Source organism: Periplaneta americana, chromosome 1 (genome assembly GCF_040183065.1).
Source record: "Periplaneta americana isolate PAMFEO1 chromosome 1, P.americana_PAMFEO1_priV1, whole genome shotgun sequence".
Taxonomy (NCBI): domain Eukaryota; kingdom Metazoa; phylum Arthropoda; class Insecta; order Blattodea; family Blattidae; genus Periplaneta; species Periplaneta americana.
Genome location: NC_091117.1, coordinates 162,837,964 through 162,910,052, shown reverse-complemented (window position 1 = coordinate 162,910,052; position 72,089 = coordinate 162,837,964).

Below are 72,089 nucleotides of genomic sequence, written 5' to 3'. Positions count from 1 at the left end.
TTAGCCGAGTTTCCCCTACAAGTCACTATTCGCAGCGGATGGGATGGAGCAAGGAAAATCCTTGGTATGTAGTATTGGTGGAATGAAAATGGATGGGGAAATCGAAGTTCGAAGCAAGACCTTTTCAGAAAGGCTTTGAGGAATTTCACGGAATATGCTAGAACTGAAGTTCGATGCATTTAGTGAGAGCTGTTTCTCTGAATAGTAGGCCTATCTGTAGTTGAAAAGAAGCGTTAAATAAATAGCATTAGCACTAACCTGCAATATCCGAGATAATTCACTTTTAAGTAGGTTTCTAGTTGTTTTAATCTGTGCCCAAGTAAGTAAAGCTATACCCCGTAGATGCCGCGAATGCGTAAGGGAGGCATGGAAGTAACTCCTTGCTCTCATCATCTCGATAGTGGAATCATATGGTGTGGTCAGCAGCATCTTAGGGCTGTTTTAGAAGTATTGGCGACGACTAAAATCCCGCCATCACCGCACCGCTCGGGATTGAACTGTAACCAGTTGCTTTTCTAACTCAGCTACCCAACCGTCTCTAAGTTACAGTATCTCATTCCAAGGCCCAAAAACCTTAGGATAGCATTATGTTAAGGCTTTCTCGAGTAGACAATCGGCACTGAGATGCAGTTGGGAGGTAAGCCCTACGTACAGGTCGCCCGAAAGGAAATACCCGCGGTACTTATTTCGTTAGAGACTGATCCAGGCCATTGAATTTAGAGGGAGGGACTACAACCCAATACTGCGACCTTTCAAGATCTATTACGTTAATCCTTAAGCTAGGCGCATTCCCAAACCGGCTGAGTACTCAGGTTAGCTGATTACGCAGGTTTCGAATAGGCAACCCCACTCGTCCCTAGGCCAGCGCAGGTTTCGAATAGGCAACTCCACTCGTCCCTAGGCCAGCCCCTCCATGTGTCGCCTGCCGACGTTCGGGGAATGCTGTGGAAAGATGTAGATGCCTAATATGGAGAAATGGGAGAACCAAGCCTAACCGGGACTCGATCCCGGACCGCCTGTGTAACAGACAGAAGATCTGAGGAGTCAATCAGGGCATAGACGAACCCCAGGCCCAAGTGCGGCCGGAATAATTGATCAATGGCGAAAATCTATGACCACTTGAGGAATAGAAACCGATGTATTTCGGCTTCTGGCGCAGTGCTTAACCGGGACGCTACCGCATGTACTGTGTTTTCCCCCAACTTGAATGTCTTAGGTGTATTAATTTCTGATTTCCATATTTCGTTCTTATAAGTTTGTAGTAGCAAGTGAAGTTTGGAGTTGTGAATTATTTATGAATTCTGAGCACCATTCATTTGCCTGAACAAAACACTTTTCTTTATTTGAGTATAAAGTAACGTCTTTAACTCAATTTATTGAATTTGCGGTTGTATTGATCCTCACCATTAAATTTGTGTAGTTGTTTAATTTTAATTAGCCTTCATTTGTTATTTATTAAACCTTAATGACATGTTAAATGTTATATTGATCGGTGTACAGTTACTCAATCAGATGTGAGTTAGATGTGATAACTAGTACGGTATACAGAATTAACAATAATATTAATTATCGCTATTAGAATTATTATCTTTGCCGTATATTGTCTTCTGCTGTAACTAATGATTGCCAACAACAATGGACTTCAATTTGATATCGTGTGTAAGGAGTAAGGATTTACTATATTTTCTTTTTTAGGACTGTGTGTGTTTTGTTTGTCTTGTGTTTAACCTAGCCCCAAGATTTGATGTGCGCTCATTTGGCCACGATAATATTTTCGAATGTGTTTGATGTATTATCTCCGTCTAAATGGAATGAGTCTGTAAATAAATATGATTATGGTTATGATTATGATGATTGTATTTTTGATGGTGATGCAGCTGCTGCTGATCTATATATTCAAAGTGCTGTGGTTTGATCCTAAACTCTGGTGAGTAAAGTTTTTTTTTTTAAATCTCAAAGGCTCTTTTGGACAGTTTGTTATTGCTATGTTCTTTCTTCTGTGTACAGTGGCCACCTCCAGAATAAAATGTCTGGTTAAAATATTCTAAACCACAGAAAAGCGGATTTGCGCATGCGCTGGAAGGCATAAGCTGAATACACAAGAGAATGTGGTCAGTTTACAAGCAAAACGCATTAAATCAAATGTATTACTTCCGAGAGAAAAGCGCTTGAAAGTTCTTGACAAAACTGAATCTTCAAAATATTAATTTAGTAAGTTGTTCCTCTTTATTTGTATTTTATTTTCCAATTCTATGTTTATACACAAATTATGTACTTTCTATATGTCTTTTTCTCAAAAGTAATATTTTTGATTAATGTCTTTTGCTTGTAAACCGAAGATATGTTGAATAATTTCGAGGGAAAAATTGTTCCGGGGCCGGGTATCGAACCCGAGACCCTTTGGATTAACCTACCAACGCTCTACCAACTGAGCTACCCGGGAACTCTACCAGACACCGATCCATTTTTTCCCTCTGTCTCCATAGACCTCAAAGTGGGCTGACAACCGTCAAGCAACCAACATTGAATGCACACGAACTCTGTGTGACTTAAATTGTGGGTTTCTGTTAACAAACAGTGACGTGTATTATGCAAATCAAGCTTTCAGGTATAACTCCCTGTAAAGTTGATTTGAATAATTTCGAGGGAAAAATTGTTCCGAGGCCGGATATCGAATCCGAGACCCTTTGGTTTAACGTAATAACGCTCTACCAATTGAGCTACCCGGGAACTGTACCAGACACCGAAATTATTCAAATGAACTTTACAGGGAATTATACCTAAAAGATTGATTTGCATAATACATGTCACTGTTCGTTAACAGAAAACCACAATTTAAGTCCACAGAGTTAGTGTGCACTCAACGTTGGTTGCTTGACGGTTGTCAGCCCACTTTGAGGTCTGTGGATATAGAGGGAGAAATTGGATCGGTATCTGGTAGAGTTCCCGGGTAGCTCAGTTGGTAGAGCATTGGTACGTTAAACCAAAAGGTCTCGGGTTCGATACCTGGCCCCGGAACAATTTTTCCCTCGAAATTATTCAAATCAACTTTACAGGGAGTTATGCCAGAAAGCTTGATTTGCGAAGATATGTTTTTAGCCATGGCATCGCAAGCATTTTGGATTAGTTATAATTCATCTGCGGTCGCAGGGTGTGCATACGGCCAGTTCTTCCAAGGTGTCGAGGACAACGCGTTTTAATATACACGCATTTCAGAAGATGTTCCTTTGTTTGAAAAGACTTTAACATTATAGTTCAGTTCTAGAGGTTTTCTTAAAAGTATGGAATGGAATGGAATTCACGGGATGGAGCACTGTGGCCTAGCACTGCTACCTGTAATGACCTATTGCGCATTCCCAAACCCACACCAGTTGACTACGCTAAGGTTCGTTGCGTACCCAGATTTCGAGCAAGCAACCCCTCTCGTTCCTAGCCCAACTCCCTCTATTCGTCGCCAGCCGGCGATCGGGGATTGCTGTGAAATGATGACAAACTTGAGAAATGGTGACGGAATGATGTAGATACCTAATATGGGGAAAAACGGGAGATCCCCGAGAAAAATCCCAACTGCGACCTTGTCTACCACAAGTATCACGGCTTTTTCACTGAAAAATACCAGAAATTAATATGGCGATAGAATCGCTTTCATTGACCATAATTCAAAAGCTAGTAAATGCGTATCTATATTTAGTCATCTTCTTCTCTGGACAATTTTGTGGGGCGATGTTGAGCAGTGTGCTAGTTTTACGCACAAATGTACTGAAGTATCAGCATTGCAGACTCGTTGGAAGTGTGTGGCTTGTGCACTGGCGAGTGGCGGTTTCATGAAATTATTTTGCATGTGAAAGTGCCGTTCTCGTAGCAGTTTCCTTTGAAGTGTCTTTGTGAGTCTCAGTGATTGGACTGGACATCAAGCACACAACCCCACCTTTCCAGCTCTTTCGATTCTTGTCCGCTCTGACGTTTTACGAACAGTCCGATATGAAAAGAGATTAACATTATTTTGAATTTTACACGAGTTTAAGTGTTGTAGGCATTTTCTCACCCCTCCGTTTGTATTAGAGCCCTATATGTTTCGGAATATGTTGCGTTGAGGTAGTTCAGATATCCAACACATGATTTCCTGCATGAGCACTGCTGTAATAATTACCTGAAATTCTGAATTAATCCTGTTGTTTGTGATCGCTTATTAGAAAATTTCAATTTTTGTAAAGTACAATATTTATACTAGTTACATATCAAGCTAAATGCAGTATGTCATGTTGGAAATCTTTTTCCGTATGTGGCTCTTCAAACTGACATCTTCTCACTCAGAAACACTGAAATAAATAGAAAATTATTTCGTAGCTGCAATAAGCTACCTACTGTAAATTCTTACAGATCGTGAGATTCGTTTTAGGCAGACGGGCTGTAGGGCATTTTCCTCCAATTTTACTGTACAGAATGATTGAAAACTGACGTTAAATGAATTAAGATTATGATTTGATGTAATGGCCATCTTCCTTGAATTATTGGGTATTTTAATTTTTAAACATGTGATAATTTTGAATCATTATTAAATATCCGGGTTAGACATGGAGCATCCCTAAGTAGGCCAACTTCATCCAACGAGGGTTTTTGTATACCCGTGATGGAACATACCATCGTTGTTTCTACAATAACTCCTATGTGCAGAATACAATTTTTCAGTAGGAGGAAAAAACACGTTTATTCATCCTATGGTAGCCATACATAGGGGATTGTGAATTCTTGCATTTCCGAAACAAAGAAATATAATTACATATAGGAGATTTTATTATTTGCTGTATCACTGTTTAAGCTATTTAATAGAGCAAAAATCTGAAAATCGATAAATATGTCACATAGGAGGTATTCCAGGAGCAACGACAATAATATACAACAATCACTCAACTCATAAATGAACCGGCTCACTAGGCAGCCGCTGGCTTACTGACGCTACCTTGATTACATGCCTATAGCCAGGAAACGAGCTTTGCGCTCTGCGATATCACAAACGCTGTTCGCTAATTGGTACTTCGATAGCTCGCCTTGTAGCATCAAGTTTGATCTTTCTAATCTTATTTCACCGTCCACATTGACGTAATTAACAGTAATGTATCCAAATAAATCACTATTTATTTTAACTAGAGGATTAAATACAAAATAAATTAAAATAGAAAATGTAATTAATAACTTGGTGAACCATTTATTTCCATAAATTATTTTGGGACACAATCGGAATAATTACTGCATGGTTGTGTTACGTGTTTTTATAACTAGATATTTCGGATTAAAGAAGACAGTCTATATTAATCATACCCTCCTTATACTATAATAGTTTTCATATAAAATTCCTGGTGTGGGAATGATATAATACCGAATACATATGTTTCCTGTATATTTATGCTCATAGGTAGAATGATGCAACAAACTTTTCTTCATAGAGAAATAAATATAATTATGTAATATAATGAAAATTAGTATAGACTTATAATAATCCTTTTTTATTAGGCCTACTTACGATGTTGAAGTCAGCGCTTTTATTCTGATATGGAGGTTGCTGTATACTTGTCCTAGGCACTAATCAATTTCCAAATCCCCCAATTATAATAGGTATTACCATAAAGAAAATTATGGTTTAATGTCCATGATGGTCTTTTGTGGGAGATATTATTGTAGGGCATAACTGAATGGACAAATAGGCCTACATCATAGCCTCTTATATAAGTTCAGATTTTGTGATTACGCATTGTCACAAAATACTAGCAAGTAAATTTGAATATGCAAATAAATTCGGAGAAGCATGACATTCTTTGTTCTGTCCTTGTTGCAGTTGCAGACTACACAGCAAAAATATTTGAAACACGCCATACTGCAAACATTACCATTTAAAAATAAATAATCGACTTCATTGTAAGCTCACAGTATTACTTTCAAACCGATACCAACAACATAATTGAACGTTTTAAGTATGTTTGAATATAATATTAAAAAGTAATTTTAATATATTAATATAATATTCCAGACGACAAAAAGAACTGCCAAATACATTACATAGCCCTCGCTGCATAACAGCTCGAAGAGGCAAATCATGTAAATTAAAATTGTATTTCTATATAAGGTAGGAAGCTCCCTTTCAAATGTATGTATGTATGTATGTATGTATGTATGTATGTATGTATGTATGTATGTATGTATGTATGTATGTATGTGAAAATTATGAAATATTACTTGAGAATATAATTTTTCAATTTTGACATAAAACATTTTATGCAGAAGCTGTTGGAAATAAATCAAGTAATATTATGCTAGTGTTTTATAGAAAAATAATCAGGTAAGAAAGATATGATAAAATAACATTTTTTAAATGATACTACATGTGAAGAGTACAGAGGAGAAACAAAATCACAGTTCTCATAAGGTTGATATCATCTAAATCAATATATTACTCCAACTTTGTTATTTTTTTAATGAAAAATGGTAAAGGAGAATTATCATTACGGATACAGACATCCTTTCCTACTTTTTCATTATTAATAGCAATAAATTTTACAGTAATGCACTGAATTAAAAGATGACACCACTCTTAATAGAACTGTGACTTCGATTGTTTATTCTTCGTACTCTTCATATTAATTTTTATTTTACATTAAATTTTATATATTTTTATTTTATTTAAATTTAAATATACAGAATAAAGAATATAATTACAAAACAAACAAGAGAAATAGAAATAAAATAATACAAGCAATATAAAAAGAAGATACAGTAGTATTAACAAAATTTGAGACCGAATGAGCAGCGCTCGTGCTCGGTCGCAGTTCAGATATAATATTAAAATAAATAATAATAATAATAATAATAATAATAATAAATAAGTAAAATAAAATAGGAACTAAAATATAATTACAGCGGCAATGGAATTATATAATATAATATTAACACTAGAGAAGAATAATATCGCACGTGAAAAGTAGGACTAATATATATTTCAAAATTATAGAATGCAAATATAATATAGGTTGATTAATTCATACACATATGCTATAAATTTATTTAATCAAATTAAAGATATTAACACGTTTCTAATTTTCTTGTTATATGTTAGTGGGTTACATGTTAGAAGTTCTGGGTGTAATTTAGTTAAAGCATTGTACAACCGAGGGCTAAAATTTATGCTATGCTTTAGACCAGCAGATGTGAGACATTTAGGTTCTACTAATGTTGAATTAATATTTCGTCTTGTGTCATAATTGTGTATCTGTAATACAAACTTATTACGAATTTTATGATAAAATTTTAACAGCGTATACTTATAAATTTGTTCAATATTAAATACATTAAATTCAGAATAAATTAATTTAGTTGGATAATCGAAACAAGTTGGATAATATGAAAGAGGAATATTTTTTCAATTTGTCAGTTTTAAACTAAACATGTTTTGAGTTTATTAGGTTATAATATTTTTTCTTAATCTTTCTTTGACTATTAATAATCGAATTGAAATATAAATCAAAATACTTTATAATCTTCACAAATAATTATTGAATTGAGAATCATTCACAGACATTGTCCTAACCTGAGTTCCGAAAGCTGTTCATCACAGGATCGTTGCTCCATGAAACTAGCGAGTCCGGGTTCAAATCCTGGTTGGGACAAGTTACCTGGTTGAGGTTTCTTCCGGGGTTTTCCCTCAATCCATTAAAAGCAAATGCTGGGTAACTTTCGGCGATGGACCCTAGATTCATCTCGCTAGCATTATCACCTTCATCTCACTCAGACGCTAGATAAGCATAGCAGTTGATAAAGCGTCGTAAAATAACCAACTAAAAAATAAAGGACTGTTGAGTCTTATTCCTAATACAATTATTCTTCCTCCCAGTTCTTCAACATTGTTTGCTTTACACCCTGGCCCTCTATGAAAAGGAAAATCTGTAGTCAAGTCCTCCGATCTAGCCGGCCACTAACTGTGTCCTCTATTTTTGACATATTTACCAAGAAACATTTCTTTCAGGAAAGCCGCTACTTCGCTCCCAAAGTGCACAGAACATCATCTTGATGTAACCAGGTGACATTCTGAGAAACTCCGGGAGACTACTGTCAGGCTAGAGGGGAAAGCATAATCATGCTGCTGCTGTAGATACCGGTTTTAAATTTCCATTAATGAAAAATGGATCATTTTTCTGTTTCCTGCTAAATCTGCCCACATATTGACTTTCTTAGGATGCGGTGTACGCATGTGCCATCCTTTGAGGGTTATTACGAGACCTATAAAATCAACAGTTAATGACGATTGACCCTACCATTTAACAAGTAGTTGCTTCATAAGAAAATGTGGTGTGCCTCCTGGTAAGATCTGAGTTTTGATCTATCTCCTCAATGAAGGTTTTGCAGAACTTATTATTTTTGTTGTCAGAAGCGTCTTTACTGAATTTTTGCAAGAGCTGGATTTTTGTTATGAATCCGCAATATTTCTGTGATTACAGCAGCGTCCGTATTGATGTGTGACTGATATTGTTCATTTGTCTTGTAAACTTATGCGGAACTTGTCTGGATAACATTGCATGAAATCATATCAGGCGCATTTTGCCTTCCTGTTTGTCTTTCGTCTTTCAGATTTTGGCTAATTCTTTACGCATGCTGTTTCATTAAATTTTTAAAATTATTTTCAAAAGTGTTAACTGTGTTATTTTATATTCGTGCATGTTTAATTAAAGAGACATCTCCTGTTGAGTCTTTTTCTGTCCTCATTACTAACCACTGTTACGATGGTTATTATTCACTCCGGCGCAGGAGATCGAATCCGGATCCTTGGTTCTACGTACCAAGCGCTGTAACCACTGAGCTACGCCGAAGTTCAATTCATAGCACCAGATCGAATCCCCCTCCTCTAATGCTTTTCCCTTTGTGGCCTTACTCCATGTTCGACATATTATATGTTGACGTAGAGGAGGGGGATTGGATCCGGTGCTATGGATTGAACTTTGGCGTAGCTCAGTGGTTACAGCGCTTGGTACGTAGAACCAAGGATCTGGGTTCGATCCCTTGCGCCGAAGCGAATTTTTCACCTCTAATGACCATTGTTACCATAACAGATATATTCTGTAGGATTAAAGAATTAATCGTTACTTACACTATTACGACTTTCATTCATTCCCTTTCAATAAGAAAAACCATGATGAACGATTTTTAGTTCAGAAAAGAAAAAGAAATTGTTAATAGTGATTTTCTGTTCGTATTACTAGTGTTTTTGTTTAGTTTACTTACACATGAATAGGCCTATACTTTATTATAATGCTATATAAGGTTTTGTGGTTGTTGAAATGAATGTCATTAGTATTAAAAGAATATTCAATGACATGAATGAAAAATTTGTGTTTTCGTACATGACATTTAATGCAATTTTTAAATATATAAAAATTAATATAAAGTGTCATGAAAAAAATGTTTTTGTCGCTTTTTATATACCTGAATAATTATTTTTCTTAAACAGTGCTATAATTTTAATTATCTATTCGCAATAACTTACGTATATAACACTTTGTGGTAATACTAAGAATTATGAAGTATGAGGCCCACACCTGTGGAGTAACGGTCAGCGCGTCTGGCCGCGAAACCAGGTGGACCGCGTTCGATTCCCGGTCGGGGCAAGTTACCTGGTTGAGATTTTTTCCGGGGTTTTCCCTCAACCCACTATGAGCAAATGCTGGGTAACTTTCGGTGCTGGACCCCGGACTCATTTCACCGGCATTATCACCTTCATCTCATTCAGACGCTAAATAATCGAAGATGTAGATAAAGCGTCGTAAAATAACCTACTAAAAATGAATAGTTTATTTAATAGTTTTTTTTTTTTTTTTTTTTTTTTTGCACTCTGTAAATTTGACATACTCTTGGCTTTCTATGAAGGAGTTATATTTTGTGGAGCTCTAATTTAAGTCTGTGATTGTGCTGATGCACGTTACCGGAGTCCTGCCGTGTGTACTAGCGTAACGTCAGAGAGGAATAGAACTGAAGTTGAATCCCTTCAAGAGATATGGAACTCCCCGCAGAGATTAATGGGGTTTGGGCTAATTTATGTTAAAATGTGAAAACTTTGTGTAAGACATTAGTCGAGGTTGTAAGAACTTGAGGTAAAGAATAAGATATTATGACGAGAGAAAGCTACTGAGATGTAATTTACTTTAACTATGGCAGAATATATAGATTTCTGCTTATCTACATCTGTGTATTTTTTGTTTATGGGTTACGGAAAAATAATTATATGCAATTGTTTATTTAACTTCAGTTTAAACTACAAAGTATGTCCAGAGATGGTGTTCTTCCGCTGTACTTTTTAAGGACATGGCTTTAAACTGTTACATCAAAAGGCAACTACATAATTATCTGTCTTATATTTCTCCGAAATACTCTATATATCGTGTTTCTGTTGGTATGTAAATATTCACTTGCCATAGCAGGTGCTATTTGAACTTGATTTTACATTTACTTAGATATGTTTTGATTGTATTTCACAATACTTATTATATTTAATTCTCTTTCGATATTACTGGTTATAATCTTGTTTTTAATATAACCTTCTACTAAAGACTATGAATGTCTTATTTCCAGAACGTAGGGTTTTTATTTATTTATTTTATTTTTCATGGATTTCTCTCAACATTCATATCACACGGCCATTGATATGTAGGCTGAATGTAACATAGGGTCTAATTTTAACTGTTTTTCTTTTCTTACGTACGCAAATATTTTTAATACATTCAATTATTGAATTGTACTTTTGTAAGTTAGTCGTTAGGCTATTTTATGATTTACAGTAATATGTCTTAGTAACTTATTTAACGATTCTGTATCATCTGTGAGATTATCTCGCACTAGGTGACGAGGTTAAATTTTGGCGAATGTAGACCGAGAATTCGCTATGAGATTTCGCGATGTAAATGTTTGTTTGCCCAATAATAATAATAATAATAATAATAATAATAATAATGATAATTTTTCGTTATTTAACGACGCTACTTGGTTAGGTTAGCGTCAATGGAATTGGCGATAGCAACATGGTATTTGGCGAGTGATGCCGAGGATTCGCCATAGGTTACCTGACAATTGGGGGAAAACTCGTAAAAACCCAACCAGGTAATCAGTCCAAGCGGGCATCGAATCAACGCCCGAGAGCAACTACAGATCGGCAGCCGACTGAGCTACACCGGTGGCTATAATAGAGCCATATATTCCCATTTTTGCTCTTTTTAGTTCAGTGGTTATGATAGAGAAATAATGGAATATTTTTTAGTCTGACAGTGGGGATTGAAATACTTAGAATGTGCTTCACATTAGAGTTCTGTAGCACATCTCGCAGCTGGGAATGGAACCTTGTTCCCTTTGGTAACTCGTACGGTGACTGAGCTACAGAATTTAGTATCTTCTAACAGTTATTGTGGGGGAAAAGAAGCTGTTGGTTCTGCCTGGAATCGAATCCACAACTATTAAGGTGTAATTCAAATTTCGTGTGTAGAAGCTATTAAGCTATGTTAATCTTGCTATATCTAAATTCCTCGTAATACGAGCTAAAATGTGTAGATATCCATTCATAGACTGAAGCAGCTGAACAAAATCTGGGTAAATCCGTGATGGATACAAATCCTTGTTAAATGCATAAAAGCTCTCACAAGGCACAAAAAAAAAAAAAAAGTTCGTTAAGGATACAATAGTCCGAAACGAGTCAACGAGTCCTGAAAAGACTGTTAATTGTTAGTAAGTGTTTTGAAAAGAAGGTTCTAATTGCTAGGGTTGTCGTTTTTAATGGCTACGCTGTTGGAGAAATAAAACGTAGGAATTTCAGAATACATGCTTGTTGACATTTTAGCTGACGTTTTGAGGTTTATGAGGACATTAATTACATCTTTAAATTTTTCAGCAGAGAAATAAGGAAAGCCATGAAGTCTGAAGAGTACTTTAGGGCTTCAGCTGGGAAATGTATTTTTACATTCACACAATTAGGAATTAATGAGTTAGCAGGTGAGAAAAGTAATAAGTGAATGGAGGAGAAATAAGCGGGAGACAATTTGAAGGATATGTGTTGCCGTTCCTTCGAATACTTCAGGAGATTTTCAAGGGGAAAGTGATGGAAAATGATATAAACCGCTAGGACAAGGGAGGGGAGAGAGTCTTGTTCATAGATGGAGAAGTCATCGCAGAAAGAGATGGAATTACTATAATGATGATATGGTCACGAAATGATTGGGTTTTAGTATATTAATTTTAAGCATTTTATTTTTATTTATTTAGTTTTTTTTTTTTTTTGTAAAAGTATGCCTACAGTATTCCGGAACCTAAAGTCTGATATTGTATAAGCTTCGGGAAGAGATACCGGAAGCACTTTGCTTTCACTGCATTTTTCAGTTAGTTTAATTGCTGATTTACTATATATTTTTAAGAGCAATTTATTATACCGGTACATGGTTTTAGTGAGAATGTTATATTGTGCAATCTTTATATCTCCATCTTTTAATATGAAGAAAGAAGTAATAATAATAATAATAATAATAATAATAATAATAATAATAATAATAATAATAATAATAATTAGGTTTATATCTTTTTTGACTAAAAAATTAGAATGGAAAGAATAAATGAAATAACTAGAATTGAATGAACAATAAGTAAATAAATAAATAATTAAATAAATGAATGAATAAATAAATAAATAAATAAATAAGTAAATAAATAAATAAATAAATAAAATAATAATGATTACCAAACAAATATGTTTAACGCTTATACACCGAAAATAATATACCGGAGAAAATTGCTAAAATAAAAAATAAAAGGAAGGACTTATTAAAAGAAAGTAAAGTTACTGAGTTGACAAGTAAATTCAATTTAGGCAAGTATGCATTTTCTAGTCTCACGAATAATAACATATTTGACTTCGTTAGAAACTACTTAGCTATATTTTTTATTTCTAAATTTAATAGTTTTGAAGGTACGACAAAAGAATACTATGAAATAAAATTAAGAAATGAAGGCTTACCAACGAGAGAGAGCTTATACGAACTATATAAGTATTTCTGTAGCGAAAGAGGTATGGAATATGCTAGAATAAGAGACTATTTAGATATGCTTGTTGAACATTGCAGATTGAAACGTGAAGTACAACTTAGGAAGGCGAACAAATATTAATTGTAACAACATACTAAAATGAGTTGAGTCTTGCACAAAATTAGACGCAAGTGCAAGATAAAACAAACCTTTTTTTGTATATTAAATATTTAATTTGTAGAAATTGTATTTAAATAATAGACTAGTATATTTTTGTATAAAATTATAAGGTGTGTAATGTAAGGGTTTAAATGATAACTTGTATGTACTTTGTGAACTATAATATAATAAAAAGTATAATAGTATTATTATTATTATTATTATTATTATTATTATTATTATTATTATTATTATTATTAAGTGTTCGAAGTTTCATAAAATCTGTGAGATGGAAGTAATTAATTTTATCTAAATACACCGCTTATAAAGGGGTTGTTCCTCTTATACACATGTAATCAAGAGCTTATACACGAAAAATACCAGCAACTTCATACAAATCTGTTAGATAATATACAAGTTATTAATTCTGTTTAAATGCATAGGAATAGTTTCTCTTATACAATCGTAATCAAAGTTTGTACACAAAAATATATTTTATCTGTAAATTCTGTTCAAAGTTTCATAAAAATCGGTTGGATACGAGAGAAGTTATTAATTCTGTATAAATGCACCCCCAGTAAAGGGATATTTCCTCTTATACAAACGTAACCAGAGTTTGTATACAAAACATGCAGTATATGCTGTCTGTAATTTCTGTACAAAGTTTAATAAAAGTCTGTTGGATACGAGAGAAATTATTAATTTTATCTAAATACACACCTAGTAAAGGGGGTAATTCTGTCGTACACACGAACTAGAATTTTCACACAACAAATATATGCTACCTCTAATTTCGGTAGAATGTTTCATAAAAATGTGTTTGATACGAGAGAAGTTATGTATGAATTAACCCCATGTAAAGAGATAGTTCCTCTTGTGCAAACGTAACCAGACTTTGCACACAAAAAACATTCGCTTCCTGTAACTATTGTACAGAGTTTCATAAATATCTGTTTGATACGAGAGCGAATAATAATAATTTTTTGACTTAGAACAACATCTTTTAACGTCAACATTTTCACGGCATTTTGGTTTACCAACATTATTTCTTTGTTAGGTAGTAATTTGAAATTACTTCAGATAAACGATTTGGATTGATTCTGTCATACCATGATTCCGTTTTATTTGTTCTGCTTTATTTTCTCAAGTACTGTAAAGATCTGTAAGCGATGCCAAATTTTATTTTTAATCCATCCCTTCTTTCAAACTTCATTAGCACGAATATATTTTTATTTCTGCATTCGCTCTTCTCCTACTGCAGTGCAAGTTTGATCGGTGGCCCTGTATACATTTCATTGTTTAATGTTCTTATGATTGTTGCAAATATTCCGTGATATTTAGCAATTTTAGTCTTTCTATCATTGTCGTAGTCAAATTGCATTTCACACACGAAATATTTAAAATGCTCAATATTTAATTTTGTGTTTTTTGTTCTGTACTAATCTTATGTATCTTTTGTTTTGGAATGTCATCACTTTTGTTTGCCGGGCCGAGTGGCTGCGCGACTCTAAGTAGCGCTCTCCACGAACGTTCATGGGTTCGATTTCCCCCTAGGACATGGATGTCCTTCGTTAATGTTCTGTCCGGTGGCTGTCCCTGTGAAGACTCAAACGCTCTGCTCACCACAGGCTAGGGGAGGCCCACATACCGTGTGTATCGGTATTTAGTGTGTGTGTGGTTCCATACAATCGCCCTCTTCTCTACAGCCATTGGTGTGTATGTCCTACAACAGGAGAAGGTTAAGCGAAAACGGGAAAAACGTCACTTCTATTTCCTTATGGAATGTGTTAATCTTATAAACACAGGTAATTTTAGTTGATTTTGAATAGGTCTACAGTAAAACCTGTCAGAAAGACCACCCCTATTGAGAGACCACTCCTCTTAGAGACCGATTTTTTAAAGAACCGAATTAAACATCCATAAAATCAATGTAAATCACACCCCTTTTAAGAGACCACCTCTCTTCCCAACTACCGACCATTGATTGAATAGCCGTTTTCTTAATTTTACCCCTTTTAAGGGTGAGAAATTAAGAAAATCCACTTAAAAATTTATTGTGACTCTCTATTTTGACCGAACTCAAAACGCTAAGTAATTTATGTTCCCATGACTATTTTGAAGATTTTGAGCTAATATAAACTAAAAATTATGAAAATTTTGATGCAGGGAGCCTTTTTAGTGACGTCAATATAAAATACATTTAAAAAATATCACTTCAAAACTATTAGCCCTAATGACACCAAATTTTGTACAGATGATAATATTGCAGGCATGTTTATGTAGTTTAAAGTTAATAAATTTTGAATGAAAATTGTAAAAGATTTGAAACTCACATAAGCGTCCCCTTAAAAGCTCATACTGTATTTTTAAAATTTACAATTTAGTATTTTATTACATTACTGTAGCCTAAATAATTTCCAAGAAATTCGTTACAGTACTAGAAGTTATAATGATGTTTGGCAAAGTTGTTAAGTGGTACCGTATTCACGTTGAATGTCCATCTCTGTCCTTAATACCTTAAGGAATAAGGTAGGGTGCCCATTTATCGTCCCCCATTTAGTTTTGTCTCACCATTCATATACCATTAAAGTTGAAGACTTGAAACCAATCTAGTTAAGAACTTTCAACATTTAATTACAAAACACAGAATTCGATATTCATAAATTTGGAATCAGATTGAATGTAAAACATGAAGAATGAAATTATGCAATTTTTTACATTTCAATGAAGCGATCTAAATTTCGTCCCTTATACTTTTTAAGATATTGAATGACTATTATTTCAATAGTACAATGAAATAAAAACATAGAACACCAAGAATGTTTATTAATAACTAATAATTATAGAAAGTATGTAAGAGAGCATTCAGAAAATTATTTAAATTACATTTTGTAAAACAAAAACTCCTTCATGTGATATTTTCTTAAGTTTCTTAGCACTTCCAAAACAAAATTACAGTTTAACTTCTTAACCTAACATTAAATAGTTCATTACGTTCAATAGAACTAAAACCTTTCAATTTTATGTTTCACCCATTCAGACACGTCACAAATAAATGTTTTGTGTTCACAAGATGAAGAGCCCATTTCGTGGGACCAATGCTGCAATGGTAGCATTGCGTGCATTTGATAAATTTCTGTCCTTGTTTATGTTATGAAAATTTTTCCCACATAACGGGAATACTACATCTTCATCATCATTGTCTTAATCATCACTTCCACTGTCGCTAGAAGACTCGCAGACAATTTTATGTTTTGTTTGTTTCGGTGCACTTTTTTGGTTGAAAATGAGGCTGCAGGTTGTGAAGCGATAGTGGTGCAGAAGTCGACATTAAGATATCTTCTCATCTGTTTTCGCTTCTTTTGGTTTTCAGACCCACTAGCTTTTCTTTACTTTTCTGCTGCTGTGTGAACATTGTTCTTATGAGGTGTATTCGTTACTAGAAGTGCTGTACAACGCCTAATGGAAAATGATGGCTCTATCACTGGAACTTTCCGAATATCTTCTGGACTGATCACATAATTTTAAGTTTCAGGTTCAGTTTCCTGACGTTCTATCACATGGGTAGGTTGATGTCGATTAGATACCAATTTGTAGGCCATCTTTTTCTCCCTACAAAACCTTACGGCTTCTATCATTTCCTCCTTGCTCCATAGTTTCCGTATTCCCATTTGAAGGCAACTAGAAATATAATTAACAGCCTTACTGAAATTACATGATATGGAAATAGCATTCCGAAATCCGTCCCGGGGACGAAATTTAGACACGTCCTGAGGGACGAAATTTAGGCATGTGCACCACAAAAGTATGCCGGCATCTCGTTCTAAGCATGCTGTAATGTTCGGTTCATTTAATATATATTCTTACATTAGACACTTTGCTCTATATATAGGAGCAAAAAATGTTATGAAAATACCTACCTTAGGCTGTAAAATACTGCTGAGAATATATAAGAAGAATAGTTTTTCATCTTCCAGATATTTAAAGCTTCAATAAAAAACGAAACAGACAATAACACTCGCTCCAACTGAAAGCATAAAGAGGGATAGTCTCTACTGACCATCACCAGGATGCGACATACTGTATTATGGACGAAATACTGTGGGGGACGAATTTAGGCAAGGCGACGAATATTGGGCACTACACCTTATTGGGTATTGCTAGGAAAAAGGTACAATTACCGTTTGCTAAAGGCTTCCGATGTATGACAAAGAGTTATTTGCACCGCTGTTTAACAGTTTCTTGGAAGGTAAGATTTCTTATGCCGTATGACGGTTTTACTTTTCGTTTTGTACAGAAAAATCAAATTGTTACCTGTTAATTACAGTACAATAATTTATTTTTTCTTCCTCCACCTATTAAAAAAATCCGGTGGTCAATCCACTGATAACGAGGTTAAAGTCAAGAGAGAATTTCAACCCGAAAAAAATGTCACTAGAAGAAATCTTGTATAATATTCAGCGAATTCAACAATCTGCACACCACTGAAGGACTATATGAATGGAGAACATATAAATGAACTTTTTTAAATATATTAAAGGATAGTTTTGAAAATTAGATTGTAAAAACGAAATCTAATATTTGACTGCATTTCTTCTATAGATGTGAGCACCTTACATTATTTCATGAAATTAATATAGGCCTATAGTACTTAGTATGGCCTCTTATTTCAGCTTGTAAGTAATCTACTATCTCAACAGTAGTAATGAAATCTGCAGGTCTGCTAATTACAAAACAGATTCGCGAAGTTTTCCTTTCATCTTTCTGTCAACTTTCTTAGCTAAGATGCGTGGATGCTTGTGAGGCTGGTAGTAGCCCAAAGGTTTTATCTTTTTTCTTATACCAAGAACTGATAAAGTTATTTCTTCTTATCCCCAACATCTGGACCATACCGCGTTCAGCAGGGGAACGATAATTAAACTTTGAAATACTTTGGATTCCCCCTCTGTCTCTCTCTCTTACTCTCGTTCTCTCTCGCTCGCTCGCAGTATGTTTATCGATTTCCTTGTCAAATGCAGGGAATTCGCCAAGAAGTGTTAACATGGGAGGGGATATTTTGATCTCTAGATGACTGCCTGCTCACTCAATTACTCTTGCAGTCAGAATCCAACCTTCTCCTTTATGCTACTCCCTCTGTTGAAGTGAACAACGATCACACTCGACTTCCCTTCTTCGCCTCTTGCGTTCTCATACACGAGTTGCATTGGAAGTGGTGTAATGGAGATATTCAGACAGATTTTCAGAAGGGTTGTTTTTCAATTCTATCATGGTATTTTTTTTTTTAAGATTCTGAGTACGTAAATATGCATGTGCAATAGTAATGGTCATTTTAAAAAATGGGAAGAAAAATCCTTCATAATACCACAGTCTAGTACATACAGTCACTAAGCTTGAGTTGTGAGGGTGCTAGAAACAATAGACTGTGCCGGTACTATTTTGCGTTGTCTGTAATGAGGCGATATTAGCGATCCTAGTGGTGAGCAACTATCTATAGATGCATATTTACTACGTAATGAGCTTCGTGACTGTATATACTAGAGTGTGATAATACTTTCATCACATTGCTTCAAAATTCCTTTATAGTGCCCTATCGAGCCAAGTTATAAATACTTGCAGTGAGCAGTCCGTTAATAGTTTGTCAATTTCCTTGAAATGCGCTATCGAAGTGCAGATTTTAGGCGTATTTAGTCAGTGTCATGATGGTAAGGCAGTAATGGAGTAAGGCTGGAGTTTGCATTGCAGGAGGAACATAAATCAGTTGTCATCGTCATCAGCATGAGTTTTGATCCTGAGTACGTAAATGTGGATGTGCAATAGTAATGGTCATTTTAAAAAATGGGAAGAAAAATCCCTCATAATACCTACCACAGTCTAGTACATACAGTCACGAAGCTTGAGTTGTGAGGGTGCTAGGAACAATTGACTGTGCCGGTACTATTTTGCATTGTCTGTAATGAGGGTTATTAGCGATCCTAGTGGTGAGCAACTATATATGGATGCATATTTACTACGTATTGAGCTTCGTGACTGTATATACTAGACTGTGATAATACTTTCATCACATTGATTCAAAATTCCTATCGAGCCAAGTTATAAAATATAACTGCAGTGAGCAGTCCGGTAATAGTTTGTCAATTTCCTTGAAATGCGCTATCGAAGTGTAGATTTTAGGCGTATTTAGTTAGTGTCATGATGGTAAGGAAATAATGGAGTAAGGCTGGAGTTTGCACTGCAGGAGGAACATACATCAGTTGTCATCGTCATCAACATGAGTTTTGACGAATTACGCCCATGAGGCCTATAGACCTATCTTGAACACTACGATGTTTCTGGTCTGTCCGTTTCTGTCATGTTGTCCATGGAGTCAATACTGGTCTGTCAGTTAAGATACACGTTGCTTGCCTGTTCGTTGTAAACTATGATTTCCAGTTCTCCATTCAGCTTACAATGTAACGCATTTCCCTCTCAGAATAGTGGCACAGAACATTGGCCAGAGCGCATGAGGGAGAGTATTGATGTGGCTCGAAGAAAAAGTACTAGTGAAATGTCAAATTAGTGTAAATAAAACTATTGCGTATATTGAGAATATACACGATAATGTTACTATACTTTGTATATTTTCATAAAGTTTGTAATATTTTCAGTTATGAGCATATACTAAACTACATTAATTTCCAGTTTTAATATGTCATATTTGTAATTAAAATGTTAATAGCTTTAATTCAAGTTTCCTTGTGTTAAATATGTCTCAATGGAGAATATAAAAATTACAATGAATAATAATTTCTTAACACAAAATATGTAATATCGAAAATATTTTTATGCACTGGGTTCAAATATGCCATCATATTTTTCGCAGCTCTACAGTTTTTACAATGTCGTACATTTTTGAGACAGGTAAAGAAAGTAAAATAAATAACTGTGAGCCTACTCGTCACAGTAATTTGTTGTGAGTCGAAAGAATCAGCATATGCTTGGGAAGAATTTACAGTCTGTCCAATTCTTTCTTGTTTGCAGTCGGTTTCACTTTAGTCGTTTGTGTGTTCTCTTATGGATATTTTGGCTTTTTCTTATGAGTGTTCAGCAGTAATCAGTGAAGATACTAGGCTTTCTTCGTCCTTGGTGCCAATTCTCATTTCAGCAATGTCTTATTAAATCTTTTACCATGTTCATCACTAACATGGCCGAGTTTATTGGGGGATGGAATCTGAATATGAATGGAGAAATTTCATTTTCAGGGAGATGTTGCAACCAAGGTTTATGTAAGATTTTGGTAATTTATGAACTAATATGTCGTAATTTTCTGTCCTGTTATTATCTAAGAATAAAACAGGCCTCTATTTCCGCAGAATTCAACACACTGTTAACATGTCGATATTTAATCAATTCTCTTACCTGATGTTCAACAACTAGGAAACGTCTCAATAGCATCCCCATCAAGGCGCTTGACAAAGTTCTTCATAAGATCTAATTTAATGTGTACGTTATGGCAGCAGTAGCAGCCGCAGCAGTTTTGTTGCAGTAGCAGTAACACCAGAAGCAGTTTTTTCCAGTTCCATGTTATTTTTTCTTTCATTTGTACTTCTTGGCCAATCGGTACAGATGATTGTACATTTCCCTTCTGAAGCAGAAAAGCTTTCCGACACAATTTTGATGAGACTCTGAACAGCTTCCAATGTATTGATTTTTAAATAGAATTTAAAGGAAGTGAGGGTATATGGGGCAAAATCACCTTCAATAGAGAGCTCTTGAAGATCATGAGCATGAATACGTTAAGATGATTATTTTTATTCCATTATTTTAACGCCCAGCTTTATGTAATGTAATCGCGGAATACTACACAGAAAACTACTTCAGTGAATTTTACAAATCATTTTGAGGAATTTGTTCAGATAAGTCTTTGAGATACAGTGAATAATTGATTATTTTCCGTCATTGACTTAACATTTCATATAATAAATATTACATATTTATTTTTTTGGATATTAACGTTTTCATCGTACTAAACGACATCATCAGATACCATTGTTAAATTACAATATAATAATCTCTTACTTGTGTACACACACATATGCCCTTGATGTTAAAAAGTTAAAAGCTTAACCTAAGTGCATAAAATATAATAGTACAAGTCTTCATGATTTAAAAATATTTAAATTTGGGAATCATAGCGCACAACCTCCGCTAACCACATAACACACAGTCGCCATACAACTTCCGTCCAGTCAACACACAGTCTTGTATACCTCCAAAAAATAACTTCGTAGCTTCTCTTACATCAATATTCAACATCGCTCATAGATTGAGGGCGTCTTCTTTTAATACAAGCTATCATGGAAATCTTGTAGCCTCATAATTCTCATATAATATTCTTCCCAGACTGAAGACTGAGGTTAACTATGTTCAAACACAGTTCCACGTCACCAATTTAAAATAGATGAACACGTTTCATAACAAGAAATATTTCATCTATTTTATTTATTTATTTATTTAATAATAACATATACATAAAAACGTTACATTAAAATACCCCGAAAGAGCAAAGCTCGTGTTCGGGGACAGTTCCGTTACATAGATACACATACTTTGTAGACAAAATACTTAAGAAAAAAACTCAAATAAAGATTATAATAAAATTATTAAATAATAATACTAGTAATAACTGAGTGAAAAAAGAGACGATGTTTAGATTGATGGATTAATATTAAATTATTATTAGTAGTATAATTAGTGCAGGACATGTTGATATAGTAACCAAGATAAAATAGAAAAATACACTTAGGATAGAAATAAACTTGTTTTACAATACATGGTACATAATATATATATACAGGGAAGTCTGTCATATAAATTTTTTAATTCTGAATCTGAAAATTTCATTGCTTAAAGTAGTCAATTCTGGATGAAATTTTATTATCGAATTATATAGACATGGACCATAATTTGTACTGTGTAGTAAAGCAGCAGATGTGAAATATTGAGGTTAAACTAATTTAAGAATTTCATTTCGTCTTGTATTATGAGCATGTGACTGAGCTACAAATTTCATTCTATTTTTATGATAGAATTTCATTAAAGAGTATTTATAAATTTGGTCAATTCTAAAAACATTCAATTCGGAATGGATCAAATTTGTTGGATAATCCAGTGCCTTTTCAAACAAATTTTGATTATACGTTTTTGCAACATAATTAGAGGAAAAAGAGCAGTTTTTGTAATGCCTCCCCATCCAGTTATACCATATTGGATAACAGATTCCACTATAGCCAAATAAACCAAACGTAATACATGAGTAGGCAAGTAATGGCGAAGGTTTACAAATTTGTAAATTGTTTTACGAATCCTGTTACATAAAAAGGTGATTTGTCTATCCCATTTCAAGTGCTGATCAACAATAATTCCCAGGTATTTCACATCTACAGATTCTTTCAGGCAAGGGCATTTACAGGTTGTTGAGAGTTTACAAAATGAGTTGTGGATTATTAATTTTAAATGAGAAAGTGATTTCAATTTGTTCAATCCAGAGACTGTTAAAGAAAATGGCACCAAAGTAGTTTTAGTTATATTTAGAGGTAGCAAATTTGCATCAAGCCAGGTTTTGATCAAATTTATACCTACATTGGCATGTTTATAAGTGTCCTCCCAAGTTAAACCACTGAAAACCACCACCGTATCATCAGCGTAAGAATAACAGGAGCCATTATGTACTTTCAGATCAATGTTTAATAAATCATTAATATATATTAAAAATAGAATAGGACCTAAAATTGTTCCCTGAGGGACACCTATATCAATATTTACATTTTCTCTGATATTATCATCAATTTTGGTTACCTGAGTTCTTTTGTTTAAGTATGACTGAAATAACTTATGCGCAATACCCCTGACTCCTATATCAAATAATTTGTCCAGAAGTAAACGATGGTTAACCGTGTCAAAAGCTTTCCTTAAATCTAAGAAAATCCCTAAACATTTAGAACCGTTATCCAACTCCTGCATAATTTTACCAGTGACTTCAATAATAGCGTCATCCGTAGATAATTTATTTCTGAAGCCATACTGATGTTTGGACAGAATTTCATTTTTCTCTAAGTAATTTACTAATCTGTTTTTTAAACATTTTTCTAATATCTTTGAGAAGCTACAGAGCAAGGATATAGGTCTATAGTTATTCAGACTTTTTCTTTCCCCCGACTTATGGACCGGTACAACTACAGCATTTTTCAGAGATTCTGGGAAAACTCCTTGGGTGAGACATAGATTGAATACATAAACAAGCGGTTTTAATATTATGTTTAATGATAATCTTTAATGTGTTATTTGTAATTTTGTCGATTCCCGGTGAGACATTATTTTTTAAGGATTTAACAATATTATAAATTTCTTCTTCGGTTACTGGTGATAAAAACATGGAGGAAGATGCGTGCTTATTATGGTCACTACAATAATTTTCCGTGTTAAATGCCGATTTGTTGATGTTCGATGCAATGCTATGTCCTACTTTTGAGAAATATTTATTAAATTCATTAACTATGTCTTTTTTGTTTTTAAATATTTCTCCCTCTTCATTTAAAATCTCTGATATGATACTATTTTGGTTCACATTTACGTCTGTGGCTTCATTAATAGTTTGCCAAAATTTCCTAGGATTATTTCGATACTTCTGAAATTGAGATTGATAATACTGAGTTTTCATGTGAAACTTTCACTATCAACATCAGTGGTTTCCAGCAAAAGATTTAAAGCTTGAATAACTCAATACTTGCATGCTTAGCATGAATACATCAATATATTACCAGGTTAAAATTATATTTTATTATATCTACAACAAAGTTATATGATAAACAGTTTAATTTATATGTAAGCAAGTCTTCATACTTAACATTTTATGGTTCCCAAATTTAAATATTTTTAAACCATGAAGACTTGTGCTACTATATTTTATGTACTTGGGTTAAGCTTTTATCTTTTTGACATCAAGGGCATATGTGTGTACACAAATAAGAGATTATTATATTGTAATTTAACAATGGTATTTGATGATGTCGTTTAGTACGACATAAACGTTAATACCAAGAAATAAATATGTAACATAAAGGTTCACACCTTATATGAAATGTTAAGTCAATGACGGAAAATAATAAATTATTCACTGTACTTTAGTGAAGTTTCAAACACGATTTTATATTAAAAAAAAAGAGTAGTACAGAGGAACGGTTTCTTTTCGTTTATATGACCATCTAGCGTACTTATTTCGTTTATCTTGAAAAATCGGATGTGTATTTACTTGAAATCAAATATATTAGAGACAGCTTTTACGTCATCGATAAATTGGTCTGCACTACTGGCTTCATATGGGTGAATGACGATATCAAGTAAGTACCCACTATTATACAAAGAAAGTTTTTTTTTTAAAGACGTTGGCGAAACAGAAATTTTAAATATCTTATTCATACAACTACCATTTTTTGCAGCATAAGGTTAGTGTCGTGGATTCGATCCTGTTTGACTTTCTATTTTGTGTAGTTAAATGAGTCCGTGTCTCGGAAGAAATAAACTCAGTCGGGTTATTACTCTTCCAACAGAACATTGTTCGCTGTTTAGACATCTCTGTTAGATACATACAGCTAAAGAAAAGTCTTATAGATATTGTAGTGCATGTGATGAAACGACACAACACATTTTGTGTGACTGAAGGCTTCAAGTTTGACTTCGTGAAGCTCCACTGACAGCACAGGGCTGATAGAGGTGTATGAGAATGGAAGAGTGCAGCGCATTGTGCTGTTTCGCCTTCCCATAAATACATTATAGTCTAATCTTAAAATATATGGATCCTGCGCGTCATGGGAGTTTCACTGAGTGCGTGTAGTGTCAGATTTTAAAAAAAGTCCAAAAACAAGTTCGAGCAAATGTCGAGTCGATTCCGATCTGTAGACTCGAAAAATAGCTACCCTTGCGTGTTTGAATTACCAAAAGATCCACCAAATGAAGAGTAACTTTCAGAAACCTGAAATAATGGATTTGTGCCCAGTAGTGTGTTTCACGTTTGAGGGTCAGGAAGATCATTAATACGTGAATGGGACTTGTCGGAGATGATTTGAATATATTGGCGTGGCGCACCACGGACGGATGGCCCGTGCCCCTGCCTGATTATCAATGGAGCATTACGCAGGAGAGCTCTCCACTGCGCCGCGTCGCTCGGTTTGGAATTTTGCCCTTAATGAAGTTAACGGAGGTACTCCGGATCGATGTGGCCGCCCGCCGGTGTTCCAGACTGCTGCTGGAGATGGCGAAGTGAAAGCAGTATTTTGACTGATTTGGCAAATTAATCTCCTCTTCACCAAACATGTTTCTTTAATCCTCTACGGCTCCATCTGGTTGACGTGTCACAGTTCTCTAATGCTTATTTGATTTTTACTCATTTTTCTGTGCCATTTTGGGTCGGATAAAGCGACATGGAAACAGATTTTCTCCAATTATTTAGTACATCCTATCCTTTCCATTATTGGTGTGAGGTGATTTATAAAAGCTACGAATACTGAGGATTTAGATTCGGTTCTTGGTAGAGAACTGGAAATTTGTTTTCTTCCAGTTAAGATTTGATGCATGTCCTTTGTCTTATATTTGTTTTAGGTGGTGACCCTGCGTTGTGTTAACCAGCTGAGAATTATTAGAGTGAAGTGGAACTGGCGGTAATATCCAGTCTTTGAAGAAAAATAATGATAATGACCTGTTTTAGGGTGTTCTCATTTCATTATTGCAGCAATATCGATGTTTCATCTCATCGGACCTAAGTAGCTTCGAGTTTATTTATTTTTTTAAGTTGGTTATTTAACGACGCTGTATCAACTACTAGGTCATTTAGCGTCGATGAGATTGGCGATAGTGAGATGGTATTACGCGAGATGAGGCCGAGGATTCGCCATAGATTACCTGGCATTCACCTTACGGTTGCGGGAAACCTCGGAAAAGCCCAACCAGGTAATCAGACCAAGAGGGGATCGAATTCGCGCCCGAGCGCAACTTCAGACCGGCAGGCAAGCGCCTTAACCGGTGGCTCCTCGAGTTTAAAACGGACTTTGGATAAAGAGTTGCCATTTCTTTGCCTTTGGTGTACATAATAGTTAAAAGGCAGCTTCCACATAGAAAATATTTGTCATAACTTCAATATATAATTTTTTTATTTTATGTATCATGTTTTTCAGGTAGGCCTTCAGAGGCTCTTCTGAGACGATAAGATGGTGTTACGTTGTAAATGGAGAAATAGAATAGTGAAATTAAAGTGGTTGTCGAAACTGAAGTACTCTGTGAAAATCGGCCTTATCGTCTCATTGTTCACATTCAGTCTTTTACAATGTGTCCCAGATCAGATGCATTGCTGCGGAACTATGAGTTACTGCCAGTTCGATCATAGCCTACTCGAGGATCCGTTCATTCTCTTAGGTGGAGTTCCTGTGCCGTGCCAACCAGAGAGCTGCAGAAGAGCGCTTACAACCAGTTTATATTGGACCGTTCGCAGAACAACCGGCGTGGTTGAGCATCCAACCGAATATTCGACTTTCAAGCGGTTGCGCCTGATTTGCTGGCTAGACAGAACCACAGATATAGCCTATAGGATGAACACCGAGCGCACTTCATCATACAGGAACTCTGGTGACATTTCCTAACTACACAAATGGAGTAACAATTGAAGGAAATTTGCTTTTCCTAATTAAAAGGAAAGTGTTAGCTTGAAATGGGATTATAATTGACTGGACATTTGGTACATTTATCTTCATAACTAATATATAAATCAACTAATGGACACCGGTAGCAACAAAAGAAATAAGCGTAATGCATAGACAAAATGTGACATGTAAACAAATACAAGAATAAAATAAATTACAATTACTTACAAAATAGATGAGCAAATAAGTGTGTACACACTTACTATTGTAACTTTCATACTTTAACTCAAATTGCATAGGCTACCTCTGAAAGAGTAGTGTTAATATAGCCTATGTCTTTTAATTATTTTAAGTGGATGTATTATGATGTCACTAATAAATCATTTTTAAGGAGATAAAAAGTTATTAACAAAAATAAAAGCAATCTAAATCTCTAATGTTTGTAGCTTCATGATGCGTGCTGTTGCAATACCTGGATTATTGAATGAATGAATGAATTAATGAATGATTGAATGAATAAATCAGTCAATGAATGAATCAATCAATGAACCTATCATTAAGTGGGGGGAGAGGAGGAAACATCAATTGAAAGGTACACGATGATAATCACGTCCTTGCAACGATTCTCGAAACTCCTGGATGGTTCAATATTATCTTTCATGATCCAGAACCGTCCACCCTAGAAAAACTCGGACATTCGTTAAACCCAACATTGGACCACTCAGCCAGACGGAAGAGCTTCGCATTCTGTCTATAGCGCCAGGCGTTTAGTAGCAATATAGCATTTCTATTTTTCTTAAACGGTTATGCATGACTCTAGTGCCAATTGTACGTAACGAGAGTCCAGCGTATGTCCCTTTAGTGTGAAGTTTAAAGAAGCCTAATCAAAGTGGAGAAGAGAGAATTATTTCATTTCTATTTTGAGTAAAGTAAAATGAGCTACAACATAAATATTAGGCGTGTTTTGTACTGGTATTTAGCAATATTTCTATTACATGCCTCAGTCAAGTAACACAACTTTGTGAATATTTAAATTTGTAGTGTAATGCAGTTGCAGTATGGTTCTTAAGGAAGTAGTAAAGAATCACAACTTGCCTTTAAATCCGAGCAGTAAAACACCAAATGTCGGGCATAAAGTTACATTATATAGCAAATAAACATAAACTACTAGTAGAGTATAAACTGTGCCACGGATAGTCATGGAAGGTTGCTTGAAAAGGAGAACAGTTGTGAAAATAGAGGAGATTAGATGTGTAGCTGTATAAATTCCGAAGAAAAAGAAACCGGATTTAGGAAATGAAATGGAAAAAAAAATATGATTATTATTATGGTCTACATGCATTGGCATAGGATACTATCTCTTATCGAAGCATGCATCGAGAATCAATCGAAGATTTCTGATGTACAGAGCGATTGTAAGGTCTTATGCGAGCTGCGTCTGTGACTGCAGTGTTAGCATGGAGGCCTTTCGTCTAGGCGGCCCTGGTTCGATTCCTGGCCAGGTCGTGATGGAATCTGTGGTGGACAGAGAGACTTTGTAGAGGGTTTTTCTCGGAGTATTCCTGTTTCTATCATTCCACCAACACTCTCCACTTCCCCCTCATTTAATCTATCATCCGCTTTAGTAAAAATAAGCTGGGGTGAAATCTTGGGAGTAGTAGGGGTTTCCGATGCTGATATACAGGTAGAGCCACGTTATCCCTCCCCTATTTTGTTTATTTCACAACTAAGAACTAACGACTCATATACATACGCATACCTTATTTATTCGGAAGATCTGTGTGTGCACCGTCGTTATCATGACATAACTGAATACGACGCCATGTTAAAATATTACAGGAGTAACGTGACTTGTGGTCCTACTTGTAGGAAGGATTTAGGGCTTCGTGCCCCTGGGGCTTATCAAGCTACTCGTATGCGGACGAGACCTGGCTTTATCATGGGCTGAGGCAGGATGGTCCTGTCAGCGTCGGATTCACGAATGCCATCCAGGCTACCTGTAGGATTTCGAGAATCATCACATGTAGGGGCGCACAGTAGGCCAAACCGTGCCTTAGTGTCGGACCCGTCCCTTGTCCAATCCAAGTAAAAGTCAAGCCAGTGTCTTATGCGAATGTGATTGCCTCATCATCGTTTATATTTTTATTCTGCGTATTTTTATAAACCAGTGATCGTCAACACTTCCTGAAATGAGTAACGGGTAAGGAGTGTATCGGAATATGCACTGTCGTGCAGAAGGGAGAGGGAGAAAGCGTACCCGCCAGGCTTGCATCTCATCCGCGGATAAGAGATGCTAGCTCGAGGGATCCGCGGGTAAGGGATGCTACCTCGAGAGTGCACTGTGCTGATGATCGCTGGTATAAACTTTTTTCTTCGATGGAATAGAGTATTATCTATGAAGGAGTCCTATAAGTTAGTTAAATGAATAATTTCAATTATTTCATTTAGTCATTTTTAATTTACAGTGTATAAAGGCCTATATATGAGCCGTTCAGAGCAAAAGTGGTGTAAGTCAAAATTGGGTAAGGAGGTTGAAAGTAAAAATTCTGTAAAATATAGCGCAAAGTAGTAATTAATATGTATGTCCTTCTTGCTATCCACTGGCTACTTTGCGCTGTATTTTACAGAATGTTTACTTTAACCCTCATTACTCATTCTCGACTTACACCACTTCTGCTCTGAACGGCTCATATATAGGTTATCTAATGTCGATGGCATCTTCCGATTCCTAGCAGACATAGCCTTCTATCCATCTAGTCTCCAATCTGCAGCTATCTTTCCTTCATGGCGTCATAAGTGCCTTATAATTAATTAATTAATAGGCTAAGTTATGCCTTCAGTTCCATTCACATACTCTCTCATTGATACTTTTACTAATACATCATATTCTCTGCCTTATTATTCAATCGCATCCTTTTACCGACAAAGCCATGTAGAGGAAGGTGTCTTTGAATCAACACTAAACTTTCTCACAGTGTGGGTTTTCCTAACTGTGTGGTCTGCACGATGCAGGGCCACCGCGGAGATGTCACAGGATAAGTGCAAGACAAAGAATAAATACTCCTACCTGTTGATGAAAGTTAAGTATCTTTCATTACTCACGACATGATTCGAACCGTGGACCGCTTCGATGAAAAGCACATACTCTATCCTCAGAGCCAAGATTGCGGACTCATTAATACATACCGTAATTAAATTGTTCTTTAATTCTTTTATTGAGGATTTCGTATCGTTATGATCAATATTTCGTCTGTTATCTTACCTTGACTTTTTTGACGTGACAGAATACATGAGGGACTATATGTTGTCCGGTCAGCACAATATCGGACCTTTCTACAGGAACATCATTTTATTTTTAGGCTACTTCAATTTTTATTGTAGCTGAGTTTTTAATGTACTTCACTCCCATCCCCTCTACTAGTAAACTTCCAATCGTTCTCCACGCAGAACCAAGGCCGCATATGCAGTCAAAGTCGCCTTACGGTCATAGTAAACAGTACTAAGTGAGTATAGTACGTTCCAGAAATATGTTTGCGTTTTCCAGTGACGAAAGAGCTTTCAATATTGAATAATATTTTCACACAGGTACTGTCGTCCGTTTGCCTACGTCGCAACCCGGTTTCCCCCACTCGCTTCTGCTCGCCCCTCTGTAAAGGCTAATGGCTGGGCTGTCTTAGCTCTTTTCTGAAAACATTAATTTCTGTTAGGAATTGGACGTCTACGTAATATTATACAACTGTTTAAAATAACTTAAATAAAATGGCCTCGTTAAGTAATTAACTGTCACGTGATCCCCCCCCCCTCTACGACCCTGTAACAAGACAAAACCACTTGGACGGACAATAGATAGCATCTTTGAGTAATTTTATCTTTTCGGATCGGGCAGAAGTGGTGTTTAAATATTCATATTATGATTATTTTTCAGTTTAACTTAATTTCTAAATTGAACGCTAATGTGCTGTAGAAAGTATAATATACACTGCATAATGAATACGTCCGATTGGATAGCTCAGTTCGTGAGTAAAAACACTTATTGGTAATACAGTACTGTATTTTGATTAAACAAAAACCTAATGAAAATTATCAAACTCATAATCGCGATATTTCCTAGTTTACGTAAATGGACGAACAACTTTTCTTCCCTCCTATACCTAGTAAAAGTGATTTGTTTATATTTTACGCCAGTATCATCGAATTCCAGTCGTGGAAGAGGTAGCAAACGGCGTTTCCGGTTCTCAACCGTTAATCCAAAGGTATAGCCGGGTTAATATTAGAAATGTTAGTAAAAATAAAATGATGTCCGTGTACTTGAGACTTCATCTTGCATTTGATATGTCGTCCATTCATAATTATATAAATTCACTCGTTCATACCGCTCACCTATTCAGTTCATTTTAGTAGTATTTGTTCATAATAAAATTATGTATAATGAATGAGTTAATTAAAATCAAAAAGTGGAGTTTGTTATATTGTGGTCCTGAGGCTAGAGATTATGTTGTCATTTAGATCCTTTTCTATAAAAGGGAGCGTTTTATTTTAAGCAAGAAATTAAATGAAGATTTTCTCCTCCGCTGACAGCCGCACCCATTAACGGGATTCATCCCTCACCATACAAACCACGGACTTAAGTAATTAGTATCTTAGTTCCCCTCGGGAAATTACTGTCGAATACCACATAATTCATTCACGGATCTTTTCAGTGTTAGTTGTATTCTCTGACTTCGTAGCCTATAATGATTTATTTCCTTTCGCTTTCTGTTGACTTCTCAGCATTCGATACCAGACATTTTGAGATATTCGTAATGAATAGCGGGACTTTGAATCAGGGTCTTTCCAAGGAATTCAAACAGAGCCGCTGTTGAATCAGCTGATGGCTTCTTACCCCTAAAAAATCAGAGTTCAGTCCCAGGCAGATCCTATGAGATTTTTGCCGAGGAAAGTAGCCGTGGTGGAAATTTGCTCTGTTCTTTATATTTATTCCGTTATCATTTGACCATTACTGAATTTAATATCTTATTATCTCATCGTTCCTCGAAATAACCTTTGCCGGATGAAAGGGATGTTATACAGGGTGATTCACGATGAGGTACCGTCACTTACTGAGCTTATTTCCGAAGATAAAAATGTCATATAAACATGTGTCCTAAACTCAATATTTTCAGAGTTACACTAATTTGAAGTTGTTAATAAAATACATTTTTTCTTTAGTTTTAAGGATAAAAAAATATTATAAATGGAGAATGAACTATTCAGAAGTGTCATTTCTTTAATTGGCTAATGTTCTAAAGCTAAAAATGTGTTGTTAATTGCTTTGTACAAATTTTATTTTTCAATTTTTAACTAAAAATTACATCATTCTTACGCACTTATCACAAAAATTGTTACAAATCATACGACTTTAGGAACTTGATTCTTTACAGTTTAATTATGCATCCTGATGTATAATCTTAAAGAATTTATAAGAGTGGCGTGATTTGTAACAATTGCTGTGATAAATGCGTAAGGAAATGTAATTTTTTAGATAAAAATCGAATAAAAATTCCGTACGAAGCAACTGTGGGATTCACAATACATTTTTAGCCTCAGGATATTGGCTAATTAAATAAATGATACTCCTGAATATTTCTTTATCTGTAATATTCTTTTACCCTTAAAACCCAAGAATAATGGTATTTTACAAACAACTTCCAATTAGTGTAACTCTGAAAGTATTGAGAATAGGACAAATTTTATATGAATTTTTTTGGTCAGAATGTCTTCGGAAATAAGCTCCGTAAGGGACGGTAAATCCTCTCGAATCACTCTGTATATAGGCCTATTTCCTTTCGACGGTGGAAACTATTATCAATTCTATCAGATTAATTCGATTTCCTCTGTCCGTTTCATTCCAGTATTTCTCTGTCACAATCATACATCGTCTTATCGACCCTAAACAACTTCTGCAGTTTAAAAAGTTCGTTAAATTACCTTGCCGACTCAGGGTGCGCCTCTTCTGTCGATTGCAGTCCTCCCCAACGTCGAAGTGTTTGTGATGCCTTGAGGAGACGAGCAATGACACGATTTATTGGGTACCACAGTGGATACTCGACGCTCTTATTAGATTCGGGAGCAGCACTCTTTAACCCTTATCATGTGTCAAAGGGTTTATCCTCCTCACTGCCAGTGGAAGCTGCGCTGTGTCACACGATCGGAAATGTCAATTCCACATGAATTGTGAAGCTTTTGTTAGAAGCGTTCTGTTTCATAAGTCTTACAATGTGAACGGTTCACTTTTGGTGTTCTTTGTGTTTGAAAGAATTTTATTTAGATATTTGATCTAAACGTAATAAGAATTTATAATTTCTCATAATCGTTCTGCAGCGTGCAAAAGTCTTTTTATAATACAATACCATATTATAATGGTACTGTATAGGTTCAGAATGGAACAAATTCACGCGCACTTAGACTACTAACATGGGCCTTTTGCGATACCTGTAAATTTTAACTTAGGCAAGAAATGGCTGGAAAATTTTCCTGGAGCCCTCTTATGTTATTTTACGTTCTGTAAATATACAACATACGTTAGTCTCTCATCTTCACTTCACAACCAATGGAATTCATACTAAGAATTTGTATCTTCCTTAAAAATCCATCATTCTTTCCCCGGGATTGAACCCGCAATATCGGATTTAGTGACGAGCATTGTAGCCGTGAGACAATTGCTGTGATTTTGGGACTTAATTTTTTGTATATTTTTTCACGCGTCTCCTTGACATTGGAAATTTCTATACTTACTTACTTACTTATTTACTGGCTTTTAAGGAACCCGGAGGTTCATTGCCTCCCTCACATAAGCCCGCCATTGGTCCCTATCCTGAGCAAGATTAATCCAGTCTCTACCATCATATCGTACCTCCCTCAAATCCATTTTAATATTATCTTCCCATCTACGTCTCGGCCTCCCCAAAGGTCTTTTGCCCTCCGACCTCCCAACTAACACTCTATACGCATTTTTATTTCTGTACACACATTATTTCTCTCTCGTTTCGGATGGTGTCTTATTTATGTTATTTTTATATCAATTTATATTTGTTTTTCTTTATTTTGTCCTGTGTTATAGCTGCGTAGTTTAGAAGGGCATCATGCCTCGGACTAGTGTTATGGAATGAGCAGCTCTGGTTTGAGTCTTCGTGGGGGAAGAAATTTTCTCATAAATATCTGCCAATGTATCGGACTGATACGCACCCAGCATTTTGATGTATTTGAGGAGTAACAGTGAGTAGCAAAATTCGGTTTCGAAAGCCGCTATAACAGTTGTAAGGGATCATCGTGCTGACCACGCGTTATCCTGTACTGGTTGGGTGATCGTTCACCTCTGTTGAAGCATCTAGCAGTCTGCTGGTAAGCCTTAACTCTCCATGGGCTGTCGTGAAACGTATTTGATTTTTTCTTTCTTTCAAAATATATTTTTTTACACTTATTATTACTCCAGTCATAAGGAAAGTAAATTAGTACTGCAAAAGTTCGATTTTTATATTTTCACGGTAATGTGGGGTACATCTTTAATACCATTGGGACCGAAAATTGACGTAACCTATCCGTATAGTTTTTTTCTCGTAAATTGCTTGACATATTTTATTGCTACTGTACTATTATTACTTATTTGTCCGATTCCAAAATCTTTCTCGTTATCGTAACTTAAATACTCGGTCACAATATGATAACACGCTATAAATACCATTCCACACATCATCTCTTTATTCTTAATATTTCACTGTTGCTACTTCTCGTCACTGGAATTCTCTGCCGCCTGAAGTCAAGGGCTGCCGAACATTTAATTTCTTTTAAATGTAAATTAGAAAAATATCTTATGAGTTGTCAGACCTAACGCGTTGCAAATATTTAATGCAATGTATTCCACTGTATTTTTTTATTTTTTGTTTCTTATTTTTATTGTTTAATCATGTAAATCGTGTTTATTTATTACTTAACACCATTATATATCCTACTGTGTTGTTTTTTATTATTAATAGTCTATTTTTTTATTGTGTACATTTTATTCAATTGTCGGTTTCTGGTTTAATTATGTGAATCCTACTTGTAATCTAATACTAATATATATTCCAATGTGTTTATTTTTATTTTTACTGTGTACATTTTTTATTGAATTATCGGCTTCTGTTTTTGTTTGATTCGTATTTGATTCTAACAACATTAATATGTATTCCACTATGTTTATTTTTATTTTATGAGGTAAATTTGTATGTAACTACCTCTTTTATCTCATTATGTACCTAAATCGTATCAGCATGTAATTACTTAAATCCGATCCAGTTGTATGTTCAACTATGTAAGCAAGTTTTAATCCTGGTTGAGTGTAAGAGGCCTTACGGCCTTAACTCTGTCAGGTTAAATAAAGCCATTATTATTATTATTATTATTATTATTATTATTATTATTATTATTATTATTATTATGTGCCTTCTGTTGTTCAGTGTACAGCATTTTCTCCTAAAATTTTGGACACATTTTGTTGATATTTATGTGTCCTCTGTTGGTAAGTGTTAAGAATTTCTCCCAGTACTGGGTAGATTTTGTTGATGTTCATATGCGAACCAATCCATCCCAGAAGTATGCGCATGAAGCTGTTTTCTTGAAGAAATAGTATCAAATAAAACAGTACGATTTCAAAAATATTTTTCTTAAGGGAATAGTTGAAAACTCATAGCTGGCTCTGAAGAATTGTATCTCGAAGACTCCGACTTTCTTTCGCACTATAACGCATGGTTTGGAGTTTTACGACTTTGTTTGCCTCTGTATAGCAGAGATAAATAGTTTTAAAAGTTAATGAAAGTATATACGAGTAGACAATCGAATTGTGTTAGGCATAGGCCTATAGGTTATATAAATGTAAGCGATACATTTCATTTATATCTATGTAAAGTAGTAGTTTAAGTAGCTTCGAAAGTGTTTGTCACTTATATGACACCGTTTATTTTATTATGGTTGGTTATCTCGTAAGTATTCATTGCTCTGCTAGTCTGTCGGTGTTGAATGGGCAAGAAACGGTGTATAAATTTGGCTTAGAGACTCTCATACATATACAGGGACCAGGAACAAAATGCAGCAACATCGGTCGGAATTGGACTTACGAATTTCTGTTTTCACAGGAAGACCACTCGACCACCGAGGATGGTTTTCGTTATCAAGATTTATGGAAATAAATTTCTTGAAAAAGGAACGTTATCTTTGTGCTTTCCAAAAGGCCACTGTTTTTAATTGTGGAATGTGAGTGTAATTGCTTTGTTGTTGAAATTTCTTAAGAATATGTTGAGATTTAGTCATTATTTGGCATTACAAAAGAAATAATTATATTTTCACGCGGTACGCAGTAAATCGATCTCTCGACGGTCCTAAATTGCCTGTGATTAATAATGTAATCGCTGTAAGTGCAATATGCCTTTGAAGCAGCCAGAAAAAATCTGTATGTGTCTTTTTCGCTCATCTTTCACTAAACATATTGTTATGGTTGACAGCAGACTGGTATCTGTCTGAATTAATTCGAGGTAACATAATCAAATTCTTCAACGAATATACTGTATAACGTTTACAGATACAACTTGACAAAGAATATATTGATCTTTGCTTAAATACCAATTCTATAATCGTCTGATTTTTATTCATCATAATGATACGTTTTACTGACAAAGTACTCAAGGGGGGGGGGGAAGGCTTTCGAGTTAGTACTTAGAATGAAGCTTGTCTTACCGTAGCTCAGGTTACAGATTCTCACCGTAAGAACAGTATACTTGAATTTTATAGCCTACATTCTGCGGTGTTTGGGCTATAAAGTTTTTTTTTTATGTGCTCCTGTTTACTCGTCTATTATTCTACAATAATTGTTTCAGTACTGTACTCCAACCACGAGAAAGTCTTTGGGGAATGAGACGAAGCGGGGTAATGCTGTGAATGAATGTTGATGTCATAAGATGTCATAAGGTCACACACGTGGGTACTCGTATCTGTATTGGCTAGCTCTCACAGCACAAACAATAACATTGATACACACATATTGATACTACCCTAGTTACAAAATTAGATCACTGTTAATCTCCTGATCTTTTAATCTCTCCATACAGAAATAACATATGCAGGAGAGCGCATGGTTTTTAAACTGACGTTATAACGGTAATATTATCTATCTACTTCGTTCCAATAGATGACGCAATAGTAAGCACATTCCTTTCACGATTGATCTCCTGGTTGGAGAACAGTATATGTCACTGACGTAAAGTGGCTTTCTAAGTTAAATTACGAATATATGCTAAATAAATTGTAAATAATTAACTGGCATAACTGACACAGTAATTTGTTGCTATATGAGCTTTGCAAAAATGCTTTTCTCATTGTATACGTTGATAGACTTTGTGAACAGCTTGTAGTCTTGATCTTTATAATCTTCTTGAATTCTCCTCTGAGTGAAGAATTCTATTTCTGGTGTGCGAGTCTCCGTAACACAATATTAATCATGAACTATGAACATTTTAAGCAGCTATTCTGAAATATTTTTATTCCATGGTATTTTGTTCAATCTGATATGATGAAGCAATGGTTACGTAATTTAGACTGGATGGAAACTCCGGATGTGAATTCGGATCCCATCGAGGACAAGGTTGTTTGTCCGTTTTAAATTCAGTGTTCTGTATTGGTATGATGCTGAGTCCCATGCTGCAGGAGTTTATCGAGTCCCTTCTGACTGAGAAATGAGTTTCAAAGTTTAGGATGAATGAATGGACAGACAGACAGACAGACAGACAGACAGACAGACAGACGTGTTGTTGGGTGGATATATGGATGGATGGATGGATGGATGGATATGTTAATGGATAGATGAGTGTGGTGTGTGGCAGAGTGGATGGATGAATAAAAAGGTGGAAAGATGGATAAGCATTAAGATTTGTAGGTAGGTAGATATGTAGCCTATTCATAAAATGATGTTTAATGTGATTTAAGACTTCCTCGGTGTTCAGCGCCATGTTTTTCGGAATTTTATATCGTGCCTTATGTAGGAAAAACGTTTTCGAAATTCATATATGAACAGCCATTTTCCCTGAAAACAGAATGGGAGAACTAGAAGAAATAGAAATTAGTCTTCATTAAATTTCTTAAATTTTGTGAACAGTTTAACATGCTGCCACCCTTTCAAACGCGATATATGCAATAACGAGGCCCGGAGCTTTAATGCTGAATGGAAGTCATGGTGGTGGATTCGAGTCTCTCCTAGATCATAGATATAGATGTGTGTCTGTTGTCAGTTCAGGTGGAAGCTTGACGTTGTGCTTTGCTGTTGACTTCATATCGTTGTTTGTCCCGCCATGTGCCCGTCTAAAGTCAGGTCTCGAAAAAGAAAATCCCGAAGAATACTATGCTTGTCAAAGCCAACAAGCACCATAAAAGGCAGATGAAAAAGTCTTGCCATGACCGGCGCCTTAAGGGTACTCGCCTTTGACAAACAGTATTTACTCATAGCCTAATATGACAAGTTTAATGTTATTTTCTAGAATTAAACAGAAGAAATACTCGTATTTAGAACTACAGCTTTAATGCTTGTATATATCAAGTATTACGGTCTCTCTAGGAATATCCCAAGTGGATAAAAGTACAAGTTACACTACGGATCTATGGCCGTTAAGGTTCTAGTCAAGCGCAAAATCCCCAGTGGACATGTAGGTGTTTAAACCTCGACCTGTCCGTCAGCAATCGATTGCTGAACAGTGTTATCGAGACTGTGCTTGTTGATTAATTTCTCAAGTGCCCAGATCTTTGAAATTTGCAAACCTGTGGCTTTCGTGCAGACAGTTATTATCATACTTCGTATACATTGGGAATCATTTATTAAATATTTTTTATTTAACGGTGTTTTCAGTTAGGAGTATTTTTTCTTCAGTGATGTGGCTAGAATGCTAAGAATTTAGAATTAAAGAAACATATTTGTTTCCAATTTGCATTGAATTACTGATGACGAAAGCGCATAGTTAGTGCTGTATCTAAACTGGAGCGTCATTTTTGCCGCACTGTAGACTCAGTCCTAGTACCTGAAAAAACCAAGTGGATCTAGTTGTGGATAGCGGTGCTTGTGATAAGTTTCCGATCCCTCTACCGTTATTTAGTATTTTAAATTCATAGTTTTCTTATATTGGCCTAGGCAAATAGCAACGGAAAACTCTCGTATCGTACATCATACCAAGTATGAAAATCGTTAATCGTTCCATGAAACAAGGAACGACGCTTTATCAACCAGTGGAATTGGTGTTAGCGAGATGATATTTGGCGGGATGAGGCCGAGAATTCGCTATAGATTACGCGACATTCGCTTTAATGTTTGGAAAAATCTCGGAAGAAAACCCGACCAGGTAATCAGTCCACCAGGAATGGAATCCATGCCCGAGCACAACTCCGAATCAGCAGGAAAACGTGCTACCGTTGAACTATGCCGGTGTCTCACAAGACTTCTAACATTTCTCTAATATCATCTTGCGTATCGTTGTCTCTGGATAATCTCTGCACTTTAAAAGGGATGTTACCTAAATAAATGCATATCAATTCTTTCTTACTGTTGGCAATATAGACATCCTTATGAAGAGGCGAACAGTTCGTTATTCATTGTGTTTGGTGAACATGTATGTATGCTATGTTATGTTATGTTATGTTATGCATGTATGTATGTATGTATGTATGTATGTATGTATGTATGTATGTATGTATGTATGTATGTATGTATGTATGTATGTATGTTATGTATCTTGAGATCCAACGGGCGGTGGAGTTTCCAGCCTCTCACACTATTAGAAAGTAACGAATGTTGTGGAAAACTGGACGGCTGCGGCAACGAATCCCGCCAGCAGTTCACAGCCTAATTCGTTGGAGTGGGGATGTGTATAGGACCCGTCTTATGTTCATTGAGACACTGTTTGTGAGTGTTAGTATCTGACAAACAAAGGAAGTGAAATAGCTTTGACTTCAGCCTATACAATTTTTATTGTGGAAGATTTAGTGAGAAGGAGAGATTATGAGAAATTTAAGCGACGTTTTAGAGAGAGTACGTATCCGGAAACATGAGATCCTTCATAGTAGTACTGTTGTTCACTTCTTTATAAGTGGAGATCTACGGAGTCCGTGTGTGAAAAGAACTTTTCAAATAAAAAAATACGGACGAAAGGGTTAATAACATTTGAATGTGCTTCAAATTGAGTTGAAAAAATCGTTGGAAATAGAGGATGGTCATTTTGAGCAATACATTATTTTAATGTAGTAAGTAGGACTGATGTTATGTTTTCATTTATTTATTACTTATTTGTTTCACATACTCTTTATTCATTAATTTAATGTATTACGAATTATTTCACTTATTTATTTATTTATTAGAATATTCTGTATATTACAAGGTACGAGCAGTGACAAAACCGGACAGTTGGCTGCAGAATCCAATTTTCGTTGGATCTCTTGTTTATGTCAACGAATACATCAGTGGTAATGAAATTATTTCCTTCATACGATAGTAACAGATTTTATGTGGCCTGTACTTTTAAGACTTCTCTCTGTGTGATGAAATACGAAGGGAATATAAGTTTGTCTTCTGCTAACATGTGGATATAGACCTATTATAAATCCCGCTGTATTAGCACATGGCGGCAGAAACTGATATAACTTTAATAAACTTTGAGTATTGGTCCGGAAACACCGGGTTATGCCGTATTTGATGAACATGGAGTATACGTTATGAGAAACGTTTCGTCTGTCAGTAAATATTTAGTACCAAATTTGTTTTCATTTCGGTTCATCGATTTTGCCAGAACCCCTCCGTTCCCACTGGTATAAAATCCCGGTTACATACTATAAATTAAAACAGGTTCAGTTTCGCAGAGTTTTGCGCAGGGCTGTAATATTCTCATGAAAATACACACCAGCAACTGTAGTGAACCGTACAGAACGTGTTATAACGTCTAAATAGCACAGGACGGACGTCTGTGTTCTTTGATTGAAGAGTATCCATGCGTTTCAATGAAACGATGTGACAGCTCATTTCAAACCGTCAACATGTCAGCAGATTGTATTGAAATATCACTCATTGTCCCTGACCTAATAGAGAATATCTCTATTCATTTATCTGTTTGGACCGAGCTACTAAAATGTCGACTTCGAAATCCGGAGACAAGGGTTGAAATTACTGCGAATGAAAGTGATATTTCCTATAGTCAAAGATGGTATCGAGGGAGATTTTCGTATGATACTTTCTTTTTCCCTGCTGTCAGTCCATAATTAAAAATATCTTGATTGCCAATTAGGAATATTACTTACTTTACCACTCACTACTCTCACATTACCTCTTGCATATAATGTGGGCTTCATATTTGGCGAGCAATATAATATATAAAAAAAGAGAATGAAAATTATAGATTTGTAGTAGAGAATGATCTCCCTTAATCTTTCCACAGAATTTTTGAGACCAAACTTAGTCTGTTGTAGAAGGAAGAATAATATGGGAACAGATTTCTACTCTCCGCTACCCAGGAGAAAAAGCAGGCAAGGAATGCGAACTGAGCGTAATGTCTGAGGTAAAGACATTACTAGTCATTCAAGAACATTCACACTTTCAATTAAGTGAATGTGTTTATATTGTTTACAAGTAGAATTACTTTCATATCAAACAGATAATGAGCAGATTCAGAGTCACAAATAAAATCATCTCAGATTTTGCCTGTTTCCTTTCTCGGAAGATTTTGAGCCATCACAGTTACAGCATAATCTTTAATTCATCATACGAGGCTGAAAAGTGTCATCAGTAAGGTTAGGATAAAGTAAAGTATCAGGATAGGCTGTATAGCTGTATAGGATAGGGCCTTGCCTTGCTTCGTCTTAGTAAACACTATCCCCTTCCACTAGCTAAAATTCTACCTACTGGGAAGAGCACTCCTTATCCCCTAGCTAAAACATCAGTGAATGGACAGTACAGCCTTTAGGACAGGGTTGCAGAACTGGGGAAGAAAGGGGTGGAAGCATGGGGAAAGAGTTCGTTCCCCCATCCACAAGGCCTGAGTCTTCAATGACGTTTCTGTGGCGTTTGTCATACACTGTTCCCTCTTCTCCTCTACCCCTATCGTACAATGACGTGAGGGTTGCAGGGAAGGGATGAGTTACGTGTTCCAGTTTATGACGTGTGCTTCAATTGTAGTACAGTTTTGCATCCCTGGTTTAGGAACTGAATATACCGTCACTATTGTCGGCTGAGGGACAAGCAACAACTAGATATTGTTTTTAAACAAAACGCACGGACCAAGGACGTCTATCTTAATACAGCTATATACTTTATCCTAACCTGTCATCAGTAGTCAGAATCACCCACACCATAGGCTGTCCCATAATCCAAATGATGATAAAAAGCGTACCCTATCCCAGAAGGATTGTTGGTCCTGTCGCAAAGCTTTCTCATGGTTGGGAAATAGTATCGTTTACCTTAGTTGCAATGTTTAATTTCTCAAGGCTATTAATTTCTTAATATTAGTAAATATAAACAAAGAGTAATTAAGCAGATATTACAAGTTTATTGTTCTGATGTACAGTGTCAAATGTTATAGTTTATTACCTCATTTGATGATGACATAATGGCTCAGGAATTTGGATTGTGATAGTACACACTGTATTTACAGCAGATAGATACAGCGAAAATTATTGCTTTCACAATTAGCTAGACCGTCAAAGAAATGAAAGCTACAAAGAGTTAAATCACGTAGTCTGTTATACAATAATTACAAATATTACAGAATACAGATGTTACATAAACGGTATATAGAATAGAGACGAATCAAATCCTGTTTTAAATGTATATGCCTGTTGTAAACTTGAAGGACTGTGGAATGTTGGCAGGTCAAGGAAATTCTGAAGAGATCAATGTTTGGTCAATCTGAAGAATTTTATGTAATCTAACAAGCAAATGAATCTAGTTATTTGATCATCATCATCATCATCATCATCATCATCATCATCATCATCATCATCATCATAAGTAGTTTTTGTTTAGATAGTTTGGTACGCTCCATTCTTTGCGCATGCTGAAGCTACTAAAGCTGTGTATTATTGTGTAATAAGCAGGGAACGGATTTATATGGACTAAAAATATATGAAATATGTAAATATATATGTAGTTATTTTTACCAAAATATGGAATTAAATATGGATTTTTACCAAAATATGGAATTAAATATGGACTTAAAATTATAAAAAAATGACTATGTACGTTAAATATTGGTACATTTTAATCAAACTAAACAAAAAATATAATGGACGTACCTTATCTTCCAATGTAGTTTCAACAAAACACAATTTTTATTGTCTGTTACCATAACAATAGGTTACAAACATTTCTTTCAAGTGCTGAAAAGTGAATCTTCTTCTATTGTCTCTGAGGATAGATTTATACTGACTAAAAGAGCGTTCGACGTCACAAGAAGTAACTGGTACATAATTCAATTTCACAATGTCTGCTGGGGATAAGTCCAAGTTAATCTTCACTGTTGATTCACCACTCATCACAGCAACAACCTTTTGTAGTTCTTCATATCCAGGGTTTTTTGAAAGTACAGTGTCCACCTTAGCTCTTACTGCATCTGCAACTTTACCTCTACCACGATTCAGTTGTTCCACAGTACTATTTATAATTTCAAAACTTTCAGATAGTGAAAGGTGCCTATTTTGGAGACTTTTGAGCGTTTTTATGATGCATGAAAATGTATGCTGAATGTGAGCTAAGTCATTCTTCACACTTATGTCACAGGTAACTGTTTTCGCAGTATCAATTGAGACTGCATCTTCAGAGTCCAATGCAAGGAGAACATTGTTAATAGAGTCTATATGTTCGGCATAATATTCAACTGCTTCTAGCCATGTACCCCATCTAGTTAAAATTGGCTTTGGTGGCAATGGAATTTCAGGGTACATTTCTTTCAACACGTTAACTCTACTGGGAGCTTTGAGAAATACTTTTTTCACTGATGAAATCAACAAATCTACTTTAGGGAAATTGTCTCTGACCACTTCTGCCACACGATGAAATGCATGCGCCACACAAGTAAAATGAGTCAATTTAGGATATACAACAGATAATGCTTGTCCAGCTTTGACCATATAAGGGGCAGCATCGCTAATAAAGAATAACACATTATCGTACATAATACCCTTTGGCCACAGGATACCCATAGCTTCGTTGAACAGTTTAACTATAGTTTTGTTATTGCACTTTTCTAGAACATCACAATGTAAAAGAATTCGTTCAGAATATTGTTCACTTAACAAACCGATAACTACATTACCAACAAGTCTACCTTCTTTGTCGGGAGTCTCATCAATGGAAACCCAAATTGAACTATCTTTAATTTCATCTCTTATCTTCTGTATTGTCTCATCGTAGATGGATGGAGCATACGTCTTCCTAAGTGTTGACTCATCCGGGATTGTATGTTGAGTATATTTTTCAAGGAATTCCCTGAAGACCTTATTCTTTAGTTTGTAGAGAGGAATATCAGCAGAGATGAGAGAAAGGCACAGGTCGATGTTAAACTCAGATCTTACATTCGATGTTGTTGGTTGTGTTAAAAACAATTGTCTCTGCTTGGAATTTAGTTGTTTGTTGGCCTGATGTTTACTAGTTGTAATGTGTTGTTGCACCAGGAACTTTTGTGTAGATGATACTGCACACTGACACAAATTACAAAATAATATTTTATTGTCAGTTGATAAACCATCTTCTTTAAATTCTGAAATGTAACTTGTTAGTTTTGATTTTAAATTGACTGAATGACGTACTTTTGGCATATTTACCGTCTTTATAGTATGATTTACAAAACTGAACCTATGTGTACTCTGACTGGCATTTAACTGTTGAGCTGCACAACTGAAGTCTGTTAAAAATTTTAAATTAAATTAATACAGTTTTGTAACTTACTTTCCCATTGTTGATAGGATTGCTAATTTTCAAATAACTCTGATGTTAAAGGGATTACTGAACATGTGTTTAAATCTCTATTGTTGAAATGTATTTTTAAAAGTTAATGGAATTTTGTTTTGTTTTATTGTTAAACCTAATATAATATGGACTGTTTTATATGAAATATGGAAAATATATGGAAATTAACGAAAATATGTACTAAACTCTAAAATATGGAAAAATATGGAAAATAAAAGTAGGATTTTTCAACCCTACACATTGTGAAACATAAAGATAATGCAAAATATAAATTATATTAGCTTTATAAGTAAATATGTATTTACATATAAATCCTTTCCCTGGTAATAAGCTATACTAATAATAAATCTGTAGCCGAAATTTTTCTGGTAATTTTCGATTTTACAAAAATAATTGGTCCTAACATATATAATTAACTACCCTGAAACCGAAAATAGCTTTTTTGAAATTTTTGTTTGTATGTCTGTCTGTCTGTCTGTCTGGATGTTTGTTACCTTTTCACGCGATAATGACTGAATCGATTTATATGAAAATTGGAATATAAATTAAGTTCGTTGTAACTTAGATTTTAGGCTATATGAAATTCAAAATACGTTATTTAAAAGGGGGGCTATAAGGGGGTCTGAATTAAATAAATCGAAATATCTCGCTTATTATTGATTTTTGTGAAATACGTTGCATAACAAAAGTTTCTTTAAAAATGATTTCCGATAAGGTTTATTCTTTGCAAAATTTTGATAGGACTGATATTTAATGAGATAAATGAATTTTAAAATTAAAGTACAATGCCATCTAAGGCGGTATAATGAAATGAAAACAAATGACTACGTCTATAAGGGGCCTTGGACAACAGCAATCGAAAGCTATGAAACATAGCCTACAGAGAATATTTCTGTGTTTGTATGAAGTAATATCGAAAGCTAAATTAATCGATTTGTATAATTAATTATTATTTCACCATTGGAAAGTGTAGTTTCTCTAGATGGACATGATGCTATAATGTTATTACAGTAATTTCTGAGTGCTCTCTGGACCAAATGATCGCATATTAAACGATTTATCCTTCTATCAAATACGAATGTTCCCTGGATCAAACGTCCTATTTTAATTATGTAATTACTTTATATTTATTTCTAACATTTGCAGCGGAGCGCACGGGTACGGCTAGTAATAATAATAATAATAATAATAATAATAATAATAATAATAATAATGTCGGTAGTGGATAGCGTACGTTTTTCCTGCCCAAGCGGTTCGTGGTTTGATTCCCAGTGAGAGCAAAGGGAGAGATTTATCCCGGTTCACGTGACAAGGTGTTTGTTCCCTGTCATGTGCTGTCTTAGCAGTAGCTGTGTGCTATTCTGACCATAATTTCTGGAAGGTCCGCTACGTGTGCCTGTCTAGTGTTGTTCAAAGTAGGCCTACATATACTCCCCATAAGTGGGTGTGCAAGGATGAAGTAAACAAGACGAAAGATTTATTATTACTATTATTATTATTATTATTATTATTATTATTATTATTATTATTATTATTAACGTTAGTATAAAAATAACGTTAAACTTTGTGTTGGGGAATATTTTTGGAAAGAAATACGAAAACAATGTGTATGCAAATGAGAGATATCTATTAAAGCATTATTATGGTAATCTCCTAATTAGTTTACAACAGAGATAACATTTATTCTTTTTGGTAGCCCATAAAAGTGCCCTGGCTTTCCATGAATGTAGCAATAGCCGGCCGTGGTGTGAGGAACCGTTAAAGCCAAGCTTTGACATTGCACGGAGGCTGCGATACAATTTCGAATCCCGCCTCAGGCATAGATGTTTGTCCATTACTAATGTGATGGCCTATGTTGTGTTAGGCGATGTTCTGCTCCCAGCCCAACAGTCTATCGTGATGTGAAAGCAGAATGCGCCAGGTGAACCTATGATTTTAAAATTAATGGAAATAATTTGGAGTTTTAAACTTAAAGTAATTTTTATTGCACAAATAAAGTGTATATTAACAGAAATTTTTGTGTATCAGAAAAATGTATGTTTATATTATTTTACCTTGTCTCTTTCCTTGAGATATCTTTAAGACCTCCTCTGGAATTTTTATCAATAGTAATCTCACTAGACGTTTTGATTTATCTAGAGAAAATCAAAACTCGAGTGGGATTTAATTGATTATTACACGATTAGAAGAAAGTATATAAAGATTAGAAGTAACGAAGTACTCCAATACAATAAAATATTAATTGACTTACGAAAATACAACTGTCTTCAAATGTATTATTGTACCATCTCAACATTACAAATATTATGCTAGATGCATGCCAGATGGCAGTAGTGAGCAGTGCCTTCTCGTCGAGAAGTTCTCTCTCCATCTATTATACACGATGACAATGTTACTAGTCAAGAAGGCTTTGTTGATTCAGTTTCATTTTTATTAAGACAGTTGCATTCCACTTCAATTATCCGAATCCCAGTAATCAACGTCACTTGACAGATGATTTTCAATAAATCTTAATATTAAAGAATCTCTGATACGTGACTATCCATAATATCATATAGCAGAAGCTATAACATAACCTAACTAATATACACAAATGTTAGAAAAGTTTTAATTAACGACGATGACATAAAAAATAAACATGAATAATTTTAAAAGGAATAATTATTGAATGTACAATTTTCAAATTTGAATGTGGTTGGTGCTTCAATTGATGTTATATTGGACGTGTGCGTAATAGAAGTGAACTCGTTGATTTAGGCCTGCATGGTGAATTCAGCTTATTCAGGATTTCCGAATGGTGCTCTTCATTTATTTGTAAATCGGATTTCAGAAGATGCATAGGTATGATCAGTGATTTTTATTAATTCTTGTTCTTGAATGCCAATGCGAGTCATATTTGAAACTGCTGTGCATCGACTGGAGTGGTTTGTAATTTTATATATACTGTATATATATTTTTGACGTCCAGACCAGCGCAGTTTCAAATGTTGGCAAACAAAGAAACAAATGCTAGGGACGCGATAAAATTGTGCGATAAGCAGCCATGATTGGTTGAAATACGTCCTTTCGTACCGTTTTATTGGTCAAAAGTAGTATGACGTAGTAAGAGTGTAATAGTCAGCAATAGTACACTCAGACAGCTTTTAATCTTATATTTACGAGTACTATCCGCTAGGAAATGGCTCTCGAGCTGAAGGCAAGCAGTGAGAAAATCAAAACAAGACCGCAGAGCTATGTGCAGAGTTTTATAAACGTAGGTCTTAATAATGATGATGATGATGATGATGATAATAATAATAATAATAATAATAATAATAGTAATATATTTAGCTTCTTTAGTTGTAAAATTTAAAGGTTACCAAATCTTAATTAAAAATATTACAAGTTTACTTTACGCAATCTGGAATTTACTTGATAGAAAAATAAAACTAAATACTTCGTTGGTGTAGTTAATGACTGCGAATTGGAGTACTGTATCTAGGTTCTTTTGCAGATAGCGAGAAAGTTACTTCCCTTTTGTAACTTCCACGTTTATGCACAATTCGCTTTCAAATATAATTATAAGCCGTTGAGAGCAGAAGAGGTGTAGGCTAAGTCAGAAATGAGTAATGAGGGTTAAAGTAAACATTCTGTAAAATACAGTTCTGAACGTCTCATATACCGATCAGTCTGTCCCAGAAAGCTTTTTTCCGAATGGCGGTTACCTACAGAACTGCTCGTCTTTCACCCTTATGAAGCCAGTTGTGTAGACCAATTTACCTACAGAGTCGTCGTTGTACCCAGGTTGCGCCATTGGAGGCTGGTGTACACTACACCCGCAACGAGATGAGATGATTATGGAGATATGTTGTGATGCCACAGAGGAACTAGAGCTCCCGGAGAAAGCTTCTGTTACCTGGAGCACGGGCGTGTACAACACAAATTATAAATTAGAGATACACTGGGAATCGAACCCGGATTCAGAGGATTGAGTGCTGCGCGTCCCAAAAAGTAAAAGCGGTCGAAAAATGATTGTAACTATTCAGCTTTTCTAACAGTAAATAGGTTCGGAATATGTATTATATGTCTTTCTTGTGTTAAATTCTATCGTACCTGGTTAACATGTTTCGACCTGATATTGGCCTTCTTCAGAACTGGTTGTTGCTGGTCTTGCGCCTTTTGTTTTGTTTACTGTGGCGCCAAGACTAGCAACAACCAGTTCTGAAGAAGGCCAATATCAGTTTCGAAACATGTTAACCAGGTACGATAGAATTTAACACGAGAAAGATATATAATACATATTCCGAAGTATTATAGTGTTAAAAGTTGTGTAATAAGGATGTATAGTAAATAGGTGTTGACTTTTCAACACAGGAAAGAGAAGCTGGGTTTGTTACCAGATCCTGTAAAGCTTTTTATTGTAAAATGATTCGGACGGGTGTTCTTGATTATTTCTATTTTCTCTGCCATTATGATTCCACTATATTTCCGTTATGAGTGTATCATATCATTTTTAATAGTTTCTATACATAATAAAGGGATTTTTGTCGAACACAAGACTAAAACACGCACGTGCGCGGAACCTATTTTCATGGATTCAAATCCCGCGTAGAACATGTAGATATGTTTTAAAAATATCATTGTGGTGGTCTGTGTTGTCTTGGGTGAACATTGTACTGACCCCACATTTCAAGAGTCCCGCCATATGTCTGTTGTGGAGGTGAAGTGAAAATGCGGAAAACATCAACACCGCAAGGACATGACGTCGGAAAAATGAGCTTATTTTGAGCGATGGTAGTGTTAATATGGGTATTTGCTTTTGCGTTATGAAATAGGATTCCTTCTGGTTGGTTATTTATACCGTTAATATTCTGTACTGCCTGCCTCAGGCAGGCGTTGGAGAAATTGCAGCCTTACTGGCGATATATTTTAATAACATGGGTATGGAAAAAAGAAGGTATTGCTTTGTGGTTTAAAATATGGTGCCGGCCTTTAAAACATCTGTTCACAGTTGCTCACAGATATTTACCTGGAGTTAATACAAAGCCGAGAACTTTATTTTCCCCGAATGCACTTTGTTTAAACATTATTTTTGTTTTGTTTTTCACAGTGACACAAGGGATATTGTGTGCGGCTGCAAACACAGACAAACTGTGTGCTGGAAAAATATTTTCTGCCTTTAGTAAGGAGTTCGCTGTTTGTTCATTTATACGAAGGCATTGGGTCTCTAGCGATGGGAATTGATGTTCCTCTATGAATGTGTAGTAGCATTGGACAAGAATCTGAACAAGCATATTCATTAGTGAAAAGTCTTTGCACTAATAAAGAAAAAATTGCAATAATAATACTAATAATAATAATAATAATAATAATAATAATAATAATAATAATTGAGAGAGGAACAGAGGTTAATGGTGTTGGTCGAGGAACTGAAATTTAAATATAAATATGGCTGTTGTAAAAGATAATTAATTGGATGAATATAGCAGCAGGTACGATTTATATATAAACTTGTTTATTATAGAGTTAAAAAAGAGAAATTCAAACTTAGCAAGTAAAGAAGTTTGAATGTTTAAAATAAATGCCACAGGGTGAAAACTTGCACTAAAACCAGAAGTAAGTGTAAGTTAAATGAACATAAATTGAATAGTTATATGATAGAAAATTTGTTATTAAATTATTATATATTTGTGTATTATCACTATTTGTGCATATATCAGTTTCAATTATTAAGTTTATGTACTTTTGAACTATTAATAATAAAATAATGCTAATGGTGTTTGAGAATAAGTGCTCAGGAAAATATTTGTGGCTAAGAGGGATGAAGTTACAGGAGAATGGAGAAAGTTACACAACGCAGAACTGCACGCATTGTGTTCTTCACTTGACATAATTAGGAACATTAAATCCAGACGTTTGAGATAGACAGGGCATTTAGCACGTATGGACGAATCCAGAAATGTATATAGAGTGTTAGTTGGGAGGCCGGAGGGAAAAAATATTTGGGGTGGCCGAGACGTAGATGGGAGGATAATATTAAAATGGATTTGAGAAATGGGATATGATGATAGAGACTGGATTAATCTTGCACAGGATAGGGACCAATGGCGGGCTTATGTGAGGGCGGCAATGAATCTCCGGGTTCCTTAAAAGCCATAAGTAAATAATAATAATAATAATAATAATAATAATAATAATAATAATAATAATACAAAATAATAATAGTAATAGTAATAATAATAATACTTACTTACTTACTGGCTTTTAAGGAACCCGGAAGTTCATTGCCGCCCTCACATAAGCCCGCCAATGGTCCCTATCGTGAGCAAGATTAATCCAGTCTCTCTCATCATATCCCACCTCCCTCAAATCCATTTTAATATTATCTTCCCATGTACGTCTCGGCCTCCCTAAAGGCCTTTTTCCCTCCGGACTCCCAGCTAACACTCTATACGCATTTCTGGATTCGCCCATACGTGCTACATGTCCTGCCCATCTCAGATGTCTGGATTTAATGTTCCTAATTATGTCAGGTGAAGAATACAATGCATGCAGTTCTGTGTTGTGTAACTTTCTCCATTCTCCTGTAACTTCATCCCTCTTAGCCCCAAATATTTTCCTAAGCACCTTAAATAATAATAATAATAATAATAATAATAATAATAATAATAATAATAATAATAGACAAACCTCATTTTAAACTCTTTTAAAATGCTGATATGGGAGCAGACGGAACAGTTCTTGCCAGTAAACGGAATATGTTAATGGGTAAGGAACATCACACCATACTAATACAGACGTCATACTGAATAAAAATTAACAACAGACTGAACTAGACATAGAAATGAGAGAAAAATGCAAATTGGGGTTGCGCAACTGTCTACGTGACTAGAGTTGTAACAGCATACTGATGATAACCAGCTGAAACACCTGAAAATTGAATTAATGTTTCTTGAAATAAAAAAAATATTTGTCATGAACAAACATGTCGCATTGCTAGTAAATTCGTGTTATTTCAATAAACTAAAGCGTTGACATGATTTGAACTTCATAATGTCCGTTCAGTTTGCAGTTGTGCTCTGAAATTGCGATACCGGTGTATCTCGTGCTCCTAGTCGTCGAGTTATAGACAACAGTGTATTTTATGGATGAAAACGGAATGTCTTTCGTATTATAGACTATAGGGCATGATTCCATCACAGTCTAGTATATATAGTCACGAAGCTCAATACGTAGTAAATATGCATCCATAGACAGTTACCAGTAGGATCGCTAATATTGCCTCATTACAGACAATGCGAAATAGTACTGACACAGTCTATTGTTCCTAGCACCCTCACAACTCAAGCTTCGTGACTGTATATACTAGACTGTGATTCCATGTTGGTATGAATAATAATAAACTGCGTAGCTATCGGCTTAGCTCTGTCGGCAGAGCGCTTACCTGCTGAACCGGAGCTGCTCTTGGGCATGGGTTCAGTTCTCGCTTTGGCTGGTTGCCTCGTTTTTTCCGAGGTTTTCTCCAACCGTGACGCGAATGTCAGGTAAACTATGGCGAATCCTCAGCCTCGTCTCACCAAAGAGCATCTTGCTATCACCAATTCCATCGATCCTAAATAACCTGATTAATACAGCATCGTTAAATACTCAATGAAATAAGTACTAATAAAAAACTGCGTGAGATGATGCACATATATATCGTGGTCACGGAGACAAAAGTGTTGTTATCTTAACAGAGCAGTTTGGGTTCGAATCCCACTGCAAGCGGGTGTTTTTTTTATAATGCCATGCTGAGGGCTACAATAAAGGGTGATAGTGATGGGAGGTAATGTGGAGTGCATAGCGTGTACCTAGTATAAATTAATTATCATTTCATACACGTAATCGCCATTCAAGGAAGGAGAAAGATGATGTTTGAGTTGTTTGAATTTGCGGCTAGTACTTTTGTACTGTATTTTATTATTTCTTGTATTTTTTGTGCTTTGTTTGTAAATTACATTGCGGATGTTATACGGTAGGTAATTTTGTTTTAATTTGCTTTTGTTTGAAAAATGTCTCATTCTAAATCAGTCTCTACTCGAGTAACTGGAATGAATCTTTCTCTTATTCGCATTACTGTTTTAATTTCCTTTTTGGGTATTAGTTTAAAAGTTATTTCTGGTTATTTCTACGTATTTCTGAAAACAAATGAATTACAGAACATGTGTCTTCTTGTGGAGTAGTTACCTCACGTCAGAGGGAAGATGAAGATCGCTTTTACGCCATTGCCTGTGGATGTTGGGACCATAGGGTATAACTTCAAAACAGCTAGCAGCAAGAGATACACTCGGTATAGATAATAATAGTAATAATAATAATAATAATAATAATAATAATGATAGATTTCATATTCTCTTGTCTTCCAGGCAAAATTATCATCAATCTCCAATTTGTTATGTTCTCTGATTATGATTAAACAATGCACATAGCCACCAATTTGCAAAACGAATAACTACAGAAAATGAGTGACGCGTGTTATTTCCCCTAGGCATTTAGATGTGTCCACCACAATGAAACGTCTACGATTGCTGGTGATATGCTTCTACAAAAAATCTGAAGCACCTCAAAGAAATGTACCTTAAATGGATTATAAACCGTCATTTTCGAAGAAGAAAGCCAGTTTTTAAATTACCCTATTATTATTATTATTATTATTATTATTATTATTATTATTATTATTCAGAAACAGCTGTTCTTAATGAATATACCTATTTAAATACGCAACCATCACCCCTGATTATATAACAGATTGGCCATCCCCATGTTAAAATCTGAAACAGGTGGAAGAGAATAATCACCAGGATCGCCACCGTCGATTAGGAACGACTGCTAGATGGAAGTACAGTTGCTTCATGCAATTCTAATGAGAGTTATAACGTAACTTCTTATGCAATAGCTAAATGGCAGCATAGTGAAATTGATAAAAGTTGTTGCCGTCAAAGCCTATAATGCTGGATCATCACTTACTAGAACTGCCAGTCATAAGGTTAACATGGCGCAAGATCATGCTTAAGGAAGCATGACACCAACATAAACTAAATGTCAGATGCTCAGCTCCCAGTTTTCCCTTTCGGTAATCAAATCTAAGTCCAATAAATTTGTATCTTGAAACGTTACGATGCGAGCTTGTTCTCAGTAGAGGAGAGATAAGTCTCTACATATCCGGCAGGGAATGGATCTAGGCACTGATGAGGTTTCAGTCACATGCGCTACATAAAAAAGAACATACCGTTAATGAAATTTCATTGATCGGCGGCAAACCTCTTTGACTGATACCTGATTACGTAATGTACTGTTGAAATCTTGGGTATTGGATTGGGTTCTCTGTGAATAGTCTTTTAAGGAGAATGGACAGTCGGGAAGACCCGTCGTCGCAAGGAATGGGACGGAGGACGCACAGTTGAGGAAGCCGTCGATTTACCCTAGTGTGTGTGTTGATTGTTTGCAGAAACCGCGTGGAGGAGGAGTAACGACTGGACAGGGTAAAAGAGTACAGCAGCATCAGTACATTGATTGTAGAAGGGTGACTTCCCACCCTCGTGAGAGATAATCGATAAGCACGACCTCTACTCTCTCTGTCTGGCAGAGTAGACAGGACCAGACTGCTCTCTCTGCCTTTCAGAAGCCAACTAGCACACAGAAGTTCGGCAGGAAATAGAGGAATCCCCCTCCTTCACTTCTACCTGGAAGACTGAAGATTTTACTTCTCAAGTTGCGATGAAGTAAAAGCAGAAAAATTGAGTAATTGTTGTTAGGCCTTTTCTAGTCAGAGAACCACTCTTCTAATTGGAAGCTTCTATGTGTGAATATGAAAATTAGCCTACATTTTGAAGGGTTTTAATCAAATGAAATATCGACTTAATCTCATTTGACAGGAAATACATGCATGAAAAATTATGAAAGTGTAATAAAACGAATAGTATGATAAATCTTCACTTTGGTAAATAGATGTCAATATAAAAATGCGCTTAGATAGCATTTCCTCAAAACCAGCCCTACTATATACGAGTAGCAGGTAGTGAAGAATGGATATTGAGCAACAGGGATAGACAAAAATTCGAGGCAGCACAAATGAGATTTTTACGACCCTTTTTGGATTTTACAAGACTGGATCTTCAGAGAAATGTTGAAATTAGGCAGATATTAAAAATACAAAAACAGTAACAAAATTAGCAGCTACATGGATAGGAACCGGATTCTCAAGTTGGCAGTTACAGGCCGCGCCACCGTTTTTGGCATGTGAAAAAGGTAATGGGAACCTTAAGTGCGAGTGTCTTACATTTTTAGCAGAGTATGGGCGATAAAGCTGGCAATTGTGATTGACAGATTGTTGATGTGACATGTAATTAGGAAGAGGTACCATTCTCAGCTGCAGTGACAACAGAAATTCACTGACTGGACACTGTACTCAAGGACACACCGCAGGAACGCTAGCGTAGGGAAACTTAAGTGCGAGTATCTTATTTTTGCCACAGTCTGGGCAGCAAGACTAGCAACTGTGATTGACAGATTGCTAACGTGACGTGTATAGGAGGTGGTACCATTCTCAGCTACACTATCAACAGATTCTCGCAGACTGTGTATTGTACTCCAGGGCACGCGCCAGAAACGCTGGTGTCAGCAATAAATACGACCATATAGGAAGGAGAGATGTGGGTCACCCTCGACAAAGTTGTAAGGATCAAGACACTTTCTTGACACTTAAGTAAGATACGTTGTCTTCTACCTGACAGCTCTTGCCAAAGAGAAGTCCAATCCCTTGTAGGTACGAGTTTCCTGACGGACAAGCTGCTGTAAGGCAGAATTGCTCCGCGTTCTTCAATTTTTGTTTCATTCTTGTTCCAGCATTGCTCCATTATCGTCATATTATCATCTCGCCGCTTCTGAAGATCTTCTCTTCATGGCCTTCCTTCCCATAGGCATTTATATTTCAGAGTTACGTCTGAGATGTGTATTGAACGTTCACCATGGGATTGCCTTTGGCGATGTAAAGGAGTTATTGCCCGATGCGTCGAAGTTCGTGCATACTGCCAGTGGCATTGCGGAACTGAGCAGTGCAGCTATGCCCACTAATAAGTCTGACGTCCTTGTATTCGTATTATACGTGAACACAATATTGACTATCTACTAGTACGCATGCGATTGTGTTATATAAATATACGCATTTTAATGACGAACCAGATGAGTATTCTCCTACCAGAGTTGTAGCATATGTCACGATTTTGGTCTCTTGCTTCTCATTCCTCAGTTTCTACCAACAGTAATAATGAAAACGGTAAGATACATAGACATTTGACAGTTTCCTAAATAAGTTATGTACTTATTTTTTTTAACGTTTTCTTAATCATTTATAGTACTGTCCAGGATAAAAATTTTTATATCGTTCTTGGAGAGAATACTTTTCTATTTTCTGTTAGCATATACGTATATTACACTTCAACTTACACTCTTCTTCATGAGAATCAATCTTAGGCCCGGTTTCTTCAACCTTTGTTAAAATGCACCTAACATAGCGTTAATTAACTGTAAGTTAAAAGTATGAATTGCTGTTAAAAATACTGCGTTTCTTCAACTTTACATTTCACATTTTAACATTCTGTTTGTTAACTCTCTGTTAGGACCAGAGATTCTAGAGTTTAACCATAACCTATAACCAAGTATTGACTCACTTCTGTTTTCTGAACTCTGACAATTGCAATTCTCGTTTGTTTCCGTTGTTTGATTCAGAGAGGATAGAAATCGTGGGACTAATTTCTCTTCGTTCAAAAGAAACCTTCTGCTGGAAATTATTTCGCAGTATAATCCAATTAATGAGAATAAACAAACAAACGGATCTAAGTTGAAAGCGAAAAGTGAGGCTTGGCAGAAAATAGCCTATACCTTTGTATGAACTTCTGGTCTGTCAAATCACAGAAATCAACCCCTCTCTTTATGTATTCATGGATATCATTTTCTAAATAATCTAGATATATAAGTTCAGCATCTAACGCTGATACTTCTATGCTAACAGAGAGTTAAATGATTTAACTGCATGAAATTGGGCAGTTAAATTAACATAGGTTTTAACAGACTGTTAGTACTAACAGTAGTTGAAGAAATGCTTCAACTGTTAAGTTTACAGTTAAAATGGAATAACACACTGTTATAATTTAATAAAGTTTGAAGAAACTGGGCCTTACTCTATTATTCTTTTCTCTGATGTTACTTAAAAGAATTCGATTTTGATATAGGCCACTTACATTATCACTAAAACCCAGAATTTTATGTAATTAAATAATTTTTCCTTAGTGCGCATCTGTCTGAAAGCTCAAAATGTTGACGAATTAGGCTATTAAGACCATTAGCCTATATTTAATTTTAATTATACATGTTTTTACATATTTCGTCCAATACTACATGTTTTTACACACATTCAGGCCAGTGTCGTTTAATTAAACTAAAATAAATATTTCAGCATAAACTAGAACGAAATTATATATAGGCCTATACACAAGCCTAAACTCAAAGTTGTCGGTACATAATGGGATACAAATTTCAGCATTCAGGATAAGACAGGTATAACCTGATATTTATTTCCTTGCTAATCCTACCGTCTTGTACTTTGTTCTCATCTCTGGAAAAACCTAGGCGATTGATATGTCTCGCTTATTAATGACTGTCGTGTCTCTAGACCGTCAGAAGGCAGCTCAACTTTTAACTTTGTCATTTGTTAGCTGGTGTTTACAGGGCGCGTGTCTAGGATATTTTCTGAAACTGGAGGAAGTACTTTTTGTTATACTGGCCTGTCACCTCGCGCCACAGTTCAGCTGTCGTGTGACTCCTGACGCACATATCATTCAAATTCGTTATCAGAGATCGGAAACAACCCTATAGTTCCGAAACGTTAGAAATTTCAAAGTTGCAAGACACGGTGGAATACCCAAAAGTCTAATTCTGAAATATGTTACCTTTACCGTACAGTGTTTGCAACCGTCCTTTCTTAATTTATAATCGGTGACTCAGGAGAAGACGAGCGTGAAGAGAAAGGGTGGATTAAGACAACATGTGTAATACTTGTACTACCAGTAAGCGGAAACATTAGGTAGGTATATTATACCCAGTGACTTAGACCTTTGCTTCCAGTTATTTTGTTTGTTTTTCTTATCTCCGAAGATTTTGATTGTGTGTGTGTTTTTTTTTCAATTTTTACATCATTTCAACATTGTTTCATTATTGATTCATGTTAATAATAATAATAATAATAATAATAATAATAATAATAATAATAATAATAATAATAATGTTTTATTTTCGCTGGCAGAGTTAAGGGCATAAGGCCTTCTCTTCCACTCAACCAGCCTTAATCAATACAATACATATTTAAATTACAAACTACACTTAAAAGGTTCTCCAGCAATATTCTTCAATTTTAACGACTAGTAGACTACATATTTATTTAAATTTAGATAAACCTATAAGGTAAAGTAGTAACTTAATTTATGAGCTAATTTAATTCAATCAATTATAATTAATTCAATATTTGGGATAGGTAGTAAAATGATGAAAATTAATTTAATATAAGCTTACTAGAACTATGTTACAGGGAGAAAAAATATATATATAAATCTAAAATATATTTTTATAATGAGAATATTAATGTAATTGCCATTAGAGGTTTTGTAAATCTATTTAGAGAAATTAATGATGATAATAAGAATGGACAGATGTTAGTTTCATTATAAGTAACAAATATTAATCAGCAATTAATCTGTTAAGTAAGAATTTATGTAATTTTGACCTAAATGAAGTTATTGTCCAACAACCCCTTACATCACTCGGAAGCGAGTTCCAATTTCTAGCAACTGAAACTGTATAAGATGAAGAATATAAAGATGTCTTGTGGTAGGGTACAATGAGTAAATTGTTATGATGAGATCTTGTACTTAGCTGATGATATGCGGATGTTCATCTTTGAATAGCGATGAAGGTGGGAATTCTCTGAAGATCTGATAAGATGTTAGGCAAAACGGCTGTTAAACCAGATTTATTTCGGATAGGCTACCTTACTTACATTTTCCTTTAGTTTTATTGCAGCGTTCTTTCATGTTAATCTCTTACCAGTGTCTGTAATATTTGGTCAAATATATCGCCAATTAAGCATCATTAAAATTATTTTCACTCACAAGGATTCGGTGGTGTGACATCTCAATTTACAGTGTATTTTTTTAGTCTGTTATTTAACGACGCTGTACCAACTAGGTTATTTAACGTAAATAAATCGCTGGCAGAAAGATAAGGCCGAGAATTCGCTATGTGTTGGGAAAACCTCAGAGAAAATCTAATCAGGTAATCGGCCCAGGGAAATCCACACGCTACCGCCTTAGCTACGCGTTTGGAATGTCGTTGAGAGGGTTGTAAACTGACCAAGTATTCATGAATTTAAGATGCATTTAACAACAAAAGCAATGGATCGCTTGATACATCACAACACTTCGAGGCAGGTTGCTCAGCCCACATACAATAGGGATGAATCCATACCAATACATCGCGAAATACAGTCCTATTATTATGTAATTGCTGTTACGCAGCGTCGGATAAAAGAAACTATTATCAGTTAATACAGCATCAATCTGGGTTTCGTGGTTCTGTACAGAGGTCAGCTACAATTAATTTGAATGGCAACATGTGTAGAAACAGTAGAAACTTCGACGCAAATGTTCAAATGACCAGTTTAAATTAAATCAAAATGTAAATTGATGTGTTGTTAACATCAGCCAGTTGTCTCTGTTGAAAACAGATGCACAATGGGCAAATGAAGCTGTTGAAAATTAGACCGTAACATTATGTATGCTTGCGCATATCATTTGACCATTTTTAACACACAGCCAGTGTCATCGACTAAGCTGGTTATGTGCTGAAGTACTTCTCGATTGTGGTTTGGTCTGAAAAGTTCTGCACCAATAACATTATCATTGCGACTCTTTTTCTAATTTTCGTACTAATGATAATTTATAACATACAAATTTCTATACTATGAATGAATAAATAGATAAATAAATAAATAAATAAATATGTAAGCAAGTAAATAAATAGGTAAACAAGTAAATAAACAGGTTAGTAAACAAGTAAATACTCGTAATGAATGAATGAATCAATGAATAAATAAAATCTTCCAGGTGTAGGCCTTTCTGTAGTCTCACCCGACACGTTGGTTGGCAGATACATGTCCGTAAAGCCAGGAAATATTGTGGGACAGAACTAGATTAACAGACAGTTTTGTCTGTATCATAATTCTTTTACATGCTGTAAATCTAGAACTTGTGACCTCTAATTTTACTCCTCTGTCGAAGGAACCATAGAGGTATATCGGGTGGGACATGGAAGATCCCAAGCACTTCAGCTCAAATAGGCTTTTTGTGCATCCATGATGGAAAAAGTTATGTGCCGATTCTGCTGCATTCCTCTCCAGCCGTGAAATTCGAATACCATACCTATGATGATGATCTGCCGTACCTAACATGAATCATGTTCTCATTAGGAAAGAATCAATGGGATTCCGGTGCCTCTTTTGCAGATCATGAGTGTCTAGAATCGAATTCACCACCGTTGCCATCAGAAAACTGGACAAATCGCAAGGAACACACTTACTATGAGGAAGATCTATTCGGCGTCACAAAATACAAGTGGTGCCCTATTCTTCGAGACGGAGATGATAATGAAAGGGAATTATGGACATCGTTGGTGGAAAGATGAGAGAAAGCAGTAGAACCCTGAGAAAAATCCTCACAACCTTGACTTTGTCACCAACAGCTCCGCCATCACCAGTATTTAAACTCGGGTCTGTGATCGTAGTAGCTAGAGCTTCTGTTGATCTACGAAGATGTCTGAAGGCAGCTAAGGAATGTTTTATATCATGTTAGTAATGTATCATCCTCGGGCAAGTTTGAAGCTCTGAACTTATGATCCATGACATGCCCTGTAACCACTAGACTAATTGCATATACAGTACTGTATTTACCTTTTTGGAATAGGTACTGAGTTTGTATAATTCGCCTTGCATTTGTTATGTGTTGTCTCATTTACTGTGCTTTTTGATAATCGCGTTACATAGTGGTACCGTTAGTATTTAGGGGTGCTATTCATAGACATTTCTCTAGCCCGCGCTAAGAGCGTGCTAAACTAGCCCCGGCTATCGACTGGTTACTTGTACGGGATTCATATATCATATCATATCATATCATATCATATCATATCATATCATATCATATCATATCATATATCATATCATATATCATATCATATATCATATCATATATCATATCATATATCATATCATATCATATCATATCATATCATATCATATCATATCATATCATATCATATCATATCGGTCTATGAATACGAAAAACGTAAGTTCGCTGATCATCCACCGGAAGCCCGCGCTAGGAATGTCTATGAATACGACCCTAGGTGATTAATGTTGGTTTAAATTTCTCATAACGAGCACGAAAGGGCAAACTTTCTCGAACTTTTGAAGGATATGGTGGCTCTGGTGGTGTCTGCAGTCTGTTCTTTCTGTGTATGTGTGCATACGTTTTTTTTCATACCTGCAGGAATCTGGAAATACTTGTAACGTCTTGAATTTCATGAAGTGGGTCTAGAGATGAGACTTGCGGCCTGTCGGGTGTCTAATTTTAGGAGCGAGTCGCAAATTTAATTAAACTTACGTGCTATCCAACGACGTGTATGCATGTTCATCATCTTCAGCAGCAGAACTATCTGCGGGTCCATACGTATCTTCACATGTGATGTCATAATTTTCTATTAGGCGTCGTTGTGGAGCAGACATTGTTAATACGCGTTAATTAAGATGGGTTCACTGTAATGGAGACGGAGGGCGTGTCTCCTCTCCGTGTCACCGTTTCCGTACGTCCCAGTTGTAATTTCTCTCTTTTTTATCTCGATTTCACAGTGAATCAAGAGTTTAAAGCTGAGCTGACCTGATCCACGGTTTCGGCAGGTAAATTTACAGATGCTCACGTGGCGGTGATCTGTCTTCTCTCTACCCAAATTGATGGATATGGTGGTGAAAAATTCACTAGCTTCCACGGAGGAAAAATGGCGTGATGGCAGTGGAATATATAAGCGTTTAGACAAGTGACACACGTTGACTGCCAAGTGGCTATATGACGAAATAAATACTGAAGATATCGCAAATACTGTAGATGGCTCTAATAATTGATATAAATAGAGCGAAAGTAATCCACAAACATTTGACAATTTTCAGAAATATTAAAGCAATTAAGATTTTTTTTATGAGAACACATGTTTTCAGCATTTTTATATCATTTCAACATGCTTTCGTATTCTGTTGCTCTGTAAAGACCTTTCTAAAACTTTCACATAAATTACATTCCTCTCAAGACTTATAAATGAAATAATGCATAAACTGGTGGTAGTGGTAATGGTGATGGTGATGGTAGTACAGTGGTAGGCCTAATTGTGGTGGTGGTTGTAGTATTTGTTTTAATAACAGGTACAACAAAACTTAAAAAAAATCGATTGCCAACAGTTGAAAAAATATTGGAAATAATGAAAACTTCCCCGTAATATTACGACTATTATTCTCCTAGTTCTCGATAAGGGCACAATTGACTGTGCTAGAATATGTAATTAAACATAGATCAAAAGACTTTTGCAAGCGAAACATTGTCTTAGTCGATATGATCAAGACGAAAACATATGTACTAATTTATAGAAGCTGTTGTTCTCTCACTGGAATAAAAAATATATTGAAATGTATTAAGTTTCAAAAAACGAAAGTGAGAATTAAGTTCAAAAGATATGAAGCATAATGCAGATATAGTGCTTCTAATTATTTCATCTTCTACAGCGATATAAAAATGCTTTGAACACAGATGTTGTGGTGATTTGTTTCTAATGTCAATCTCTTACGACTATCTGATTGCAGATTCTCAAATGATTATTGCTTATTTAATACCATTTTCAACATCTGCTTCTCGTACAAGTACGTTGATGGATATCGTTACACCGAATTAGGCTTTTTGACACGTTCCGTTTTCATCCTTCTAAAGATTTTGAACCAACAGTAAACTTTCACTAGTAGGCATACTTTCTAGTCACATAATGAAGTTGATTATTTCTATTATTTCGGCGTCTAGAACTAAGCACAGGATTGTACAAAAAGATATTGATGTATCATTTGTTTTGTAAAACATTTGGAAAGTTGTACTTGATATAATTATATCCTCATATATACGTGTACCGTTTTGTGATGCTGCAAGCAGTTTTCAGTCTTGTTATTGAGACTGTAAAATTGTTAAATACTATAGTTACAAAATATGATGATGATGCTAATAGTTTTAATTTTCTCTTGATGATTTTTCGTATTCTGAACATTGCCACTGTTTGACAAGTTTAATTGTTTTTGTTCTGTGGCACCATTTAGAGGTTCCATTGTTTCTGCCCCACGAGTATTTCATTGGTGAAATCTTGGAGCTTGTCCTGGTCATCCAGGGAAGTAGTTTGTTGTTTATTTTCTGAAGTGATTTGGCTCATAGTGAAATGTATAATTTATTTCAGGAATGCTTTTCAATAGGAAATAATGTTGAGTGATATAATGTTGTTAAACGGCAGGAAGAGACACTGAAGTGTTCCGAGAAACCTATATTCTTCACAACAAATTTCACGTGAACTCACCGGAATTAAACCCGACTTTCTGCGTAGAAATCCGAAGCAATAGCTATTTTACTAATAATGGGTCCAATTTTGGTTAATTGGTGTAATCTTGGTTCAAATGCCAGCGAGTCCAAGTGAAATGTGTGGTGAATAAAGATTATGTTTGGAACAGATTGTCACTGGATACTCCAGTTTACTCTTCTGGCATTTCACTATTTCACCATTAATCTGTTATGATGTAGATGTAACGTAGATCCATTTTCCGTAGCTCATTACTGACAACACTGAGGTCAGCTATTATCTCCGCAGTTCGGGACGTTGCTCCTAGAGAGGCACGCGTGAGTTAATTGGTTATCACAAATCCACTCTTGGATGAAATAAATTTGATTTATGTAAAAAACGTTCCATTAAAAACTTTAGGTATTTTATAAAAGACGTTATACAAGTTACGCTGGTTTCAGCATTTCATAAAACTATTTCAAGTTTTACTTCTTTCCATGCACTTACTTGACACTGTTTGATGTTCCAGCCGTAAATAAATCATTTGGTAATTTCGATCGCAGGCAGATGTATGTTATGTTTGGAACAGATTGTCAAGGGATACTTCAGTTTACTCTTCTGGCATTTCACTATTTCACCATTAATCTGTTATGATGTAGATGTAACGTGGATCCATTTTCCGTAGCGCATTACTGACAACACTGAGGTCAGCTGTTATCTCCGCAGTTCGGGACGTTGTTCCTAGAGAGGCACGCGTGAGTTAATTGGTTATCACAAATCCACTCTTGGATGAAATAAATTTGATTTGTGTAAAAAACGTTCCATTAAAAACTTTAGGTATTTTATAAAAGACGTTATACACGTTACGCTGGTTTCAGCATTTCATAAAGCTATTTCAAGTAGTACTTCTTTCTATGCACTTACTTGACACTGTTTGATGTTCCAGCCGTAAATAAATCAGTTGGTAATTTCGATCGCAGGCAGATGTATGTATGTATGTATGTATGTATGTATGTATGTATGTATGTATGTATGTATGTATGTATGTATGTATGTATGTATGTATGTATGCATGCATGCATGTATGCATGTATGTATGTATGTATGTATGTATAATTTGCTAAGTTAATATGGGACAGAATATTATCTTCTCTAATATTTGTTACAGCTAGTTCTGCCACCTTTGCTTCTTTATGTCGTATAATATTTCATGTAAGTAGTCCCTGCAGTTGAAAATAATCGAGGACTGTTTCTGACTAACCTCATTTAAGTGATGAGTGCCCATAACTATACAGAGATCCAGGTTCCTTTGCTAAAGACCCTTTTTCAGGATTACGTGATGGGTAGACAAAGAGAAGCCTTCCAGGGAACAGAAAATTTTGAAGAAAATTTCTTGTGGATAGCAAGCAAATCAAGCTTTCAGGTGTAACTCCCTGTAAAGTTGATTTGAATAATTTCGAGGGAAAAATTGTTCCGTAGCCGGGTATCAAATCCGGGGCCTTTGGTGAAACGTACCAACGCTCTACCAACTGAGCTATCCGGGAACTCTACCAGACACCGATCCAATTATTCCCTCTATATCCATAGACCTCAAAGTGGGCTGACAACCGTCAAGCAACCAACATTGAGTGCACACTAACTCTGTGTGAGTGTTAAAGATTTGCTATGGGTCGGTACCTCAGCCACGAAACATTTTCTTACATAAAACTTCTGAAGGGAAATGTGTTGGAAGGCTTAGGTTTGAGATTGAAACTACATGTGATTTAATTAGGCCTATTGTATTCTTTGAAAAAGAAAAAAAGTAAGACATTGAAGGAAATGTTGGAATGACATAGTTAATAACACCTTCATAACCGGAAGTCATTTGGTATAAGCTTAATCCATGCCCTTATGTCGACTGTTGCCATTATAATTATTATTGATACATTGTTCCATTTTCTGGTGGTTTGGAAACATTTTGTGGTACATACATTTATTCAAAGCTGAGAAAATTCTCAGTTCTAATGTAACAAATGAGTGAACCTGCACTTCGTGGCTTCTGAGATATAAATGACGAAAGCGAGATAGTTAATGTAAAACGAATTGTAGGTACGTTTGTAAAGCTTAATTTAATCCTTATTATGATCTCTGAAATCAGCCAAGTAGTTAAGTCATTCCGTGTGACAATGTATATTCATTACATTTTATGCCAGCAGACAGACACTGCGGTTTGGTTCACAAATATGACTGCACTGTGAATACATGCGGTGGGAGAAGACTGTTAAGAAAATAGTTTGATGTAGGTCCACCTCTTTAAAATTGACTCGTTACACCCTCAGAGCGGGGACTGCGCCCCAGGCAGTTGCCTCACCCGCCCTCTCCACCCTTCCAGTTGTGGTTGTAATGCCCCTATGCGAAATCTTCGGCGCCATTCCCCGCTAAATTTCCCGATACAGTAACGGGTATGAGATTATCGTCCCTCCAGGATATAAGCATGACCGGGTCTCTCTTGGGGATAATGCCTTAAACTAAGTTTTACCGTTTATTTTAACATTTACTGTCTCTAAAATTACCTACTCCCATCAAACGCTCATCGTGCTTGATTCTGAATCATCGATATTTGTACACTGAAAACGTGTACAGAATATAAGTACTTGGGAGTAAAGATCACAATATAAGGAAAAATTGATCTTGAAATAGCACTTAGAACTATGGCAAGAAGGTAGCAAAGTCATTGCCGTATTCAATTCTGCTACTGTGTTCGGAAACAGTAAATATCTGCTAATGAATTATGGCAGTACACAACATTTTATATTAAGTACTAGCCGTACCCGTGCGCTCCGCTGCACCCGTTAGAAATAAATATAAAGTAATTACATAATTAAAATAGGACATTTGATCCAGGGAACATTCGTGTTTGATAGAAGGATAAATCGTTTAATATGTTACTTAATTTAAATTGTATTTAAAATATTAAAATGCGATCATTTTGATCCAGAGACCACTCATTTGGTGCAATGACAATTCCTTTAACATGTTTCTTAATTGTTATTACCAATTATTTTTGGAAAAGCAAAAATTAATAGAAAAATTTTGGCTACAGATTTATTATTATGTTTATATTATATTATATTATGTAAAAAGTGTGTTGATAACGGATGTACTCGAATTAGAAAGTTTTTAATTTGTTGTGGGAGCTTTTGAATCTCAGGAGGAACAGCTTTTACAACAGCGCAACATAATCTGCTTGGCTCATTACCCAATTTTTTTGCATTGCATTTATTGAATATATATTTTATGTATTTTAACACGATTCAATTGAGCATAGTTAAAATCTGAATTATAAAATAATGGATTGCTAAGCTAACGTACTATTACTGCATACTAAATCAATATACTCTCGTTGTTCGTTAATGCTCTGAGATAAAAATGAATATGTTCATAAACATTATTTTCAGAAATACAGGAAATGAATATACAGAATAACCTATCAAGTTTTCTGTGCATAAGAAGCTATTTTAATCTTACCTGTCCTCAATTCACTCACAAGTTACTGTAATAACATTATAGCATTATGTCCATCCAGAGAAACTACACTTTCCAATGATGAAATAATAATTAATTATACAAATCGGTTAATTTAGCTTCCGATATTACTTCATAAAACACAGAAACATTGTCTGTAGGCTATCTTTCATAGCTTTCGATTGTTGTGTCCAAGGCCCCTTACAGACGAAGTCATTTGTTTTTTATTTCAATACACCGCCTTAGATGGCAGTTATTTTAATTTTAAAACTCATTTATCTCATTAAATATCAGTCCTATCAAAATATTTCAAAGAATAAAACTTATCAGAAATCATTGTTAAAGAAACTTTTGTTATGTAACATTTTTCACAAAAATCAATGATAAGCGAGATATTTCGATTTATTTAATTCAGGCCCCCTTATAACCCCCCTTTTAAATAATGTATTTTGAATGCCATATAGCCTAAAATCTAAGTTACAACGAACTTAATTTATATTCCAATTCTCATCGAAATCGGTTCAGCCATTATCGCGTGAAAAGGTAACAAACATACATACAGACAGACAGACAGACAGACAGACACACAAACAAAAATTTCAAAAAAGCGATTTTCGGTTTGAGTGGGGTTAACTATGTATGTTAGGACCAATTATTTTTGTAAAATCGAAAATTACCAGAAAAATTTCGGCTACAGATTTATTATTAGTATAGATACTGAGATATTGGTTAGAAGTTTGTCATATAATGGTAAAAGTATGAACAAAATCTCCCAACAGTTCACAGAGTTTCTTGAGACGAGCAACTGACACATTATGAATGTTTAGGATCCATAATGACAAAATTTGACAAATTATGCAAGTACTGATACATCTATTAATGACGTACGAACAAAACATTTCATCTGGTTAAAGATAGCGTTGCAAGCCTTGAAAACCTGTCGCGACTTTGACTGAAATGGCATTGGAAGAGGTTTAGTTGAATGAATATGGGTAATCATGAAACATGGAAGTTGGGGACAATGGCGTAATCAGATGCTATGAACCCGGAGTATTACTATTCATACCATGCAAACCCTTTCAATCCTTACTATGTAAGCCCTTTAATTCAGGTGGCAGAAGTTGAGGTATCAATTATTGTGAGCTGTAAGTTCGACAGCCAGACCCCATAGAAGAATAATTAAGGTTTAAGATGCTAAGATGACAAGTGGGGAAGTCAGTATGAAAATGAATCTGAAAGTTGCGTCCATGGGCTTGTCCATCATCAGTGGTGGGGCATTTTTAGTAATGTTGGATAAAATAATTGTTCAAATAAAGCTTTGTTTCTTCTTATTAATTATACTGTAGCAATCATTATGCTTTATTGCACATAATGTTCATGTTCTGCACAGTGAGTGTGATATATGATATAATTAAATGAGTGTGTATACGTGTGAGTGGTGTGGCAAAATCTGGAACATTTAAACATACAAAATGCCTATATTTTATTGTTCTTTTAAGTTAAAAGATTACACAGTAAATTAATACTTACATACTTACTGGCTTTTAAGGAACCCGGAGGTTCATTGCCGCCCTCACATAAGCCCACCATTGGTCCCTATCCTGAGCAAGATTAATCCATTCTCTATCATCATATCCCACCTCCCTCAAATCCATTTTAATATTATCTTCCCATCTACGTCTCGGCCTCCCTAAAGGTCTTTTTCCCTCCGGCCTCCCAGCTAACACTCTATATGCATTTCTGGATTCGCCCATACGTGCTACATGCCCTGCCCATCTCAAATGTCTGGATTTAATGTTCCAAATTATGTCAGGTAAAGAATACAATGCGTGCAGTTCTGTGTTGTGTAACTTTCTCCATTCTCCTGTAACTTCATCCCTCTTAGCCTCGTAAAAAACAGCTTGTTACGAATCCTTCAAATAAGCCTCGGAATGGGACTGATTCTCTGGCACGACCACAGCTAAGGAATAAGGTTTTGAGATTTGGTACAGTAAATTAATATGGAATGAAACACTATTTCTTCTTACAGCTCACTGAACAATTATTTTTTGAAAATATGCAAGAATTTGGACAAAATTACTTACCAAAAGTGTCGGTGGTGTGACAAGCATTACAAATAAATATAAAATTCTTGAAAATTCATTTATAGCTAATTAATATATACCATTACAAATATTTGCACATATTCTTCAGGTTAATTTAAGTTTGATTAGAGAAGCAGTTTTATGTTATGTGTAAATATTTTGGACTTATTCTCATAGACAAGCCTTCATATTTTAGCTTGTCAGGTTTCGTTAGTAAGAAGTTTCGAATATGCACGTGTGCATGCCTTACTGAGAGGTGTGACTTTAATGAAATTAAAATTTAAACCGTAGATTGCTAGACACTAGAGAATAGATACTCACTCGTATGTACGTGTATGCACAACTATACGCGACCACGCCTCAAGCTGTAGAGATAGCGCGGCTGAGATAAGCTGAATGCTAATCAACGCCTTCCCTTCGCTTGTCAGAATTGCTTAATAATCGAATTGAAGGGAAAACCAATATCATCATCGTATTCAGACGAGGGAGCTTCAAGTGATTCACTCCTTCGTAACTCAGATTTATTCTTTCTTTGGCATTTGAACTTCTGCAGTTCCCAAGGGTCGTTCAAAGTCGTATTTTCTTCACAATTTCTTAATTTCTTCACAAAAACCAAGTGAGTGGTCAGTCGTGGTATAACGCAAAGACTGACTGGGCCCGACATGATTCTTCCCTGGGTCTTAATGTAGCCTAGAAAAATAACTGGGCTTTCTGAAAGTCTTGGAATGGAGTCGCAGTCAATTGAATTGGTATATTTACTCGCATACTTTTATTTGTATGTTGATGTGCATGCAATAGCACCTATTTTGTGTTTATCTTAATCTCCTCCGAATAGATGTATGATAGCGGTGATGGCAGTGGTGATGGTGTTAGTGATTGTTACGATTGAGAAGAATGTATATTAGTTAAAAGATCACAGGAGAAAATTGCTATTTTCACCGCCTTTTTCAACTGCAAGTTACATTTTGATTAATTATGGTTTGAAGTTGGTTTAATTATGAATTGAAGTTGGTTGAGTAATTCAGCTTCTAGTATCTCGTGAATAAATGATAGTGTTCGAGTACATCGTGTTTAGTTGAATGCGAACAAAGCTGTTACGTAGTTTTTTCCACCTGCTTGCTTCTCTAACTATTCTAACTCTGCCATTGTTGCTCCTTTACGTAGGTATTTCACTTTATGATTTGTCGAATCACATACATCTGATCTTTTATATATATCATATCACATCTATCGTATCGTATCTCGTACTATGTACCCTATCTTATATCGTAACGTGTATATTATATATCATATATCATATCATACCATATATCATATATCATATCATATCATATAGCTATCGTATCCTATCGTGCCATATCATATATCATATCACACATATATCATATCACGTCATACCACATCACATCACATCACACGACATCATATATCATATCATATATCATATCATATCATATATCATATCATATCATATCATATCATATCATATCATATCATATCATATCATATCATAATATATCATATCATATCATATCATATCATATCATATCATATCATATCATATCATATATCATATCATATCATATCATATCATATCATATCATATCATATCATTCATATATCATATCATATCATATCATATCATATCATATCATATCATATATTGTAGTGTATCGTATCATACAACGCATACATTTTATCTTCCCCTGCATGGTATCATATCGTATCATATGTCATTTCGTATCGTATCGTATCATGTCGTCGCCGTTCTGGCAGAAATGACTAGGTCCAAAATTGTTGTTTTGAGTTACAGCGATTTTAAAGTTTAATCAAAATCTAAAAATCTGTTTCGCCATAATTTAACCTACTTTTTTCTTCTGATTAGATCTCCTAGTTAATTTAATCATAAATGTGAAATTGTTGCCATGTAGGTACGTATTATTTCTTAAAATATCCAAAGTAATGGACTTCATCAATTTTGGACTTAGTGACTTTTGCCTGAACGACGACGATATATTGTAGTGTATCGTATCATACATTGCATACATTTTATTTTCCCCCGCTCGCGTATGTGCAGCTGCTGTAAGCACTGCCGCGTCCATTTTATATTCGCGAGCGGAGCAAGATAAAATGTATGAACTGTCATATCATTATAAGTAGGCTATTATAACGATCATGGATTAGGCTTCATGGCCTGTTCCGCTTCGGATTGAAAGTTGGTCATATATCATGCAATTATACAACATGCCGTATCATATATCATGTCATAATTATAATATGTTATGATGCATAGGCCTATCATAATATGACGAAAAATTGTGAAAATTACATATAGGTTTGCAACATTAAATTTATTGCCAAGCACTTTACAGACTGGTTCATAAAACTCTGTGTAGCCTATGTTTTTTATATCTAGATGCGTGTTCTTATTTTATGTTCTTACTTTATTTTTATATAGTAGGCCTAGTTTTGTTCGTCAGTGAATCCTAAAATCTTAATTTCTTATCTCTATTCTTATTCCATTACCGGAGCTCTCATAAAATGCATTTATACCGAACATCAGGCGGTAAAAGTAATTCATGTTGAGAGTGCAATAAAAATTGGGACGATCGTCTACACACAGACTATGTCGTGCCTCATGATTGTCTGTAGATGGTTTAAAAGAAAACCCTCTTACGGTGTGTACACTTTATCGCTATAATATAAAGGTTATGGAGGAGACGGTAATGGTCTTCCGTTTATTTAAATGAATGTTACAAAGTCGCCTTGTTAATGCGCAACTACGTCTCACACTGTTTATATTGAAGTGACAAAATCGTCAACACAAATGACAAGCATGACTGCAAAAATTGCTTTTGTGTTCATATCGAACTTAATTAAAACGAGATTTGCAATGGATTTTATGACAGGTAACAGCACAGTCTAGTATATACAATCAGG